We start from the raw sequence: 56237 nt of genomic DNA on the forward strand, positions 1-56237 counted from the left end.
GGGTTAGGAAAAAAAACTTCTCCTTTTAATTAGTTGTTCCTCTAAAGCACAATGAATACTGACTACTGCTGGAGACAGGAGACCAGACTAAGCAAACTACTGATTTTATCTAGCTTATGGCAATTCCTGTGTCCAACATGCCTACTAGACTCAAACACGCATTGTGGTAACCCTTTGCACAACACATTGAAGGTCCAATATTTCTCAAACTGTCAGTGCTACAGTGGGTGCTTTATACAACTGGAGAGAAGGTTGGAATCTCCCCCTTTCCAAAGGGATGCGACACGTGCATCTGGTCCACAAAATATCAAGCCTTCATCTCATTACATTATGAGGACATGAAAAGCTATTTTTAGAGTTCTCTAAAATGTATTAATTTCCTCTCCATCTGAGGCTCAAACTGTACTAAAGCAACCTGCCTGTGCAGGCAGAGGGATATGAAAAATAGTACTAGTAACATTCTAAAAATTCTCAAGCATTTCTAAAGAAGTTTTTTTTTTCCTGTAAAACCATAAATGGCACATACAGAATCCATGGTGGTGGCGGACAGTGTTAATGCTTTGTTGGCACTCCTTTGGCATGACCTTCATCATGTGTGTCCCAAACACAAAATTTTATACAACTCCATCAGGGATTGTGTGTGTGAGCGTATAAGTATATACATGCTTGCACTGCTCAACATCTTTGAGCCATTCTCTCCAGAATCCATAATGCCCCATAAATGGGCTTCTGAAAAAAAGGGAATAGCTGTATCTAGCAACTAGAAAACAGGTGCCAAGCCAGCTCTGGTTCTCCACTCTTGTGAGTGAAAAAATATTGACAAGTTGTTCGTTGAAACATTTTAAATAATATTGCTCTCTTTTAGGGCATTATTTATTCCAACCCTGGCTTAAAACATAATTTCTTTCATTGTCTCAGTTGCACTGCCTAGTTTGATAATATTTATCTTGAATATTTTACCCAAAAATCCATTTTATCTCTGTAATGTAATTTTAAACCTCTCTCTAAGTACTGTCAAATAGGAAGAAGATAATGAAATTACTAGTGTGTTGCAAGGTGATTAAATTTACACAATAACTGTGGCTTTGATTAAATGCCAGAAGTTGGGGGGGACCTGTAATAATACAAAATCCTCTAAGTTATACTGTACTTTTCATCAGCTATGTATGTTATACTCAGAATTACAGTTTATCTTAGCAACAGTTATATTTTCTCTCATTGAAAACATGGACCAGATAGAGAGCAAATACTTTATTCTGTGGATCCTTCTCATGATGTTGGCTTTCAAATGAATTTGAGAAAAAAAAATTAAACAGAAATAACAGCTTTGCAAATGTTTTTTGGTTTTCAAAAATAGGATAGCAGATTTCTAGAATTCACAAGACTTGATCCATGACCACATATTTTTCTTTATTAAGATGTTGTCTAGCATGTTGTTAAGCAGAATGTTTTCAAAGAATTTCCATTTACAAATTATAAAAAATACTTCAAAGCCCTCAAGTTACTGTGGGGGGGGGGAAATATCAAAAGAAATAAATGAACAAAACACTCCCCCTCACAACACCACCACCCACACAGTGAGAACAGCAAACCCAACACTAATTTACAGAATATTTTTAATATCATGAAATCAGGGCAACCACATTTTTGGGGTCAAAATATCAAACAGAATTTCATCCCATCTTATACTTAGTTTACCTGCATGACGTAATCCTATCTGATGAATTAGACTGTATGCAAGTACTGTACCTCTCAAGAATTATGTTCATTTCCTCCCTTGTCTTATCTCTATTCTATTACTGCATTACCAAACAAAACATTAAGCCTTTAAAATAAAAGATTATGTACTTTCTAGTAAAAATGTACATTTTATTGCTGAAATAACACACGTGGAACAGCTGTTTATCAGTCATATTAAGCATCTGAAATATATTTGTATTAATTAGACATGTTTTATCCATGTTTGTTTAAATATTTCACAGTATTTTAAGTAGTTCAAAACAACTTAAAAAGTTAACTGCTAAACAAAGTATTCATAAAATCCATTCTTACCACTTTGAAATGAAACTGGAAGAGAAAGGAACGTAGCATCAGCATATTATTCACTGAATCTAGGCTGCTTTATTCACTGTGAAAGTAGTAATTTCCCTGCCATGTTTGAAGAACAGGTCTTCATTAAACGTACTCCTATTAATACACAGCCTCCATACCGCACGGTGCCTTGGATAGATTCCCATCAAAACAAACTCTGTTAATGCTCTACAGGTTTTTCAAGGTAACATCACATCTATTCTTCAACTTGAGACGTCCTACTGTTCAGTTTCATATATTCAACAATTTACTGTTGGTCATTTACAAAGATCAAAGGTAGCTGTACCATGCCAACAACCACTGCATTTTACATTAACAGAAACCCAGAATCTGGCACAAATGCATCATTAGTAAACTGTAAATTAAACTATTATTAGTGCTAAGACAACATCAAATAGATTTTAAGCACTTCTCTGTCCATCCAAAAATACACAAAAGCAATAACTCTGTCTACTTGAAATAAAGCCACACAGGTTTCTCTTTAAAGACCTTTGGGTGACAATATAACATTTTATAGATGCAAGAAACAAGGCTAACCAAGTTGTCTTTTCCAGCATAAAGCAAGTACTGTTAGAGAATGGGCCAGAGCTCAATCTCTCATAAACCCATGTGATATACATAATAGGAAAATACAAGACAGAATAATAAGGAGGAAATTCTGGAGCTTTATAGAGCACTGAAGATATTTTTCAGAAGTTTTAAAATCAGTTTTGTCCTTTGTGATCTTTATAACAATCCTCTGGAATCCTGAAGGTGAATTGTTTGTGAGCTGAACGTTTTCCCTCAAAGAATGGCTTGGGTGAGGAGAAGAGAGAGCATGAGTAGGGAGAAAAGAGGAGATTGGGGGAGACTTGGCAAGAGGATTTTAGAGGTATTTGGGTTAGAGAGAGGAGGGAGATATTGAGGGAATGGGAAGACTCCTTTTCAGGCAAAAGGGGGAAATTCCCTTCTGATTATCAGAGGGGTAGCCGTGTTAGTCTGGATCTGTAAAAGCAGCAAAGGGTCCTGTGGCACCTTATAGACTAACAGACGTTTTGGAGCATGAGCTTTCGTGGGTGAATACCCACTTCGTCAGATACATGTAGTGGAAATTTCCAGGGGCAGGTATATATATGCAAGCAAGCTAGAGATAATGAGGTTAGTTCAATCAGGGAGGATGAGGCTCTGTTCTAGCAGTTGAGGTGTGAAAACCAAGGGAGGAGAAACTGGTTCTGTAGTTGGCAAGCCCTTCTGATTGGCTCCCTGTCCAGTTCTCCTGCCTTCAGGGGAAGTGCAGCCAATTACATCTCTCTGCAGGTGCTGAGGGGCTTCCAGATCTCTCACCTTGTGGAGCAGTCACCTCTCTGCTCCAGAAGCTCTGTTAGCCTTTTGATCAGAGAGCCTCTGGCCTGGAAGGGGGTTAAGATGCTCACAATGGTAGCCCTCTGATTGGCTTTGAGGTAGGGCTGAAGAGCTTCTAGTCATGGGGGAAGTAAATAAAGGCCTCCAGATGGCTGCCCCATAGACAGGTCTGAAAACACATAGTCTAACTCTAAGTAAGGTGTTTTACATATTAGAATATGTCTATATTGCAAAGAAAAACCCGCAGCCAGACCATGCCAGCTGACTCAGGCTCTGGGGGTTCAGGTTGCAGGGCTGTTTCACTGCCGTGTAGTCTTCCGGGCTCAGACTGGAGCCTGGGCTCTATGACCCTGCAAGCTATGAGCATCCTAGAGCCCAGGCTCCAGCCCAAGCCCCAGGAGTCCGAGCCAGCTGGTCCAGGTCGGCTGCAGGTTTTTCTTTGCAGTGTAGACATACCCCTAGTGACCAGCTGTTTTCCTAGGATTCTGAGGAGGATCTGGAAACTGGGAGGATAATCAGAGCAGTACTCATGTGAGGAATGAGTGCTGCCACACCCCAGCTCCTCACTGCCCTTTCCGACTGTATCTGCACATCTGATACGAGATCATGGAGGGAACTGAGGCAGCTGCTGGAAAGAAGAAAGGAAATAAATCTGCTGGATTGCCATATCTTTGATTATTATAATTAATCATCACTGTATTTATTACAGTAGTGCCTAAGGACTAACCAAATACGGGGCCCCACTGTGGGCAAACTACAACCCGCGGGCCAGATCCAGCCCGCAGGATTGTATAGTATTTTAAATAGCTCTGTGTAAAACTACTACACAGAAACTAGCATTCCAAGCCTTTCCAAGTCCACCCAACACTTCCACTACTCTTCAGCTGAAGGCTGTCATCTCCATATTCAAGGGGCCTGCTACTCACTCCTGTATGAAACAAACTATGGATTAGGTGATGTGATGTGGTGTTCTTTCACACAGACCAATTTTCCCTAGTCTGCTTATGAGAATGGCATGTGGGACTGTGTCAAAAGCCAGGATATATCATGTCTAGGCCAGTAACCCTATCAAAGAAATAAATTAGGCTGGTTTGACATGATTTGTTCTTGACCCTATTATCCTCTAGGTGCTTATAAACGGATTATTGAAAATTGGTTCCAGTACCTCTCCAGGTATCCAAGTTTGTGTATAACTCTCTGTGTTCTCTTTGTTCCATGTGTCCACTATGCTTGCTCTTCACCATTCCTCTGGGACCTCACCCGTACTCCATGAGTTCTCTAAGATAACTGTTAACAGTGCCAAGATTGTTTTAGCCAGTTCCTTAAATATCCAAGGATGCATTTCATCAGGCCTTGCTGACTTGAATACATCTAACTTATCTAAATTTGTTGTTTCCCTGTTTTGGCTTGTGTTTCTTCCTCCTAGTTAATATTAATTTTATTGAGTATCTGGTTACGTCTATACTAAAAAAGGCAAATTGTAAGTAAAATAGGCATTAAACGCCTCAGGCTTTTTGATGTAGTCAATTATTAACTCTCCTTCCATGCTGTAGAGGACCTACATTTTCCTTTATCTTTTTCTTGTTCTTAATGTATTTACAGAACTTTTTTATTGCCTTTTATGTCCCTTACTAAACGTAACTCATTTTGTGTTTTAGCGTTTCTGATTTTGTTCGTTCCTTCTTGTGCTATTTTTTTGTACTCATCATTAACTTAAAAGTAGATATGGAGGGAAATAATACAGGGTTCTCTTCTGAGTGCAAAAGTATACAGTATTTTCATTAACAGCTTAGAAGACAGAGCAGACACTACTGTATGTTGATTGAATCTTTGGATGATAGAATATTTGGATGGATTGCAAACACTGGAAGATACGCTCACAATAAAACAAAGTATGTTAAAATGGGCTATGTAAGTATGAATAACCAAATGGACATACAAGCACAGGGGTGCTACCTCGATGGCGACCATACATGTAGATACAGACAGAATATATTGGGGAACTGGTAGCTAGCCAATAAAACAGAAAAAGATCTAGGAGCTCACTGTGTCTAGATACCATAGCAATGGGTGCCAGATAAATATTTTTAATAGACTATATGAGTTGAATACAACTCAGTAATGCCCCTTCCCTGCTTTTCATCCACCCTGAACACAAATGAAATGCAATACTCAGTTATATTGATAGGTATACCATGTGTAAAATGAAGAAAGTAATTGTCCTACTCTGTTTTCCACTGCTTAGCTCTCCACTGTAATACTACGTGTTACTGGGCATGACATTTTTTAAATGGAAAGCTTGGAATATAAGCTTGGAAAACATATTCTAGATAAAAAAAAAGCAAGGAAAGAAGATACTAGTATCAAAGGTTTACAAACGTGACAGAGCTGTATAGAGGACAGATTTTCAGTTTAGTCAACAGGAAACAGCACAAGAATGGGTTTAAGCTACAGCAGGGAAAAATTAAGTTAACAATTGTGAAAAACCTGATAACTCTAAACTGCCAAGCATGCTTTTGGCACTATATATAATAGAAGAATAATGATGGTAATAAAAAGAATTAGGTGAAGAAAAAAGCTGGGAATCACATTCCCAGGAGATGTTCAAGGCTAAATGGAGCTTTCACTACTCAGGATAGTTTAGGAATGCTGCAGGCAGATGTTTATAGTTTGTGTTAGAGTATATTCATGGTTCAAGACCAGTTAAAATGTGTAAAAGCAGGAAAGAATCCTGTGGCACCTTATAGACTAACAGACATTTTGGAGCATGAGCTTTCGTGGGTGAATACCCACTTGGTCGGATGCAGGTAGTGGAAATTTCCAGGGGCAGGTATATATATGCAAGCAAGAAGCAAGCTAGAGATAATGAGGTTAGTTCAATTAGGGAGGATGAGGCCCTGTTCTAGCAGCTGAGGTGTGAAAACCAAGGGAGGAGAACTGGTTTTATAGTTGGCAAACCATTCACAGTCTTTGTTAATCCCGAGCTGATGGTGTCAAATTTGCAGATGAACTGAAGCTCAGCAGTTTCTCTTTGAAGTCTGGTCCTGAAGTTTTTTTGCTGCAGTATAGCCACCTTAAGATCTGCTATTGTGTGGCCAGGGAGGTTGAAACGTTCTCCTACAGGTTTTTGTATATTGCCATTCCTAATATCTGATTTGTGTCCATTTATCCTTTTCCGTAGAGACTGTCCAGTTTGGCTGACGTACATAGCATAGGGGCATTGCTGGCATATGATGGTGTATATTACATTGGTGGATGTGCAGGTGAATGAACCAGTTGATGGTGTGGCTGATCTGGTTAGGTCCTGTAATGGTGTCGCTGGTGTAGATATGTGGGCAGAGTTGGCATCGAGGTTTGTTGCATGGATTGGTTCCTGAGCTAGAGTTACTATGGTGCGGTGTGCAGTTACTGGTGAGAATATGCTTCAGGTTGGCAGGTTGCCTGTGGGCGAGGACTGGCCTGCCACCCAAGGCCTGTGAAAGTGTGGGATCATTGTCCAGGATGGGTTGTAGATCCCTGATGATGCGTTGGAGGGGTTTTAGCTGGGGACTGTATGTGATGGCCAGTGGAGTTCTGTTGGTTTCTTTCCTGGGTTTGTCTTGCAGTAGGAGGCTTCTGGGTACATGTCTGGCTCTGCTGATCTGTTTCCTTATTTCCTCGTGCCAGTATTGTAGTTTTGAGAATGCTTGGTGGAGTCCTTGTAGGTGTTGGTCTCTGTCTTAGGGGTTAGAGCAGATGCAGTCGTACCTCAGTGCTTGGCTGTAGACAATGGATCGTGTGGTGTGCCCGGGATGAAAGCTGGAGGCATAAAGGTAGGCATAGCAGTCGGTAGGTTTTCGGTATAGGGTGGTGTTAATGTGACCATCACTTATTTGCACCGTAGTGTCTAGGAAGTGGACCTCCCGTGTAGATTGGTCCAGGCTGAGGCTGATGGTGGGGTGGAAGCTGTTGAAATCGTGGTAGAATTTTTCCAGAGTCTCCTTCCCATGGGTCCAGATGATGATGATGTCATCGATGTAGTGTAGGTAGAGAAGGGTCGTGAGTGGACGAGAGCTGAGGAAGCGTTGTTCCAGGTTGGCCATAAAAATATTTGCATATTGTGGGGCCATGCAGGTGCCCATAGCGGTGCCACTGATCTGGAGATATATATCGTCATCAAATTTGAAATAGTTGTGTGTGAGGATAAAGGCACAGAGCTTAGCAACCAGTTGTGCTGTGGCATCATCAGGAATACTGTTCCTGACAACTTGTATTCCATCTGTGTGTGGGATGTTTGTGTAGAGAGCCTCTACATCCATAGTGGTTAGGATGGTGTTTTCTGGAAGGTCACCAATGCATTGTGGTTTCCTCAGGAAATCAGTGGTGTCACAGAGATAGCTGGGAGTGCTGGTGGCATAGGGTCTGAGTAGAGAGTCCACATATCCAGACAGTCCTTCAGTGAGAGTGCCAATGCCCAAGATAATGGGGTGGGGGTCCAGGATTTCTGGGTTTGTGTGATATCCAAATGTGTTGGTGATACCTGAACTAAAGATGCAGCAAATAATGAGGAACCTTCGAACTTTATTCATATCTGGATCTTTCAGGTCAGCAGGTGGACAATGCAGTTAGTACCAAAAAATGCAATAGAAGTTTAGGAACATGAACTAATATGGTGAATAATGATTAAAACGGAAGAGTCATGCAGAATTCTGAACAGAAAAAGGGACTTAGAGGCTATTGTGGAAAAATCCTTGAAATCATTAGCCTAGCATATGGCTGCATTCCAAAAAGCAAACAGGATATTGAGCTGCATCAACACTGGGTAATAATACAAATCAAATGCAATGATAATTTCATTGCAAAAAGAACGGGTTGACTTAAATTCTGTCTCTGTAATGGATTAAGTAACAGTCACCTTATCACAGCAAATGTATCCTTGGTCTCCGAAGAAAATGCTACCATAAAACAGGCTAATGTTAGGCATGATTCTGTGGTCTATTATTATTTTAAAGCAAAAGCTAAGGGATTGATTGTCTTGTCAGTGGAGAAGATACATCTTTAAGATCTATTATTTGAAATATTCAAAATTGTGAAGGAGATGCATAAAGTTATTTCCAAACCTGGATGCCTAAAATTAGGGCTGTTAAATCCATATTCTTCATCTGTCAATTTGACTATGGAAATACTGATGGTGTTTTCAGATCTCCTGCACTGATTCAAAACAGCGCACCTTCACATAAAGATATGGAATCTTGGATTTCCCCTTTCTTTTTATCAACACCACCTTTTCCTTCCAGCTTGCCTCCCACTTCCTTCCTTTTCCAAACAACTAGTTTCATATGCCTCATTTCTGGCCAAGGCAACAGGAAATAGAACTTCCTCTATGGCCCATACAACTCTGTGTATTAGCCTTGCTGCCTGACCTATGAGAAATTTAAGGTGCTACCTCCAGAGAGATCTTACTATTTACTGGACCCAAATACCAGGCACATGACATGCACATTTTTTCAGCTCTCCCATGTGACAGTGAAATGTGCTGCCATTTCTATTTGGTTTAATATTTTTAACTTTTTTGTGCTAACTCATGATCTTCCAATAGTAATAGCAGAAAATGGATTATCCCTGAGGGTCTGAAACTGAAATAACTACCTGAAAGATGAGAGTGCTAGGCACGTCTGAGGATGTGCTCTGCACCTGCAGGATCAGGACCTAACTTTACACTTACTGTTACCATTAGGAAGGAAGTTCAGACTCTCAGGGCAACAGAGGTAAACTAAAAATCCACCATTAGATCCAAAACTGCATTGCCAGAGATCCACTTGGAACAGCTGAGGAGGTAGGGAGAAGGGTTGGGAGGAGATACCTCTAAGTCATTTTTGCATTCCCCTGATCCCCAAGCTTGTCAGGTGCTGGTTTGACCCCAAAGGCAACTTAAATCAGCCTCAGTCGGCTCTAAATTCTGACACTTGCAACCTCTACAAAAGGGCTTGTGCCACATGGCAATCATAAGCCTGCATACTCCTCTGGTCTCGCTCCCATCCTGGCCATATGCTGGCACATCCCATAGATACGGTTCCCAAGGAGTGGGGAGTACATAATGGAGAATCCCAAGAAGAACCTTCAGACCTGAAGCCAAAAGAGGATTAAAAACAAACATTTCTTAAAGTGACTGAACTTATTTATTTTCATCTTAAACTACAAGATGCAGCAATCTGTGATCTTAACAAAATCATAGAAGAATGCACACTTTGAAAAGGTTGAAACAGAGAAAATTCTGAGGGATAACCTGTTTTTATTTGGGAAATAACTAGCATAAAAACTAATGAGAGAGACAAGGTAAGTGAGGTAATATCTTTCATTGTAATATTGATTACAATCAGTTGATTCAATTACTTATCATATGAGGTTCAGAGTCCCTATCTTTATAGCCCAGAGGCTCTCTCTCCAACTTGCTAGCTTGATGGCCTTGTTTTCTTTTTATGTAAATGCTCCTTCATTGTCTCTGCCTGACAACCAAGCTGGTCAGTCACACAAATACACACTCTAAGGTCTAAGACAGACTGGGCTCATGCACTGTTTGCCAAACACATTTTAAGAACATAATTCTAGCATGTATCCGTAACTTTTTGTACACACCCCATACATACATCTAGCAAGAATATTATCAGTGAATTATCAGTTTTCTAATGATATATTATATGCCTCCTTTGGGGTATATTTTATGACAGTAGTGTGTTGGGTGTAGTGAGTATGTCAGGCCTGACATGAGTTGCTGACACAGAGTAGTGACCCACCCCGACACAGTACAATTAGCCACTGGCTACACCGTAGGCATCAAAGTTCCCTGAACCCATAAACTAAGGGGTCCCTTTCCCACTCCTTAACATCCATACTCTGCCAGTGGTTGCTTCACAGCCATCTGGGTCATCCAGGTCAGTAAACAGTTCAGTCACCCCCAAAGGCATGAAACCAGATATCATGCCACTCAAAGTCCGACTTGTTCCCAGAGGAGTTCTGGCTCATAGCTATCCTTAGCTGTGCAAGTCTCTCTCTATGTTTGGCAATTTTTGGGCCACAGCACCTTCCAGCTATGCCTCAGTTTCTCTGCTTCAGGAGATGCTGGCCCCTAGCTATTTATCTAGCTGTGCTAGAGTCCCACCACTCCTAGCAGATCATTGCACCTTTTTAGCTGTAGGACATACACAGACAATTAACACTGCCTCAATTTCCTGGAAGGGTTTACCCCTTGACCACAGAGTCTGGCTATGGCAGGCTTGTACCTGCACCCTTGGGCTCAACCCTGTTACATCATTACAGAAAACATAAGAAAAAGATTTTCCTCACATTTCCACAGTTAGAATCCCAGAATAACCTTTAGCATCCATAATGACAGGCTACAGACAGAGTGAGGGGTTCCATCATACTCATATTTGGTTGTCTGATCAGACACACCATTATGTCCTTTATCCTGGATCCCATGGGCATGATTCGCCTCTCCTCTTCTACTCTAGCCTGGGTTTATCCTGGCCAACAAGCTTCTATTACTTCAACTCTGCCTCCTCACTCTGACACCTGGCCTCCAGTTTGATCCCTTTCTCCCCCACTACAGCCTTTCCACGCCAGCTTCCACAATTCTGGACCTCTCACCATTGTTGCTGCCTCTGCTGGATAGTCGGGGAACACACTGCTTGGTTTCCTGCATTACCTCACCTACCTTGTCTCATATCCTGGGACCAACACAGCTGCAAAAACACTGCAAATAATAAAGTAATGCCCTGTAGATTTCCGAAGAGTGAAAATTGAAAACTTCTTCCTAAGGCCTGCTTTGATACCGACACAAACAAGAAAGTCAAGAAAATGCTTGCAATGTACACTCCTATTGAATACACAGGAATTAGTCACTTTCAGTAGCTAATTAACCTGTAATCTTTAAACTGCAATGTTTCCTTGTTGCTATAGTTATAGCTTCTGATAAGGACAGAGTTCAGCAGCTGCTGTACTTTCCAATAGCAATCTCAGCTATTAAAACAGCACCCTTTGTTTTCATATAGTATAAGGATAATGGGGGCAATACCAGGCACTTTCCCCCTTCTTCCTCACAGAAGCAAACAACCTTGGAATCACTAGTAAGAGTCAGACCACATGTTGGTTCTGCAACTGGCACCAATAAAAACTTGCTGCTAAATCCCAGGGTATTAACTTGCTGATATGAACAGCTCCAGATCTTCAACTGGGGGCCATATGTGCAGGATGTGTTAATACTCCAAAAAAGAGTCTGTTGAACTAGCAAGTTTTGATTACTATTACAGCTGGATTTTTATGTGCTAATTAGTTTCACAAATTCAACATTTGCGCATTTAAGCGGATTCCTATATATGGCAAACAGCTGAAGTCACATAGACAGAGCAATCGCTTTTAGTTCCATGGCTTTTTACTGCGGGACTCCTCAAAGTGTCTTTTACTTCTTTTCAGAAGAGTCTATCAACTTTGAACAGGTTTTTTTAAGCAATTCTATTGTTCGAAGCTCCTCTGTAAAGCAATTTGGGTCACAGATGCTATGTTTAATTGTATTGTAACTGGTTACACCATCTTTGCTTAATGAGATTTGTCTGCACTGCTACATTTTATACGAAATTGGCTGGCCCCAAAGAGTGCACTAGATGGCGGTAGGAGATTCAGGTAACCCCTTCTGTTCATGCCTGCACATGAAGTTGCCATAATCTGGTTTTGTTGCTTTTACTCTCAGTTCCCGGGACTGGAGTTTCCAGGATCAGCAACGGACCATTCTCAGTAGAACACAACCGACTCTGGAACCATAGGAGTCTCCCAGAATCCCAGTCTGGCATCATTCATGGAATAATGCAAGGAGGATTTATTTTACTTTGCTTTTTCTTGACTGTTTCTTGTTTCTTGGGCGGGGGTGGGGTGGGGAGAATAATGAAAGAATAGTATTGTGTGACTAAGCACTGAACTGGGACTCAATTTCTAGCTGTGCCACAGACCTCTATGTATCCTTGGACAAGTCACCTATGACCTGATTTTCCAAAGTTGCTGAGCATCCACAGCTCTTTTGAGTTCAATGGCAGCCATGATTCAGCACTTTTGAAAATCAGGCCACTTCTCCTTCTGTGGCTCTCTCTCTGTAAAATAGGGATAACGTGTCCTTAAAGGGGCATGTTGAGGATAAAATTCATTAATGTTCATGTGCTGTTCAGAGCCTAAGGTGATAGGGGCTATATAAGAAGCTCGACGGACAGCTGATTATATTTCCCAATTCAGTTCTAATTTCTTGTCTTTGTTTTATTGAGTTTAGTTACTCAGACCTGACTAAATAGCTTCCCGCTGAACACTGCTAAGTGCCATTTCTGCTATTGGTTTTCTGCACATCCACTAGAGTGCTGGCATAGACTGCCACCATCAGCATTGTTGCACATCCCATTAGACAGTCACAGTGAGATGATTTATTATTTAACGACTGGTGATGTGGCAGAAGTGCTAGCATTACTTTTCTTAATATCTGTTAAATGTTCAATACAACACTCTGCTGAAGGTCTTGTTGTTTTTCTGTTGTACGGAGCACTTTTTAAAGATAATGCAGCAGTTTACATTGTAGTAAATATGAATGCCAGTAAGAGACCTGTGCTTCATTTCAGATCTGTGAACATGTTACAAATATCTCCAAAGGAATTGTGTATTTCACCCTTTGCAAAAGCAAAAAACAAAACAAACAACTTTATGTGCACAATACACTGTGGAAAAACTGGAGAGAGAGAAAAAAGGTTGGTCCTGAATTGTTTTGCTGAACATAGGAGATATTTGGACATATATTATGTCCCACATGAGCACAATAAAATGTAATGTCATAACCAATGTGAGGTACACAAGCATTATAATCCATTTTACATACTGCTTCTGGCCCATACCGCTCTAATGAGCCAGGAGATATCTGAGTTCAGTCTGATATGCTTGCAAATAACCAAGGCAGCATAGAACATCCACTTATATATGAAACTGTCCAGAAGCTTGCACCCCCTCTTATCAATCCAAGAGCGAGGCACAGTGATACATTTATGGCCTCCAGACTGCAACTATGAAAAATGAAACTGCCAGCCAACAGAAGGCGATTCGTGAGCACAGAGAACAGGACTTTCACACAAGCAGGACCTAGACTATGGAACTCCCTGCCAGAATAATTAAAACTGACCATTACACTCCCCATTTGCAGGGGCTGCAGGAAGTGACGAGGAAGTGTGCTGGCCACCCTTCCTGCAGCCCCCATTGGCCTGGAGCGGCAAACCCCAGCCAGCGGGAGCCGCGATCGGCCGAATCTGTGGATGCGGCAGGTAAACAAACCATCCCGGACCGCCGGGGCTTTCCCTAAACAAGCAGCGGCCCGACTTTGAGAAGCACTGATCTAGACCATCCCTGGCAGGTATTTGTAAAACCTGGTGGTTTTGAGAATTCCTGGCTCTTCCCTCCTGTTTGGTTATCTTATTGTTTTGGCTGTAGTTTTCCTTAATGCTTCATACTATGTACATCAGAGAGAGAAGGCAGGTGAGGTAATATCTATTATTGGACCAACTCTGTTGGTGAGAGAGACAAGCTTTCAAGCCACACAGAGCTCTTCCTCAGATCTGGGAAAGGAACTCCCAGAATCACAGCAAAATGCAAGGTAGAAAAGATTGTTTAGCATAAAGTAGTGAGCACACATTGTAAAGGCACTATTAAAAGTAGAGTGGCCCATTAAAACCTCTGCAGTCATAGGACAAAAAGAGAGGGGGTTTGTGGGTTACAGATTGTTATAATAAGCCATAAATCCAGTGTGTCTGTTCAGTCCATGATTTTTGGTGTCTAGCAAAGTAATAAATTTAACTCTAGGCTCATCTTTTGGAAGTGCTGTGCAGGTTTCCTTTGAGGATGAGGACTGATAGATCAGATATAGAATGACTGCTTTGTGAAAAGTGTTCCCCCACAGGGTGTTTTGTCTTTTTATCATTTTCCTATGTGAGTTCATTTGACAGCACAGTGATTGTCTGGTTTCACCCACATAATTGCTATTGGGGCATTTACTGCACTGGATGAAGTACACCCCATGTTGTGATAGGCATGCGTAGGATCCAGGGATCTTGAAAGGTGTGTTGTGGGGATGTTGATCATTGTAGCAGTGGAGATCTGTCACCAGGTTTTGCATCTGTTGTTCTGGCAGAGTCTGGCATAGCTTTGAGTTGATGTGTCCTGGTCTGTGGGGAGCTTGCTTCTGATGATGAGCTTGGAGAGGCTGGGGAGTTGTTTGAAGGCCAGAGGGAGGATTCAGGGGTCCTCAATGAGTATAGGTTATAGTTGGTTGATGATATCCAGCGTGGGGTGGTAGATGACAACTAGGGGTGTACGGTCAGAACAGGGTTTATTTCTGAATTGAAGCAGGTACTCTTGGGATATTTGGGAACAGAGGCACTAGATTTATGGATTACTGCAAAAATCCGTAACCCACTAACCCCCCTCTTTTTGTCCTATTACTCCAGAGGTGTTAACAGGCCACTCTATCTTGAATGGTCCCTTTATGATATGTGCCACTACTTATCTGTCACTGCACAGCCACAGGACCAAACCATATATTAAATGCGTCAAAGGACAGAAGCACCATGCCTAATCCAGAGACAGGAAGTCTCTTGAACCCAATTCTTTAAATAGGGAATCCCTGCAAATAAAATCCCAATTGATGTTTTACAACGGTTTAATACTGTGCTTTCCTCGACTTCAGTGGGCTTGCCTGGGGCATAAGTCAGTGCAGAATCTGGCCCATATGCTGTCTGGTTTGATTAATTTAGCAATTTTGGGGTACAACCATCTCTATCATATACATGCAGAAAAAGATAGAATAATTATAAACATGTATCTTGCTCATTTCAAATTACATTTTCCAAAATGCCTAGGGGATTTGGATGCTCAGTTCCTATTAAAAATAATGAGAATTAGGTGTCCAAATTCAGCAGACAGATTTATAGATCCTAGTCTTGGTCTGAAATTCACCTGGATGCGAAGGACCGGTGCAAAGCCTCTCTACTATTTCTGATCGTAACATTTTTGTTAGTATAAATGTTCAAATTCTGAATTTTATCCAGTGGGGGTGAATCTGATATAATAAAGATGAACAGAAATACTGAAGATAGACTATTTTGTTGCAATGAAAGTAATCAAAGGCCAGATTCTGCAAGGTACTGAGCAATCTCAGCTCCTACTGATGTCCATGAGAGGTCAGAGTAACCAGCACCTTCCAGGAAGGGATCAGCACCTCTCAGAAGTAAGGCCTAATTACTCAGACAATCCTGGAACAGGGAAAGAGTCTGGATACAGACTGATAAACTACAGTTTTTAAAGTATTATATGATGCATTCATTTAGAGTTTAACAGCAATATTATTGGAGGAACCCTCTAGAATAAAATAGGCTGCATAGCAGGGGGATTTGAAGATCTGTCTCTCCTGCACACATACAGAAAGTGCAGTAGACGGTAAGAACTCTGAAGGAAAACTCAGAGGGACTCTCAGGAAAAAAGTCCATTTTATAACCATAATATCTAGTTGTTCAATGGTATTTCTAAAAGGTACCTTTTCACCTCATCCCTGTTTTCCTAGTGTCATATTATGGAGCTTATCCAGATGTAGTCAGAGAGAATCAGGTAATTTATATGCTTTTCATTCAGTTCACTGTAAGACTCTTGGACCTTGGAGGATGAAATTAATTCACTAATAGCTGACTAGAAGAGTTGAGCATTAGAATAATTATTGACCTGACTGGACATCCTGGTTTTGTTCTAGAACAAGACCTACCTTATGTGGTATACAAAAATTAATCATTCTTCCTAACTAGAACATGTGGAATTTGTTACAAAACAGGAACAAGGTTTGTCCCACTTCTTTGATATTTTGGACTTTCAAGCTACATTATATCCATTATCGTACTGCTTCCGGGACAGAAAATAGCAAGGAGGGTGAAGGGATGAGGGTGTTGACTGGATGGCGTTGAGAATTAGAAAGTGGCTATGTTACTGTAGGTGTTCTTCTTCCACGTAGCTTTTTTTACCCGATTTTTGCCAGATTCCTTAAAAGAGAGAAATGTACAGGTCTGAAGAGGATTTATATTTTCAGCGTTACTATAATTATTTTTTTTTTACTTTACAATATATATTATTCTGCTTTACTAGTGGATTCTTGACGCAAAATATGATTGACAGTTAACTTCAACTGAAAACTGAATCAGATGCCATCAGTGACTTCAGAAGCACTTCATACAGTATTCTACACACAGTTTTTATAGAGTCTGTATTACAAACCCAAGCAGGCACAAACTAGATGTGCTTTGGTAAACAATTTTGAAATTTTCTAGTGGCAACACTTCTTCTAGTGATTGGCAGATTTTTCTTGTTCTTCCTGTCTTTTATTAACATACTGTTCAATAGCTATTGGCAACTGTAATATTATTAATTATATTGGGGCATATGCAGTAGTATAGATGTAAATGAGAGCAAATGGCATGTCTATCTTGGAAGAAGATGTTGATAATATTTAGAGGAAGGTGTGAGAACAGCGATTTCACCAGTGTTCAAATTGCGAGCTACACCTTTGGCTCCTAACTAAATGAATGAGCAATAGTGTTTCATGGCAAATTTCTTTTCATTAGTTTTCTGAAGGACAAAGACTTTTGGATCATTATTCTTTAGAACCTGATAGGAAGATCTCAAAGTACATGTAGAGCAGTCATGGATAAGTCTATGATAGGAGGTTAAGTAGCTCAGATTGGTGACTGAATATAAAATCTTCCAACTCTAGGTGACCAGCACAAATCCTGCCTAGGTTGCTTGACTGCTATTGGATATGGCTTTTTCGCCATTGGTGTTTGTTGTATTTCAAAAAAGTGTGTCTTCCTGTCTTTTATCCTTAACTGTAATGATCTTTATTATTTTTCAAACCCACTTTGGTGTAAAATATCTGTGACAAAGTGGAGGTAGTTGCAGAACAGATGTCTGTCAAGACAGATGGCATTTTAAAAAAAGTAATTTAAGAAAGGGTCATCTCAGCAAGACATCAGTGGGAACATGTGGGAGGCAATGAGGTAAGCAAAACAATCCATTCCTAGGTTATGCTGGCAACACTGATGACAGGTGTGAACAAAAGTAGCACATAAAAAAAAATCCAGGCTAAAAATATCCAGCTGTATTTAAAAGGTGGAAGAATCTGTGGTTGTCAAATGGCAAAGGACAAAATTAGTAGTGACAGAAATTGTATTTGGGAGCTTCAAAATGGGAGGTTACAAGAAAAAAAATGAAAACTATAAAAAACTTGACAATGTCTTTTTAACAAGCACTATATCTTCTGATAAAGTTGAATGGTTCTTGGAATGTAATCAATAATTTTCACTAACCGCTTTCTGCAAAAATGGCAATAATCCTTTTGCTGGATTCTTCTCAGATATGTTCAGATGACATACAGCAGCTCTGAATTTCTCCAGATGATAATTCACTCTACAGAGTCAATTTCTCAGTAGACTAGCAGAAGAAAATTGTCTAAAAAGGTACAGTGTTCATATTTTGACAATATATCTTGACTGTTAGCAGGCTGGTGTCTTACAGAATATTATTTGAGAGCTTCACTTCAGAAAAGCCAGAGGATACCATTGTGGCTTTTGTATTGTATCGGAGTATTCCAACAATCCCAACGAAGAAACAGAAGATGATTGTTAGAGACAACATAGCTTTACTTGAACAACAACCTTTTACGGACCTGCTTCTCCTTTCACTTACAAGACTACAAATCAGGAGTAACTATACTGAGAACAGTTCAGTTACATAAATGGGAGGGGAAAATCAGGCTCTATAGCTCTAATATAACATCACCGTGGCCTTTTAATCCATATGAATAAATCTATATAACCCAGCTGCTTGTTCATTCATAGACAGAATGTACTGAAACAATATAGCTCCCATATTTCTGAATCATCTCAATACCAGGACAGTACTAAGGGATAGTGGGAAATCCTAAATAAAAAAAAACAAGTCAGAACTTTAATCAAACCACAAGCCTGTGGTACACAAGATTCTCTCCCATAGACACATTTTACAGCAAACTGATTATTTGCCTGCTTCTAACAATAAACAACTGAAGACCAGAATTATAATGGTAGCATCTTGACTACTTCAAATACATTTGCACACAAAAGGCTAAAGAGGCAAGATATTTAAACCATCTGTATGTATGGTTTAAAGAAGGTTAAAACTCTGGACTGGGACTCAAGATCTCAGTTCAGTTCCCAGCTCTGCCACAGACTTCCTGTGTGACCTCGGAGAAGTGATTTAATCACTCTGTGCTTCAGTTCCTGCTTGTTGAACTAGCATTATGCTATTTCCTTTGTCTGTTTGGATTGTAAGCTCTTCTGGGCAGGGACTCCTCTTTACTATAAGTGACTGTGATTTTCAAAACTGACTAGGATATTTAGCCACATAAATGTCATTGAAATTAATTATTGTTTAGTAGCTAACTCACCTAATCAATTTTGAAAATCACCTAGTCAGTTTCAGCCTATATGTACAGCTATCACAATGGGACCCTGACAGTAGTTTGAATCTTTAAGATTGCCTCTTACATAAAAATATAAATAATATTAACCACAGAAATTGACAAAACTTTGCCCATTTACAGAAAAAGGGAAGGCAAAAAAAAAAATCTTATCTTGCATCATATGGCTTTGCAATTTTTTTTCTCCAGAGGTGATACAGTTTTTCCGCCAGTATTAAACTTTTTGTCACTCAGTGAAACTGGATGCTGTGCCTCTCAGTGAAGGAACACAGGATAAAGTCACCTTGATAGATCACGTGATCACAGTCTGAATCTCAAGTGAATGATCAGCAGTGCTCACTTTCATTGATAACATGGGAAGCCTCAGAAGATGACATTGGGGTCATCAGGAGAAATAACAGTAATATTCTAAAGAAAATTCACCATAGTTTGTCTTAACTCTCTCTCAGCTCCTTTCTTAAAGTTTAGAAGTCAAATGCTCCTCCTTTGGAAAAACTCACAGGAGGGGTAAAAAAGGCTTGTCAAACCGCTTGAGAGTAAAATGGTGGAGCTCCCAAGGAATGCTCCTTTCATTGGGTAGGACTTTCTGCCTTGCAGATGTTATGATTGATACTTTGCAGACTTTCTGAATTTGTAAGGAGTTTAAAGACCCTATCCTAACTATCTGGGGTCTCTACAAGTGGGAGTCAGCCCCTCTTCTTGGCTCTTGGAACCCCCTCACCCTTGGCTGCTATATTACCTATTATATCCCTCATCATCCTGCACAATGAGGAAAAAGGCCTGGAAGGAGCATTAATATTGGTCAGACCAGTATTAACTCCTATACAGGAAATGATACTAGATGGAGCAACTGTTTCTTGTGCTTCCTCTACTCCAACATTCACCCCAGATGCAGCAATACAGTATAAGTGAGGAAGGCCTTCCAGAGAATTTTTGTGTTGCTGCAGTGTATCTTGTCTTCCCCCCAGCTCTTCTTTGGAGAGACAATCTGCTTTCCTCTTCATCATGAGTCTTTATGTAAGGAAACTGATGCTTCTCATCTTTTGTGGGTAGGAGATTTGGTTGGAGAAGTTTAAAATGTGGCGATGGTGAGAGTCAAAGTGTAAAGAAATTCCAACAACGGAATAGAAAAAAACGTAACAAATGGAAAATACAAAGAGCGATTGCTAATAAACCACTTAAGGGGCGTGCGGGGGACTCCCTAAATACCTGAATATGCAGCATGTGAAAAGGAAGAGAGGTAGGGGCAGAAAAGAGAAGCAGTATTGCTTCTCACTGCTTCTTTGTAGCTTATGTACCCAAAGAACTCATTACCTCATTCCTTATAGGGACAATCATATCTTCTTAGCCTCCTTCATCAGTCTCAGCATTTCCTAGTGCCACAGGATGGACAAGCAAAGGGACAAAGCCAATGAGGAGCAGCACAGGTCATGCTGCAGAAGTGTAATGACACTTTAGGTATTAATAATTTAGCTTAGTATTCATTCTTTAACATTTAAGTGAGGATTCATTGTCACATCACCCGTCACAAATGCACACTAGAAAGAAAAAGAAAAAAAAGGAGAGCAGTAATAAAACCCTTTTTGTTGCTTCCAGGCATGTTTTGTGGTTTGGTTGCTAAGTTCAATTTATTTCAATGCTTTGCTTTTTATGGATCACTTAGCTGAACTTGTAACTTAAAAATACAAAACACTTTGGTTTTGAGGCAATCCCATAGCTAAGACCTCTGAATAAATAGCTGCCATTTCAGGAGGGTGGTGTTATTTGGCTTTGGGTTGATACATACACCTCCACCCCGATATAATGCTGTCCTTGGGAGCCAAAAAGTCTTGCCACATTATAGGTGAAACCGTGTTATATTGAACTTGCTTTGATCCGCCAGAGCGCACAGTGTCCCCTTCCCCGCAGTGTGCCAATTTACCGCGTTATATACGAACTCATGTTATACCGAGTCACATTATATTGGGGTAGAGGTGTAGATAGGAGGAATAGCTCCACATTAATTCCCCTTTTGGGTATGTTTAGGAGGCACTGTTCTGGCTTGTTTTCTGTTATATTTTTAAGACCATGAGTCTGGTTCCTATCAAAGTCAATAGGACCCACATGTGTATGTCCTGCGTCAGAATATGGCCCTGAAACTTTCATTTTGTTGTCCAGAATTCCAAACATGCATAGTAGCAGCTCTTCTCCTTCAAGGAGGGTCAGGTCATCAAATGAAACCCAGTTGTTTTTCTGCCTCACCACAGGTTGGGGGTTCCTGGTGTTTCTCCAGGATATTCCTTTTTTCCCATTCTTGCAGATGCACGTGAAGAAAGAGTCCAAGTAAAGGCACCTTTGATTCTGAAGAAGAGACCAGCAGAAGAGGTTGAAAAAGGATGCCAGCTCAGTGTGTGCAGTAAGCAGCAGGCACAAGAGTTAGGTAGTCTTACCCCATGTCAGAACGTTACAATACCCACTTGATGGTCAGGCTCATAGCTGGGAATATATGCATGTCAGGTATGGGTGCCAGAGTGGCTCAACCAGCTGATTCTAACAAAAAGCAACCCACCCAGCCAGAGTGCACTATAGGATAACTGCGTGGCAGGCTGTTATGAGCTAAATGCTTCTGAGTTGTATCATTTTGCACTTTAATAGCACTCTTCTTGCAAGGATCTCAACATATTTTACAAAAGAGAGCAAGTATGATTATCCCTCTTTCATCAGCGAGGAACGGAGATGTTAAATGATATACCCAACATCAGATTCAATCTCCTTGATTTAGTTCCTAGTCCAGGATAACATGACCAGACTGAGATGGGGAAAGGCAGCCATACAGATACCCTCTACTGCACTGAGAAACACAGGACCTCTACTCTCTCTCTTTCCCTTTTAGATCAGTACTTTCAAATCAAATGTGCATGAGTTTCTGGTACCGTTGGAAGAAGTAAATATAATCTCTGTGTCTCTTATATTACCATAATACAAAGGAACACTTGAACTATATGGATAGATGTTGCTGTTTTTAATCAATATACTGTCATCACTAACAGATTACTGATATTTGTGTTGTTATTGTTATACTATATACCTGTATATATTCATCTTTCCTTTCTGGCATTTTACACTGGTTTAATTGAGAGGAAAATCAGGCCCTAAATGACCGTCATAAGTAAGGATCCAATTCTGTCAAGGTGGTCACAGATTCCATGACTTTAAGGGCCCCCGTGACTTCTTCGGCTTCAGCCTGCCATAGCTGAGGCAGTGGAGCAGCTGTCAGCCCCTGTCCAGGAGCAGCAGTTGGGGTTGGATCAGCAGTTGGGGCCAGGGCCGGGGCTGGAGTTGGAGCAGCGGCTGAGGCCGAGTTGGTCCTCAGGCCACCGCAGCCCCAGAGGCTTGGCTGGTTGGTCGCTGGGGCCGGAGCGGCGGTCGCCGGGGCCGGAGCAAGAGCAGTGGCTGCCATCACAGGACCAGCCGACAGAGCAGCAGCCAGACTGGGTCAACCCTTTAGGAGGAGCAGTGGGGTCAGGGCAGCAGTCAATGGTCATCTCAGACTGTTAGTCCACCCCCGTCGCCCTTCCCATGGTATTTTTAGTAAAAGTCAAGGACAGGTTACAGGCTTCCATGAATTTTTGTTTATTATCCACAACCTGTCCTTGACTTTTACTAAAATTCCTGTGACAAATTCTTAACCTTACTCATGAGTGAACTCAGTGACAGAATTCGGTCCTTACTCATGAGGTATATTTTGTCACCAATGGAGTTCAGTGTTGCTGATCAATAGCTAATTTTCTAGTTATAGTTTTATTTACTAATCATAAACATTTAAAAAGAAAAGAAATACTATACTGGGCATCTCGGTTTAATAACTCTTTGAGTAATTAAACCAGGCCAGCTAAACTGCAGTCCCAGTTAATGTAAAGTATTTTTCAGTTTAGCGTGTTTCTTGATAGGGAAGAGTTTTGAAAACTGTATCTTCTTCAGTGAAGAAAGAAAGGGTTAGTTCTATATATTTTGTCTGTTTCCCACTGAAGATCTTCTGTTGATCTCATTATACACAAAGACTAAGGCCTACATCCTTTGTACCTTATTCACACACTGAAGTCATAGGCACTAGAGATAAGCGGCAGGACCCAAAGGGCCATGCCCTCTCCCACTTTTTTAAATTTGGCTGGGAGGAAGAGTGCTGTAGCCTTGCTTGGCTGGCTGTCACCACATCCCACCCTGGATCATGCCAAGAATGATTAAAGGTCTTGAGAACATGACCTATGAAGGAAGGCTGAAGGAATTGGGTTTGTTTAGTTTGGAAAAGAGAAGAGGGGACATGATAGCAGTTTTCAGGTATCTAAAAGGGTGTCATCAGGAGGAGGGAGAAAACTTGTTCACCTTAGCCTCCAATGATAGAACAAGAAGCAATGGGCTTAAACTGCAGCAAGGGAGATTTAGGTTGGACATTAGGAAAAAGTTCCTAACTGTCAGGGTAGTTAAACACTGGAATAGATTGCCTAGGGAAGTTGTGGAATCTCCATCGCTGGAGATATTTAAGAGTAGGTTAGATAAATGTCTATCAGGGATGGTCTAGACAGTATTTGGTCCTGCCATGAGGGCAGGGGACTGGACTCGATGACCTCTCAAGGTCCCTTCCAGTCCTAGAGTCTATGAGTCTATGTGCCAGGCGGATCCTGCTTTGCATCATCCCACAAGCCACCAGCTGAATTGTCACCTGTCAGCTGCCAAAATTGCAGGAGTGGCTCCTCTCAGAGCCAGAAACCAGCCAGGTCGGGGAATTGTGATGGGCTGAGGGCTCACTAACAGGGAAGGGACAGGAAGGAATGGGGCAGGCACGGGGAACAGGGCAGGAGAGGGTCAGGCTACTTGCAGGAGGAGGCAAGTGTTTTGGCAGCATCAGGTCAGTGGGGACGGGGTTTGACTTCCCCACTTCTGCAGTCCTTCCAACATCTGTTACTGAAGTAAATGGAACTACTCACAAGACTTAGGCAAGCAGCATTTGTCCCTCAGTATACGCATTTCTAGTCCTAAATATTGATACTCTTAGTCAAACATAAGCATGGAGGAGGTTAAACAACTACTGGAGAGCAGGTTCTGTTTTAACAAAGGTGTTAGGACTGGCTCAGATGAATAATTAAAGCATTACCCTCAAGTAAGGGAACAGAAAAACTAATGGATCTGATCATCACTGAAAACAAAGGAAATGTTGCCATTATTTCGAATGGAGCAGGACAACTGTTTGTATTAGTAATATGCATAAAATTAGATTTATTAGTTGTTTTCCTGGCATTGTAAATAAACATGATTCCAAAAAGGATAGATGCACTCCTGTATGGAGTGCTATTAAAAAGAGAAATTAACGAATCAATGCTTTGCTGTGCTTGTAATTTGGCTGAAAATTGTGGTCTTGCGGGCTTACATTTTGGATCTGGGGAAGAATGCAAATGAAAACACAACAGTACTTAGCAACTATTTGTTTATTCCTTTGTTCTCAAAACTGCACAGAAAATTACTGCCTGCCTCTGGTAACTGGCAATTACAGGCAAAAAAAATTAAAAATTAAAATACAATATGTTATAGTATCAAAACTAAAGTAGGCTTTTCAACAAAATAAACAGAAAACAACCCCAGGCATGCAGCAGGTAACATACTAGGAAGATTCAGCTTCTTTAAGAAGGCCCTGGGCCCAACACATCTGTAGGTGTCTATGACTGCTTCTGTCAGCTCAAGATGGATGGTGCTGCAATATTAAGTAGCACCAAAGAATGAAATGAGCATCATACAGGAAAATTCTGTAGAGCCTTCACATCCCTGAAGCCCCGCTTACCAGCCTGGTACCATAGCCCCAGGGATTAAGAAACATTGTGGCTTTATAATTTAAATATTGATTAAGGAAACATTTTACATATGGGAATACTCAGCTGAAAAACTTTGTTAAATTGCATTTACTCTGTGCCATTTTCACAGGCATTAAACAGCACTTGTGGCCCTATACTGTCTTCAACCCTGCCAAAACTGATAAATCAGGCTTCAAGTGGATTTAAATATTTATATTTTGAATTTCTATTTTCAGGTTCTACACAGATTTAACTGAATTTAGTTTTAGCTTTGGTAATTTGTGTATGCACTTCTCTAGACTCAAGTATGCCAGATGTTCAAATGCCACAGAGGATTATTCATTCATGTTGCACCATTACTCATGTATCATGGTTCCTAACAATGAACTAAACAAAATACAAACACATGTGTCCTTGTGGTTAGAGTTGTGCACTACGAGTCAGGATTTCTAGGTTTGCCACTGACTCATTGTTAAGGATACGATTTGGTCATGGAGGTCACAAATTCTGTGACTTTAACAGACCTCTGTGATCTCTTTAGCTTCGGCCCCAGGTGGCAGGGCTCCGGTTGTCAGCCCCAGACAGTGGGGCTCTGGCTTCAGCCCCACTGTGACCATATCCTGATTTTGTTCTTTTTTTCCGCCACGACTGTTCCATGAATTTTGCTTAATTTTGCCATGACAACACTGTATTCATACTCACTGTGTAACTCTAGGCAAGCGTCTTAATCCAAAATATTCTAAGTTAAGCAAATAAATAAAAGCGACCAGATTTTCAAATGTGATAAATACCTTCAGCTTTCACCGACTTCCAGTTAGACCACTGATAACTGTATAACTTTAAGCACCCAAGTTTAAAATTCTGGCCTCAATCTCTGTCTGCTCCATTTACCCATCTTTAAAATAAATGCAGTGATAAGTACCTACTTCAAAGATATTGTGAGATTTAATTAATGTTGCAAAGTGCACTGTGGTATCCTTAGTTGAAAGGTACTACATAAGTGCAAATTGTAATATTAACAAAACCAAAAACTATAAAATCATTAAAGGAAAAACACAAATGAGACTTAAACTTAGATTTAAAACTAGCAACAGCTGTATGAATTTCTTAAAATAGAAAATTCCACCACAGAACGGTTGACAGCACAACTAGTCAATATCTTGTATAGTAAAGATCTCTCTACTGGCTAAACAAAAGTGATAATAATAAGAATGATGGAGAAAAATTGTGGGAAGATTACTTATTATTATAAAGAAGGGTTAACATTAATCATGGATTAAACATAATGCTAACGCTGGAATACACACATGAATCAATTCCCTTAAATAAGAGGAAATCAAACTTCTGATAATCCTAGGCTTCAAAATAACACTTTCAGTCTTATAGGAAACCAGTGAAATTGAAGAAACAACAGGATAATGTAAGGGAAGTGGGAACACTGAAAATTTAAGAGTTGCGGGCAGCAGAAGTATTTAGTTTATTATTTCTTGTGGTGCTCAAATTACAATTTTACAGAAAACTTAAGAGCTACCATTACAGTCCAATACAGGTAGCTGAAATTCTAGATACCCACCTCAGCCTAATACCAAGGTTCTAATCAGCAAACTCTTGGTCAAAAAGTGAGACCTTTAACCAACTCATTCTAGATTTGTCAGTTCTCTTGAACAGCCAAGAGTTCCTCTTTATTTGGAAATCATTATAATGCTGGTCCTTCATATTATCATCATCATTATTATTAAACATGTATATGGAGTAGAACTTACTGACCTCAAACAGGTTGGTTGGCCCACTGGATATGTTTGTACAATGTCTAATTGGCAGTCTTTGCACAAAATATCTTACAGTCTGAAAGACATGGTATTAATGCAAACGTAAAAAAAAAATGGGGGTAAGGGGAGGAAAGACAAGATAAAAATAATAGGATGCTTCAGAGTAGACTAGCTGGGTACACAATTCATAGCTAACTAGCAGCAGTAATCACAACTTGACACCTGCCTAGCTATTACCAAATGGCAGTTTTCTGTATAGAAGTGTGAGGCATGAAATGGGGCTGAGCCAGCTTCTTTAGTCGTCCTCCTCACAAGCTCCCACCATTGTTATCCACGCCACCTTCTGTTTTAAAAAATTAAGTTAAAAACACAAACTTATATCACCATCTCTCCTGCCAGAACTAGCACTTTGGCAGCCAAAAGGGACAACATGTGAGATTGCACTCTCTCCCTGTACTTAGTTCCTGTTCTGATTTCATAAACTGGAACCACCATAAATATTTGGAAGCAAAGTTGGCACATATGCAATGCATTTCTGACCAACAGAATGCTGATCCACAGCACTAAGTGACACCAAAATTTAGCTTCAGCAGAATATCCTCTTTCAGGAAATGGATTAGAACTTACAGAACAATGTTTTATGAAAACAGAGAGGGAAAGTAACTTGGTAAGAGTTTGCTTTGCTAGGCAATCATATAAATCAGCTCTCTTTGAGAAAGACCATTAAAAGAGTGGTCAAGCTATGTGCTGCCACAAAAGGGACCCTGAATTTGATGCTGAGCAAGCATTCTCTGTCCATGACAAGTGATGCCTAGGTAAATCAGAAAGGCAGTAGGCTATCTCTGGGGTGAGTCTGGATTGACATTTTTCCAACAGCGCAAACAAGTTCTTGAGCACTGATATCACTCCAGTAATGCCCTTCACAGTATTCTCCTTAGGAACCAGTTAAACAGAACAAGAGAAGGGAACTATGTTGATTTCAGTGGAGTTACTCCTTATTTACTCTGTACATATGAACTGACATAAATATCATTACTTATTACACATCATTGATCTGGTCCTCTCAGAAACACTAGGTACAAAGAAACAGACTACAGAATGAAGAAAAGAAGCAAAAAGAAGCCACCACCATTTTGCTGAATTAATGGGGAACTTACATTGACTTTAGGAAAATACTTCCGAAATGTCCTTTTTGTTAAAAGTAAAACCTGATTATTCTCTCTCTTTCATTGGGCCTTTCACCTAGTGATTCTTCAGTACTCTTTTGAGGCTTTGTAAATGTCATCAACCTTTTCTGAAGGCCAAAACTATAACAGGGTTCAGAAAAGAACTGGATACGTTCACAGAGGATAGGTACATCAATGTCTATTAGCCAGGATAGGCAAGAATGTAACACCATGCTCAGAGTGTCCCTAGTCTCTATCTTCCAGATTCTGAGAATGGCTGACAAGGAGATGGATCATTCAGCAACTGCCTGACCTATTAATTCCATTTGAAGCAACTGGCATTGGCCACTGTCAGAAGACAGCATACTGGGCTAGACGGACTGTTGGTCTAACCCAGTGTGGACATTCTTATGTTTTTATCATTTAGAGTTTTCATCACGCTGATTATGCACTTGATGGTGCAACAGGAAAAAAACTGCACCCATGTGGAGCCTGGAAAAATCAATGACAATCCACAGGCTATCGCTATCAGTTTTAGGACTGGAGCCTTGCTGACATTTATTTCATTACTGGATCCTTGCTTCTATTTTGAAATAATATTTTTACTTGGCAAAAACAGACAACATTTCATGGGAAACTTTTCTGTTGCATTCAAGTTATGTTTTTGAGCACTGATACCACGCTGTGAGGCTTTTTATGGTAGATACCTCTAGGACCCATTTCTGATCTCTTGTTCTGGTTAACGGTGTGGAGTTACTCGTTATTTACCCTATAAGTGTAACTGGGACCACAATCAGGCCCCTAATGTGTTTGCAATCTTTAGGTGTCATGTAAGATCCACTTTTGAGTAGTTCAGTAATGTTCACAGAACCAAGTTATCTAACAGTTTTCTCAACTTTTCTATTATAGGGATATTCTTTATAGTCCCTTGCCAGGACTGCACCTTGACATGATGGGAAGGCTTCTGAGTTAGTGACCCTGAATGCTATGCTAGCAGGAGTTTAACTCCTGGTAAGGCCACCCTAGCTGGACAGGTCAAAGGTAGGGACAAGACAAAAAGCAGTCCATTGCTGGGGAAGATCAGACTCCTTAACCTGGTAGGCAGCTATTCTAGGAGAACACATACTCAGTATCCAAATGAGGGCTGTCCAGCCCGCTAGCCAGTCATGGCATATGGACTTTGGTGGAGCAGTCATTTTCTATTTCAGTCTCCAGTGGTAGTTGCAAACAAGCTTTGGCACTCCTGCACAGCCCAGGCAATGTTCACCTGGTATGTTTTAAGGAGATGTGAAGGACTTGTTGACTCCCATTCTTGGTGGGTCTAAGAGGGAGGAGTATCACACACTCCTGACACTGGAAACAAGCTCACAACTGGGGCACTGATGGGAATTTGTACACAGGGGCTTGGGGAAAATCAACAGCTCAATGAGAGATTCAGGAGCAATAGCAACGTTGGTAAGTACTGAAAGCACAGTCAGACTGGTTGTGATACAGGACGTGGAGAGTGGACCTGGGAGTGAGGAACTGTGTTCCTTGCTAGTACAGCAGGACCTGAAGTAGGTTGTAAATTTGCCAGGATTGTCAGTATTTATGCTTTATTGCTTTGGTTTGATGAATCTGTGGCCTGTTTGCCAGACTCTATTATGGAGTCAGTGACCTCCTTCCTGTGTGCCCATGGTAATATAAGAATGTTACATTGGATAAATTGTGGTTTTACATAAGAGACCTAATTGCTTTCTTTTAAACTGAGTTAACTGATTCTTAATTCCAATGAAGCTAATAACTTATTGTACAAAGCCCACGTTCTGATGACCAGCATTTCTAACCTAGTTGTTCGCCATCATCAGCTCTAGGTCTCATTTCACAACTAAAAAAGTTGCTTGTTTGAGAAATTTGAGAAGTGGTTTCTTAGTGATTAAGAGAAAGAATGCAGAGGGTGAGAAGTGATTGAGTATATGTTTGTATCACTAGCATAGCTGCCACTAGCTGTTAGGGACTTGTTCTGAAACCATACACTTCTTGTTCTGTGGGTCATGGTGCCACCTAGGGGAATGCTGAAGAGAACTAATAAAAGACAGAAAAGGAAAAGTCAATGGGGTTGAAGAGAATTTGGCACAGGTTGTATAAATACAACAAATGCTTAATAAATATGAAGGTTTGGAGGAAAACAAAAACACAAAAGGAAGGAAACTCTGAGCAAAGATTTCAGCCCTACACCTCTGTGCTTTGGCACTGTGATATAGGGGGTCTTTTATGAGGTACACCCAATGTTGAGGATGCAAGTCCTCAACACATAATGTTCTTTCTTTAATAGTTAAAATAAGGTTAAGATTCTTGGGTAAAACTAAGGTTTTTTTGGTTTTCATTTCTGTTTGTTGATGGTACTAAAATGAAACATTTCTTTGTTCAGGGAATGCCTATTAAAATACAAGGTATTACCAAAAAAGTTTAAACCAAAGCTATGTAAACACCTGGTATTACCTACCTGGTTATCTTTCAATGTGTGCATGAGAGGGTGTCACTTCATCTCCTCAGACATGCACACAGATAGCCGGTGAGGAAAATCATAGTGCATTTGTTAAGGAGGAACTATCACCTTTGCCAAAGTGCAGAGTACTATGCACCCATATACTTGATGCATCTCTGAGGATGAAAGGAAATAAAGGTAAGAAATCAGATGATGCACTTTAAATACATTGTGAAGTTTTAATATAATTATATAAGAAAAAATATGTTCAGCAAAATTAAAAAAGAAGAGGAGTAAAAACACTCCGGAATGTAAACCACTAAATTAAACAGAATCTCTCTCTCTCTATGATTGCTAAAAGAAACAAAACAGAAAGAAATTAGAGATTCACTTAAACCTACTACAGAGCGTCAAGAAAGATTTAACCATGGTATAACAACCCACTCAAGATACCAGAATTAAACAATCCATCAGGAATAAGCTTAACGTTTATAAATGTGTCAGATTATCACAGTAGTAAAAATGCAGCTCACACTAATAATAAAATATGGGCAAATCTCTTTTATAAAGTCCTATTTTATTTCACAGTTTTTTAGATGCTGAAGAGTAAAACAAGCAGCCCTTACCAGTTACACGCAATATCACCTGAAAGGTAGTTTTTCCTGAGCTGTTTAACAATGTCCTTCCCTATGTTGTTAAATGCAGCGCTAACAGATTCACAGAGTCAGCCTTTAACAGCATAGCACATGCTGAACCTTCCAACATTCTAGAGAAGGAACTAGCTAGTACAGGACTGACCACAGAAAGGTGGCATGTTCCTTTCAGGAAAGAGTGAAAGCTTGCGAGTTTCCCACTGAATTCAATAGAAGTAACATCAGTACTTCCACTGTGTTGAAAAGTTGTACTTGTTCTGAAGGGTTAAAAGTAACACTTAGGTTATGCAAAAACATGTACAGCCAGCTTGAAAATAATACGAATCCAAGTCACCTGAGCCTAGTGCCCCTTTTTCCCCTGTAATCCTTGTCAGGTCTCTCTTTTCACAATTAGTTCAAATGTGCTGAGGCAATTCAAAAAATTTTCTTTCATTAGATGTCTTCTGTTGGGACTGGATCAAAAGGTGCTGATGCAATTCTGGAAGAAGTCAGTGGGGAACCCCAATATAATAGAGAGTTTCATATGGAGTAGATGTTATTAAGAAAATACACGTGGGCATTCATGTTACAGTTATATGCAGAAGTTATTAGAAGCTTTACAGTAATTAGAAATGGCTACACCTGAAGTCTTATTATTCCTTGTCACACCTTGCAGTGCAAGACAGATGAAGAAGGGTAAAATAATTAAGATCCAGGGCGGAGCGCTTCAATCAGATGAGGTAAGAATATTCCCTTCATGGCAGGATTCAAGATAAATTCAAAAAATAAATTTTCAATATTTTAGAGGTCACCAGCTCTGGCTATGGATCCATGGCCAGGTAGGGGAGTTAATCCAGCCTTATTTTTAAAGATATTTTATGCAGCTGCAGACTGCATTGAGAGTTGCCTGTAGAATAGGACCTAATAATCAGCCAGGGAAGAAGAGCTCTGCAGATTACCTCAGCATGAAACCACCTATCTCAACCAAAAAAAAGATTGCTACTAAGCGCTACACAAGTTGTTTCTAAATAAACTTGCTAGGTTTGCAGCCTGTATCAATGACCTTCCTATAACTTTTCAAAATGCAGAGGACAAGAATAATTTCTGTGTAATAGCACCCTACAAGTACAAGAATTAACCTCTGAGCAGATAACGTAACTCACTAGCTGTACCGTTTTTACTTCTGTGTTAGTGAAACATACAAGGTAGCAAAAACAAATCAGACTCACTGATCAATAAAGTTCCACTCTCAGATATTTCCTTTAAAAAAAACCCCCAACAACAAGGAGTTCTTGTGGCACCTTAGAGACTATGAATTTATTTGAGCACAAGCTTTCATGGACTAGAACCCACTTCATTAGATGTATGGAGTAGAAAATACAGGAGCAGGTATAAATACACGAAAAAATGGGAGTTGCCTTACAAGTGTGAGGTCAGTCTAATGAGACAGTTCAATTAACAGTAGGATACCACAGAAGGAAAAATAACTTTTGTAGTGGCAATGAGAGTGGCCCATTTCAAACAGTTGACAAGAAGGTGTGAGTAACAGTAAGGGGAAATTAGTATGGGAGAAATTAGGTTTAGGTTTTGTAATGACCCAACCACTCCCAGTCTTTATTCAGGCCTAATTTGATGGTGTCCAGTTTGCAAATTAATTCCAGTTCTGCAGTTTCATGTTGCAGTCTGTTTTTGAAGGGTTTTTTGGTTGAAGAATTGCCACTTTTAGATCTATTATTGAGTGACCAGGGAGATTGAAGTGTTCTCCTGCTGGTTTTTGAACGTTATAATTCCTGATGTCAGATTTGCATCCATTTATTCTTTTGCATAGAGACTGTCCATTTTGGCCAATGCATATGGCAGAGGGGCGTTGCTGGCACATAATGGCATATATCACATTGGCAGATGTGCAGGTTAATGAGACTCTAATAGTGTGGCTGATCTGGTTAGGTCCTATGATGGTGTCTGTTGAATAGACAGAGTTGGCACTGGGGTTTGTTGCAGACTTTGGTTCCTCAGTTGGTGTTTTTGTTGTGCGGGGTGTAGTTGCTGGTGAGTATTTGCTTCAGTTTAGGGGGCTGTCAGTAAGCAAGGACTGGCCTGTCTCCTAAGGTCTGTGAGAGTGAGGGATATTCCTTCAGGATAGTTTTCAGATCCTTGATGATGCGCTGGAGAGGTTTTAGTTGGGAGCTGTAGGTGATGGCTAGTGGCGATCTGTTACTTTCTTCGTTACACTACAGTGCTAATAAGCGATGGTCACATAAACACCACCCTATACCAGAAAGCTACTGGCTGCTATACTTACCTACATGCCTCCAGCTTTCATCCAGGCCACATCACACAATCCTTTGTCTAGAGCCAAGCTCTAAGATACAACCGCATTTGCTTCGATCCCTCAGACAGAGACAAACACCTACAGGATCTCTACCAAGCATTCTTTAAACTACAATACCCACCTGCTGAAATGAAGAAACAGATTCACAGAGTCAGAAGGGTACCCAGAAGTCACCTACTATAAGACAGGCCCAACAAAAAAAGTAACAGAACGATTACCTGTAACACTAAAACTTTTGATCAGGATAATAATGTCAGTGATTTTCTGAATAGTCAAACATTCTGATAACATTTGCTCTGCAGCAACTAAATGTGGAAATGTTAGGATCATTCACAGAAATTAAAGACACTGACTAAAATGCTTATAGAACAGTCCTCAGTTTCTCACAAAATATGTGATTTAAAGAAATATTGTGCTGTATGACCAAGTTTAGTTTTTAAATAAAGCCCTTTTTAGTACTGTAATTTTACTTTATCTGTATAAAAAATCATGTGAAATTGAATAAACAGTTTGAACTGAGGTTTTGTATATAACATATTATTACTTAATAGATTTGGCTTTTTTACAATTTTGTTCCACCTTTTCTAGCAGACCATTTACTATCTAGAATCCTATATGGCACACATCATCTCCTTTAAGCAACTGATTTACTCCCCAGAACAGGTACTTAAGATAGGCTTCATTGTACAAAGTTCTGGAATTTTTTAATTGATGATATTTATCTGATTAGCCTAAACTCCTTTGAAGCAAGTACAAGACGTCTCTTATTGATGAAATCAGAGTGACTGGCAAACTGAGTATATCAGATAACACCTTCCTCAATTCTGGAAATTCCACCACTATGATTGTTTTATACATTAAATTAGCAGAATGTAGAAGATGGAGTTAGATGTGCTTGACTGCAATATTTAGGATAAAAATTTAATGATAGTATCTTGTGACAGTTGTGTATAGCAGCAGGCCCTCCATCTCCCTGGACTCGTCCCTTCAGTGCACTGAGGAGGATGCCAAACTTGATAGAGTAAACTCTTTTTCTTCCATAACAAGGAGTTTTACAAAAAAAAATTTGATACAGGCCAAAGAGCCTTTCCTGTAGCTCATGTGAAACAGAGCATAGACATGGAGGAAGGCCTAGCAGAGAAGTAACGAAAGAGCTATAAGCATATAATAAAGCCAGGCATATCACAAACTCTGAAGGATTCCCTACCGCTCCAATGCTCCAATTCAGGAAATCATCACTATTCTGGACAGCACTTCAACTTGAAGCACTTGAAGTCAATGGACTTTAAGCATATGCTTAAATGCTCTCCTGAACTGTGGCCCAAAGCCAAGGGTAAAATTTTGAAAATTGTACCCAGTGTCATTAAAAATATCATGCACACAATTAATAAGTCAACTATGCTCCTCTGACACATATGAACTTTCAACAATTAAAATAAAGCTTGAGTGTTCAGGAGACAACTTTCTCCAAAGATGATCCCAGATTGTGGAATGTACTCCCCCAGGAACTAAGACCATCACAAACCTTACCACTTACCACTCCAAGTTGAAAACGCATTTTTTTGACCTGCCTTCTCTAATATAAACACACTAATAGCTAAAAGCCCATGCTTTCGCACGGGTGTAATTCGTAAAGTCTTGTATATAAAAAGAGCTGCAAAAGGGTGAGAACTTAAAAAATAGACATTAACAGTGAATCCTGAAACTGCAACAGAGAGAGAACGCTCAACCATGATTGTAGCCGCTTCCATCACTTCACACGGACTCAATAGACACTATAGCTTAAAAGTGACAGAGACAATCCTGGAATCTTATTATATAGATAGCAACAGGTATATTTATATAAAAAAAACTCCACCCTACCAAAAGAAAACACTCCACTGTACATTTATCTTCTTCTCATGAAAGGATAAGGGAACAGAACATGTGACAAGATCTTAGTCACATTGCTGAATGCACTACTGGAAAGTGCTCAGACACTAGTGATGAGCATGGCATAGTAAATAAACCTATGTAGAACAGAATTTGACTGCTTACAGTTACCACAGTTGCGCTCCCAGATAATGATTGCAGCTTTGGAAATGTGAATATTTAATAATACCATCAGTTTTTCAGATGTCGCAATTACTTCCTTTTCTAAACACAGGAAAATAACTATGGTCTCTCAGATACCAATATGAGGTAACTGCTGGTGTATACTAAATATTTAATGGTTATCACTGTGTAAAATGTGTTTTCGTAGGGTTTTTTAAAAAAAATCTTGATTTGATTTATTAGCAAGTGAAAATCCAATTTTGACCTCAGATACACGGGCACATAGTGCTGTGTATCTTGACCCACTTCTGAAATCAGATGAATACTGTAACATATGGTTGAGTGGTTTGACCTGATTTTGACCTCAGCTACCCTAGCATGTATTGTTATGTACTGAATAATGTAAAATCAGCCACTGATCAGGTCTGACAAGAAACACAACAATACTTGCCTATCTAGCTGAGATCAGAACTGAGTCCCAATAAATAAGACATCAGGCATAGTTTTAGCTCCACACAAACAGTAACACATTCTATAATGGGGACTATATGACTATTTTTATCTTTTCCCATAACATTAGAATAAAGAGACACTTGAAATTAAAGAGAAATAAATTTAGAGCCGAGAAAATTAAATATACCTCTTTACACAGTATATAGGTCAACTTGTGGAATTCAGTGTTGCAGTAGGTCATCAAGACAAATACTGTACCATGATTTACACAGGATTAGCTAATATAATGATCTTTACCAACACTAGTAGCCATGCTGGCCAAAATAATGCCTCAGACCTCAAACTCCTAGATATAATCTGATCATCTGTCAGCATCAGGAAGAATTTTCTCGCTTGGATACAGCATTGTACAATTAAGCCCTAATAAGATTTATGCATGTGCTTAAATTCAAACACTGAATAGTCATATTGAAGCCAATGTGACTAATCTCAGTGCATAAAAGTAAAGCTTAATAAGTAACATAAATCTTTGCAGGCTCATGGTATTAGGTAGGTGCTGGGGTTTTATTTTTGTTTGTTTGTTTTCCTCCCAATGAATCATCCAGTATTGACCCACAGAAAAGAAGTTTCTGGACTAGATTAGCTAAATATGATATATCTGATATGACAATTCTACATAACATTTACTCACCTTATATGGCAATAACCACATCTGTATTTAAAAATTTAAAATGCATTTAATATTTTTTTTAAAACTTTCAATGAGAATATGACAACTAATTCCCGATGGTGTCTTTAAAAATCTCTCTCTAGATCATGAAACAAGGCATTATATTTATATAATCAAACACAAATGATATTGGACCAAATCCTGCTATAGGTTACATGCATGTAAATCCAAACATTCTGTCACATAACAGAGAGAGGAATTTGGCCTCACATTTTTAGCAGTTACTGCAGTGGAAAAATAGCAGAAATAACAACAGCAAAAGCAATACTTGCAATTGTATACAGATTCAACAGGTCCTTGCACTAATCACACAGATCTAATAAGACTGAAATAACCTAAAAATCAAAGAACATTTAAAATAAGAAAACCTAAATAAATCACATTTACATTAAATTTGTCACTTATTTTCTCTTGTCATTATAGCATTGTAAAAAGGAATACTGTGGAGAACATTAGAAATATTGCAGTAGGGGGGATACTGAAAAACAGTAAGAAACCCAGAAAATGGTAGCAAGGATAATAAATAGCCTCAGCAGTTAAAATTATGTGGTGAGGTTAAGACTAGGGTTATTTTCTTAGAACATTAGCTATTCAGTGGAGGTCTATAGCGAAGGCAGCTGCCACAAAACTACTCAAACAACTTACATCAAAAAAGCAAGAGAGCACAATCTATTCCTCCCAAATCACTGTTTACAGCACACGACACTAATTTAATTTCAGAAGCCTGCATCCACAAACACAAATGTCCATAGGAAAATGTTGCTTTGGTCTTACCTTTTGCTGTCTGGGACTCAATGACTTTCTGGGTGACAGTTTCTTCAGTTAATTGAAGGAGTAACCCATTTTTCTTCTGGCTTTTAGAAAAATCAGCTTTCCTTCTCCATCTCTGAGTTCCCATAATTTTAAAAGTTACTTTGAAACTTCCAGTTGCAAGCGTGCAGAGGTGATACTGACACATTATCATCACTGGAGCAGATCTTTTTCCTTAACTCACCATTCTATCTTTTCTTTCTCTGATTTCTCTCCTTTCCTTTTTCCCCTTATTTTCTGCTTACCCCCCCTCTTCTAATTCTCCTTGCAAACAGTCATTATTTTTTCCTACTAGCCACTTTTTCCTCATCCCTTTCCTCTTCCTTTGCCCAGGCTCCTTGTGTAAAGATCTTGCACAGTGAAACTGACTAGGATTATTTAATTTCCATCTGCACCTAGCCACCTTACCCTGGATCTGGCTGCACAGGGAAACTGACTATCCCTTTATTAATTTCCCTTTTTATATGAGGCAGGGAGGAACTGGACTAATTCTAAACTCTTTATATAGGGAGATCATTTTCGCTCGCTCCCCACTTTCAGCACCATGTACTAGCTCAGGAAGATCTTGTTAATTTTATTTTTGCTGTTCAGTTCCCCTATGAAAATGAGCAGCAGGGCAACCACTTTGATGCATGTCTAAGGCATGTAACTTAAAATAATACATATGGTCAACTATAATAGTAAAATACATGCTGAATACCCCGGTTAAACAGAACAAAAATGGCATGCCATATATTTGTTATTTAAACCTGACCTCTCCCCTACCCCACTTTGTGTCACTGCCTTCCATTCTATGTGACATCCCAAAGAGACCTCAAAGTCATAACTGGACCACAATGGAGCTTACAGGGATAACAGAAATCTCTCCATACCTATTTCCAAAAGTTTTATCATCACTGGAAATGCAAGAGGGTATAGAGTAAAAATTCATTTTAAAAATTACAAAAGCATTAAATATTATACAAGATTTCCCTTGCAGACTCCTATGGGGTTGAGCCCAGTATCTGCTGGGGTATCCTTTAGAAAAGGAGCTGTTGGCCACAGAGGGAAACAAAAGCACTGTACTTTGAAACTGTGCTGAGTTATCCTATGCCACTAACAATTATTTGTTAATTATCAGTTCACCTTTACATCCCTAGTGCAACACTATCCCTTCAATGTGGCTGTGGAGTGCATGTTGGACAAAAGCAATTAAATGGAAGAATAAGATAAAATTCACTGAACCTAAAAGCTGTTATTTTCTTACTATTTCTTCTCCTTTGCCTGTTTCGAAGTCTGCCTCTACCTTTTCCCATCCCCCTTGATCTCACTCTTCTACTGTTGCACCTTCTACTAGATGTCTTTGACTCTCCTGAAAGCATATTTTGCTTTCTGTCTACTTTGAGCTGCTGCTCCCTACAGACCTCTCTCTCTCTCTCTCGCCCCCACCCCCCGAAAAAATCAGTGGACCATTAGCAGGGAGGGATGGGGAAGATGCGGCTTGGCTGGCAGCAGTCTGACTCACTCTCACCCTGTTCTATTTACTGAACTTTTCAAATTGTAAGATTGTTTCTACACTTTTTTTTCCTTAAAATTGCCCATTGCTGCAAACACCGGTGCCGTTCTGCAAGGGTGGAGGAGCTAACAAAGACCATCTGCCAGCATTTTAACCAGAGCAGTAAATAGTTAAAGTACCAGAAACAACCAGAAGACAATTTACATCAATAAGCCCAGTGTTAACACTACCAGCAGAGCTCCACCGCTGGTAGCAATTTAAGAGACAAAATATAGTGTCGAGAAGGCCCAACCTGGCTGCAGAGCAGGCAGGCAGAAGAGAGGCAAAACCAGCTGATTCACTGGAACTGGCCAGCAGATGCAAAGAGCTGTGTACCTATCAGACAAATCTAGTGCTGAATAAACTTCAATCTCTGATGTTCAGATTTTACAGGGCAAGAGTGATTTGGGGTGAACTATGGGATAGGAAGTATCAATACTTGTTTGTTTTGATCTAGCGCTAAACAGCACAGTATCTGGAGGCAGAAACAGGCCCAGGCATCCAGAGGCTCCCTGCTATTACCCTGTGCCAGCTAGTGCCCTCCAAGGCAACAACCCCACAGCGCTGCAGGGCTACCCCAGCTTGCTACCTTCATCCTCCCTACCCCCCAGGAAGGAGCGGGGGGGGGCAAGCTGGTGTCAGGGGAAGGCGAGGCACCCCGGGGTCCCAGCTCAAGTCAGGTCACCACCCCAGGCAAGAACGATGGAGACGAACTGGGTCCAGCTCGTTTGCCGCTGGCTCGGCCCAGGTGGTTGTGCGGGAGGGGGCCTGAAGCGGGTATTAAAGGGGGGCGGGGGCCCTGAACTCACCAACACCCCGCACCCCCCAGCTTCTCTTCCCGCTGTCACTAAACCGCCCGCGGGCAGCAGCCTAGGCCACCGGGGTGGGGGGCGTCGGGTCCTCCCCGCTCCCCCTTCCCCTCAGGTCAGGGCCAAGCAGCGCGCCGGCCCCTCCCCCCCAGCTGCGCCGAGCCGAGCCGAGCCGAGCCGCGAGCTCTGCCGGCGGGGGGCGAATGCCGCGGCGCCTGTGGGCGGGTCGGCGGGCGGGGCGAGGCCTGGTGGCGAGTGGCAGTGGCCGGAGAGTCAGTGCAGGCCGCTCAGCGCGGGGGAGAGACGGGGGTGGCTGAGGAAGCGGCGAGCCGATTGGTAAGGGCCCTGGGAGCGCGTGGGGCGGGTGTTAACCCCCGTGTGAAGGGGGTGAGGGGGGGCCTGAGGTGATGGTGGGTGAGGGGGGCCCTGAGTTGATGGGGGGAGCCCAAGGGTGAGGGGGGCCCTGAGTCGATGGTGGGGGGGGAGCCCAAGAGTGTGAGGAGGCCTGAGTTGATAGTGGGGGGAGGGAGCCCAAAGGTGAGGGGGGCCCTGAGTTGATGGTGGGGGGGAGCCCAAAAGTGTGAGGGGGCCTGAGTTTTAATGGGGGGGGCAACCCCAGTGTGAAGAGTGAGGGGGCCCTGAGTCAGCACTTGGTTGGATGTTGAACAACCCCCATAGGAATGGTGCAAGTGGCTCTCCTGTGAGACAACTTGAATAATTGTTTCATTATTATTATAAGTAATAGTTGTACTGGGCACTGTCAGGATAAATACCATGTATAAAATGAATTTGCTGTGCTAGCGAAAACACCTCATACCGTTGAGTGTGCAGTATTGTTAAACATTTAATTCCCCTGGATGTTGTTTGTTTACTTCTTGCCACAGATGGACTTTTCTAGCTGTTTTAACATGTTGGCCTTCCTGCTCTGTAGCACAGTGCCCCAGCATTTGATTTGTAAACAAACAACAACATACTGGTTTCACTGTGTTTGGAAAAACAAACATAGTTAGATTTAGCATATTTCCATCTTGTCTGCCACTCTGGGCAGGTCAAACCCTCTTCAAATATCTTTGTTGGCTTTCGCAGAGCCCACCTCATTTGATTTTTACTTTTTTGCCCTTGCCTACAAGGCACAGGACAATTTAGCTCCTGCCTCTCAGCTCTCCTGTCTTCCAACTCCTCCCTCACTCTTCCAAACCTGCAAGACTAATGATTCATTTTGTGTCCTGCTCCCACTCTTGTTCCCATGTCTTCTTGCATTTTGCTTCTTTCTTCCCAAACATTCTCAATGATATGGGCTGAAAAGGTTTAATTTCTATTTGTAAATACTACTTGTAGCTAGTTTCTGATCTCAGTTATGGTGACAGAGTAACTTAGGATTTAGTAAGGGTCTTGTGGACTAGGACTTAAGAGGTCTGAGTTCAGTTCTTAGCTCTACCAAAGGTTTTTTCTCCTGTAAAATGGGGATAATATTTCCTATCTCCCACTCTCTGTTTGACTTGTCTATTTAAATTGTAACATTGTCCAGCAGGGACAGTTTCTCACTCTGTTTTTGTTAAGTGTCCTGTTACAATGGGGCCCTGATCTTGGTTGGAGCTTCTAGCCACTACCTTACAAATAATAATAGACACCAATGTAACAGATCATAATCTAGTTTTTGGCATTTCAAGACAGATTAAATATCTGAAAACTCACTATTCCTTTCTAGAAATTCTAAGGCATTCTGAAGGTACAGTGACTTGAATAATCAGAATATTTTGCAAAACTTCCCAAGACTATTGTGCAGGCAGATGCATTAGTTTTCTGTGGCCACTGCTAGATTTTCAAGTCCTGGACATCAGGATGTTGTGCTAAACTAATTAATTTTTTCCCCCTTCATAAACTAAACAGGATATGAGAGAAATATAAGGTAAAGAGTGACGCTGAAGAAAGATGATATTTGGCTGTCTTTCCTTCCGGCAACCCTATGCTGGATTGGTTTTGAACAAAATCAAAACAATAGAGACTCGTTGGCGTCCTTTGCTGGTAGACTACAAGAACTGCACTATTGCTATTCACATAGCTTTTAAGGACTGGGAAGATGAAACATGGAAAGAGATTCTTCTGAATAGACTTAGCATGACACCTACACAAGTTCAAGAGTTACTAGCTAAAGGGGAAAAATTTGGCAGAGGAGTTATTGCTGGTAAGTAGTATTGATCTTTTTTTATTGCATGCAGTCCTAAGCATGTTTTAAATTTGTAAACACAGTTTCTTAAGCACACATTTTTGTAACCTGTTTCTAGACAATTTTTTTTATAACTTTGTAATTTTTTGTGAGGTACTGTAAAGTTCATAAAAACATTAAAAATAAAATACCAAATAAATACAAAAAGCTAGATTTTGCTGTACTTTCCACTTGTGCAACCTTATTGATATCAGCGAGATTGAGTAGGTGGAAATATGATCATATTTGGGCTGATAGTTGTAAAGCAGTATAAGGAATCCTAAAGAATAGCTGAACTTAGAAAAGTGACTGTAAGGTGCCAATCCTGCCAAGACTTATGTACAAGTTTTAACTTTAGGTTCTATGAGTAGTGGCACTGAAGTCAATGAGGCAACTTTACACACAGAAAGTAAAGCTCATGCATAGGTATCTGCAGGATTGGGGCTTAAATTTTCAAATGCCAGCACCCTCTCCCATCTCTCTCTTTCATGAGCACACAAAGTTGCACGCACACATGCCTGTTACTGGAAGTATGTCTATGCTAATTCATACTCCCTAAACATTCTAATCTTTGTGTGAGCATGTTCAGTAGCCTAATATACATGGAAATATTAGAATTTTAAACCCACAAATACCATTGGGGCCAGTAAATTTTTTGGATGCAAACTTGTGTGTGCATTAAGGTTTTGGAATAATTTAAGCAGATAGCAGTTGTTTACACCAAATTGTGTGTATGTGTGTGCACATCCCTCAGCCCGTGCCGCTTCCTGCCTGGAGTGGACAGTGGGAGCCGCGATTGGCCAAACCTGCGGATGCAGCAGGTAAACAAACCATCCCAGCCTGCCAGGGGCTTTCCCTGAACAAGCAGCGGAACAGCTTTGAGAACCACTGACTTAACATATATGCACCTTTGTGTTAAAATATTTCACTTTTACTTACTTTGCTGATTGTAACTAGGCTTGGAACGATTAGGGTTTTTTTGGTAAATGTCAGTAAACATCAGTTTCACTGCAGACATATAAACTGACGCATAAAAATGTTAATCAACAATTTAAATTTACAGATAGGCAAAGTTAAAAAAAAAAGCTGCTTGACAATTTATTAGTTTGATTTAAGAATATTTACTTTGTATATTTTGACATGTGAGGTTGACAGATTGAGATTCGAAGAGTTAAAGCCTTATATCTATTAAAACACAAAGTCTACTGTCTAAAGTCTGTTGGCTGATCTCTACTTCATAGTTGCTGGAAACTATGAACATGCAAATCTACAACAATCTAAAAAGAATGCTAAAAAATAAACATATTATCCATTGAAATTATTAAAAAACAAAAACACAGTTCTGACAAGCTTAATTATAAAACTGTTTTAACACTTGCTCTGAAGCAGTGGTGTCCAACCCACAATCTGGCCTGCTGGTATGGTCAGCAGCGGTGTCCATTTGTGGCCCTTGAAGGCTTTAAATTGTGGCCTTGAGGGTGACTGTGTTAAAAAAGAAATTTGATTACAAGTTGAAAATGTTTTCCCTGAGTTACGTCCTCTAGCTTTTTGACAAACTAAAGGATTTGAATCTGGTCTGTGGGCACAGGGAGACTGTATGGGGGTACTGCCTCCTGAACCACCTCTACCAGCACTTCTCGAATTCTACTGGATCTAGAGGAGAAGGTAGCTTTGTCTCCTTTTGTAGCATGCTTCCCTCGTGAGATGTGGGACTTGTAGCTAGAGAAGGATAGGACTCAGTTTGCTCTTCCTGAGTCAAGGAAAATGGAGTATTCAGTGTGGCCCCTTGAGCTTTTTTTCTTTTTTAGACACTGCTGTTTTCAAGACTGTAAAAATTAGTAGGTTTGTGCCCAGCTTGTAATTTTTGAGAAGGTCTAAAATGGACCAGATGCTAAATTTATTACTAAAAATGCTGATTGTACATGTGTTTTCTTGCATGTTGAGCTTCTGAGTTCTCTTGCTGATATTATTTTACAGTGCTCCTATAGTTAAATGAAGTCACGGCATGCTTTTCATGTCATGTTAGGACATTATTTTGATGGCTGCCTCCTTCAATTGTGGAAATGGTTGAATACTCCAAATATTGTTTTTTATTGTTTGGGCATTGGGGAAGGTTATTACTGTGGTACAAAATTAGGACAGAAGTGTTGTTTCTTTGCTTTAAACTGTGTTGAAGCAGATATACTGTATGTATAGTTATGAAGTTTGCATCCATTTTTTGTTGTTTTTAGCCTCATCTGTATCAATTCTTTTATCCGATCAACTCTTGCATTTTCATTTTAATATTTTTATTTCCTTAGGAACAGTTTATTACGTATACCAAAATATTGTTCTAGTTGTACAGTACTGAAAATTGTTAGGTAGTATGTAGATTTATAATCTCTGCCTAAATCATATGCTAAACTGTGAAAAGGAATGAAGATTTATTTGGACTTTATTTCATAAAAAATTTGAATCATGGAAAGATATGAAAGTTCCTGCTGTCTAGTACTCCTTTTACTTCCTTTTGTTGATATTTTAATAAAATAGGGGCAAATTCAGTTGTTATAAGTGAGCACAGTTCTGTTTTTTAAGAGGAGCTGTTCCTGGGCTGAATTTGGCTCCTAAGTTTGCAATAATACCTCAATAATTGTAAAACTTCTTTTTAACAGAATTACATCGCACTGAGTTATTTATCTTATAGCTGCATTCTGTGCTCATCTTTCTTTTCATCTTGAGTCACACAGGCTGCCTTTTGCAGAGATTGACACTTTTTGTTTAAGGTGTGTATAGTGGATGTAGAGACCTTATATTATAAATTGTGGACTGGGAAGTTGTTGAGAATTTATTTTGGAACACTTCTCTTGGGGAGGGGAACTAATCTGCCAAGTAACTTTTGTATTTATAATACAGGGCTAGTTGACATTGGAGAGACCTCGCAGTATCCAGAAAACGTATCTCCTGAAAAGATTTTGGAGCTGGAGAATCAAGCTGTACTCACTAGCCTGGAGCAGAAATACTTGACTGTTGTTTCAAATCCAAGATGGCTACTGAAACCAATTCCTGCTAAAGGGGGCAAAGATGTATGGCAAGTGGATATCCCAGAGGAACTGATCCCTTTGGAACATTAAGCTATATTTGTGCCTACCTGAATGTAAAGCTGTAGTGTCAGATGTCATTAGTTGAGCTTCATATATGTAGGTGATTTTATTTTTTCCCCCAAGTTGTCATCTGGAATGTATTCGTGGTGAATGGTTTTTATAGCAATCGATATGAGGCAAAAACTGATTTGAGTTTTATCTGTTTTTTGTGACCCCCTAATAAGTTGAAATAATGAGAAAATGTATGGAATTATTTGTCTACCAACTAATGAAGAGATGTCATTGTAAGGACCATTATTGATGTCTATATTGTTTAAGTGTCTTGTATGTGTACACATGGACAATTTGTAAATTTTAATTTTTTTAATATACTGAGATATAGATGTACCTATTTTAAATGTTGAAACCTAAAAGGAGGTATGGCTGCATCAGGCTGTGGGATGATAATGGAATGGAAAAGTGTTCAGTTATATTTGTTGTAAATAGAAACTTGGGCCCTGGTCCTAGAAAGATTTATGCATGTGAATAGTCTTATTGACGTCTGTAACTTTTTTTAATTTCAGAAGAACTATTCATGTAAGTAAAGTTAAGCATGTGTTTTAAGTTTTAGGATTAAAGGAGGACTAATTTAAAATTCAGCATCAGTGTTTCAGAACTCTTATTCTAGGACATAGGTCTTATTTTGAAATAAAATATGAATTTCTGCTCAGATGTTTGTAAGCATTTAATTTTTCCCTACATATGTAGGTAGTAACAAAACAAAAACGTGCAGTATAATACCTAGCTTTCCCTTTAAATTTAGTTCAAATTATGGATTCAGTCTGCCTATTCAAATTCCCATTACAATTTCTTGTACAGTATTCTCCTTCACCTCCTACCCTAAGAGGGTAGTTGGTGTTGATATGTGCTGCTGTGCTTTCCAGCGGTGGTTACATTTCATTAGTGGGATGATGCAATTTCTTTATAACAGTTTAAGTTTATAAAGTGCCTTTTATCCTTTGGCATCAAAAGTGCTATATAAATAGAAGTTATATCTAATAATATTCAGACACTCCTTTGCATTAATGATAGAGTTTTTGGTTCCCCTTTATAGACTCTTATAGCATGACTAAGTACTTGGGAGGACAAGAACATGTTTGTTGTTATAGATGCATTTGTAAAAAGTGTAACTGAACAAATGCAATAGATTTTAGTATTCTAATTTAAGATGGAAAACACTGTTAAATGGTGGGGAATTAAATACTGAATTAAAATTTAAGCACAAAAAAATCACTTTTGTGCTCAGAGATTACAAATTAATTGACAAGGGGCAAATTCAGGCCTGACCTCAGGCCCCAGCTAGAGCAGTCACATTGAATATTGGCTCCTGCACAGGGCCTTGCTGTCCTTGCCCACCATAGCACTCTACTCCATAGAACCCTCTGTGACCTGACACACACAGCTAGAGGAGGCAGGCTGGGCTGGGGAGAAACGGTAGTTGATGGATTTGCAATTATGTGGATCCATTAATAAGTCTGCTCTGCATGATGGGGAACATGTATTTAAGATGCTATTGCGGCAGTGATGAAATGCCTGTGTTACCACTTTTGAAATTTTGGGTGTCTCTGTGGTTCTCTTCTTGCATGAAGTCCAGCTACCTGAGCTTGGTAGGGGTGAGGGTATTCCTTAAAATAAAGATTGCCATATTGCTTTGGACTTCTGATTGAGATCACTGAAAATATTTCAACCTCTTTTAGTTTTCCCATTTCCACTTTCAAATAAATTCATCTGGAGCTATATACTGTTTTATAATTCTGAGCTTTAAATTTAGCATATTTTTCAGCCTCTCCTCTGATCACTTAAGATTTTTTACCATATTGTTACTCCCCTGTCCCTCCTCTTCAGTGGAGGAAATGTAACTGTTAATAGAAATTTAGATGTCTCAATGCAAATACGGGTTAAATGTAATTGTTACTGCCTTTATGAGTTTTAAATATGAAGATTGTGGGTATCTAAATTGTCACAGAGTTCTAGACTCCTTGAAACTAGAAATGAAAGAAACCTATTCGGAAATCCAGTCTATCTCCCAATGGCCAGAACAGAATTCTTCCCTGGAGTACATTTTCTAATGTTTATCTACACAGCTTTATATGTCCCCAGGTGGCTTCCACCAGCTCAACTGAAAACTATTAGACAGTGACAGAGATCTCACTGCCAGGAAGCTTTTCATTTTTTCATTTTTAACTTCATCCTGTTAATTCTAGTTCCCCTCTTGGAATTTCCCTAAATAATTCTCCATCTGAGGTACTTGCACCCTTCAAATACACTTTCCTCCTCCACTTTGTTTTTTTTCTTGGCTTTTTTTTTTATACAAGCCTTTTATAATTGTTCCTGATAAGCCAATCCCTACAACTATTATAGTTCTTTGAACTCTCGCCAATTTGTCAGTATCTTTTCTGGCACTGAAGTGAACTGAATGTAACGTTCCAGGGAGTTAATGTTGTGGCTGCAAAACGGAAACTTACTTTTTGAGAGTCTGTTTTTTTTTAATAATAGTTGTAAAGTACTAGTACAAATACAAAAAGTTTACAGATAATTAGATCTTTTTCCTTTAAACCTTCACTGGGAATCATGCCAAAGGAATGGACTTCTACAGACGGGCCCCAGTTCTGTGAAGTTCTGAGTGCCAGGATTGGGGTATATGATCTCTATGTCTAAAAGATCTGTTAGAGTACTACTACTTGACATGTTTTACATCTGGTAGGTGGAAGCATGCATTTTTAAGAATCTCTAACTCAGGCTTGTTTATGCTGGCTACCTGGGAAACTTAAGTGTAGAGAAGAGATAAATACTCCCATTACTTAGACTTTTTAATCAGTTTAATTGTATATTGTTTTTAAAAGACATGATCTGGTTCAGCCATTATAAACTGTAATTTGTCAGTCACAAGAGTTCTGCAGAATTTGAATTTGCAGAATCACAGCTGGCAGAACGCTCAGTGTTACCATAGCAGTTGCATAAGGAACATGTCTGACCTGGAAAAGTAAACTGTTGGTTGAGAGTTTCTGTCAAAGGAATAGGTGAAGTTGCTGCCATCAACATTGAAAACCAGGGATTCCAAAAGGACATTAAAGTAGTAAACTGAGCATTCATGAACACAAAGTCCTGGTAAGTTGAAGGTAAACGATGGAGTTCCATTGAGGGTTCAAGCCCTGTTTCTGAAGTCAGAGGAAAATATGGACAAATGGAGCTGGTGGCATTAGTATCCATAGATGGATTTCTTTGCTGGTTATAAATACCATTTTGAATGGAGTTTTCAGTTCCATTTTCCAAAGGCCATGGTGTAGAGACTGGGTAGGAATGGTTCATTTTGCCATTCCATGCATTTATTGAATTATTTTGTAGATTGCTATGCATTGTTTCTTGTAAACAAGGTGTTTGCAAATCATTTGCCTGACCTGAATCTTGAAAGGAAATATATTTCTTTGGAGCAGCTGGCTTTCTTCTCTTCAGATTAGGACTGATGGGATTTGGCTGTTCATTACTTTTGATGCCAACTCTTCTCTTCATTCTCTGAATGAGAAAGGGGCACTCTCTTCTAAAATATGGATTGTGGTACAACTGGAACAAAATCCCGAACATTTTTTAAATTTAACATGAAACAATAAGGTTCAGAATGTTTTAACTTGTGAAAGAAACATAAGATACCTTGCCATAAATAATGTTGGTACCTATTGTCTACATGCTGTGAACTGTCATACTAAACCTCAGATTCTCTCTAGTAATAAAAAAGCTATCTAGTTCTGTGTCCGTTAGTCAGATAAAACTTCCATTTAAATTAATTGAAGTTTTGCATAAGTATAAAATGTAGGATCTGGGTATAGTGTGACCACTTCATAAGACATGAAAGATTTTTCCAAATTTCATAGCTGAAAGACTTTTTTTTTTTTTTCAATTTAAGTGAAATTATAGTAATTGGAGAAGGAAAAGACCTAAAATGCATCTTGTCTATCCGTATGAGGCAATGGTGTGTTGTTCTTACAATACTTTTTCTAATGCTTTGCCTAATCTCGTTTTAAGTGTCCCAAGCCAGAGGGTTTTCACCAGTTCTTCCTGATAGTCAAGCCTATTAATCCCATTATTCCTAATTTTACTCCATAAGTAATTTATTGACAGTTTTGGTATTTATACATTTATATTTCTTGTTAAGTTATTTTTTCCCTATGCTAACACCCTCAGTTCAAAAACTATATTGTTTATGACTTTGAGGTTTCCTCACATGCCAGCCACATCAGCCTTTTTGGTAGAGGCTGACTTGAGACCTCTTTTCTAGATAGTACATAGATATGTACATATAAATAAATTATTTAAACACTGTCTATCTTTTGATTTTGCTGTATACAATTAATGTAGCTAGAATCCTCTAATATATATTACTTTGAGGACTTTTAAATCACTTCATATTTAGCAGTGTAGGCGGAAGACATTTGGGGCCAGATCTTCAGCACTACTCCAGCAACACAAAGCAGCTGTACGTTCTACTTAAAGGGATCTGAGAAGTCCCCTAACTAAGGCTTGGTGTATACTAAGACTTTTACATTTACATCTCTTAAGGGTGTGAAAAATCCACACCTTCAGAGAGACGTAGCTATAACCACCAAACCCCTGGTGTAGACTAGTGGTCTCCAAACTTTTTTTGATCGCGCACCCCATCAGTAAAAAAAACTCTTGAGCATGCACCCCCTGCCGTGCCGAAGCAAAAAAAAAAAAAAAAAAAAATGCCGCTCGGAGTTGCCTGACGAAGCAACAACAAAAAAAAGCTCCTCCTGCCATGCATCCCCAAGGATCCTCCTGCACACCCCTGGGGTGTGTGCACCCCACTTTGGAGACCAGACAGGAAAGCTCTCCCATTCCCTTACCTAACCTACCCTGCTCCTACAGGTTATATCAATCGCCCTTATCTTAACCTGGTGGAAAATGGCTCTCTTCCCCCAGCTACCCTCATGGGTCCCTTTACAGACTTCTGCCTTCCTAAACCCCCTTCCTGTAAGACAAGAGGAGGAAGTGTCTTTTTCGAGGAAGAGCAAACCTATTGTCCCAATAGACAATCGTTGAGTGCTGATCATTCACCATTGGCTTTGGCCTGGCAGAGACATGACACAACCCTATTCACCCCGGGGGGATCTACATCCATAGAGGCTTTCTATGACACAGTAATTTCATGATACAATTTAATAAAATCATCCAAAATTCATAAGTGGTACAGACAGAACACCCAACTCATCACAGCCTAGTTGTCCCTGTGCCCCAGTCATCCCAGGTTTTTGGAACAGCTCCTTGGAATTATGGGCAATTGGTGTAATCTACGGCATCCTTCATGCTGCTCTATGTTATGTCAAGTGACTCACCCATGTGCCTGCCTGCTCAAGAATTGGGGCGGAACAAAGATAACTTAAAGCCATGTTTGTACCCCACCTTCTCCTGAGCTATGCCCAGGGCACAAAGGCTGAGACTCAAGGATGTGGCCCTTTTTGTAAAGCAAAGAAATTATTTAAAACATAGATTTCTATTACTTTACCAGTATTCTTGCTCTGGTTCTGTTTTTCTCTGCTTGAAAACGAGGCAAAGTGACATTGTTACGTATTTTACTGAATCCGTAGAGGTTGAGTTGTCGAATGAAGCTTTTCATGCTATCAGTATCAAAAATCCTTAAGATGCCTCTTCGATCTAAAATTTCTCTCTGAAAGCAGATTTCATCTATAACAACACAATCTCCATGATCATTCCAACCAATAGACTTGAACTCATCACTTTCTACTATCTTCCAGAGTTTTTTGGGAAAGGAGAGAGAAAGTAGTACATTTATCTCACCTGTTTCTACTTTACTTTGGTTACAGCTATGGCAATGCAGTTTTTTGGAGAAGCTGGCCTCTTCTTGCACTTCATAAGCATGTTCTTCCAAAATGTCCTTTACAGATAAATCTCCTGGTATGCTCTGGTCCAGCATTAAAGAAACTGCTGATGAAAGCTTTTTCTCTGATTTTTCAGGACTGAAGGTTTTTTTGTCAGTGGATATTAGCGCAACTGCCGTATCAAACATAACTTTAAATTTATCTTCTTTTTCTGAAGTGTTTGTAGCCATGAATCTAGATGGAGTAAGTTAAACCTGGAAAGGTAATGTTGTACTCAGTCCAGGATAGTTCTAAAGACGTGATAAATACTTGCTTACAGTGTAAGGTGAAGTTCTAGAATGTTGCAGTAGTGAAGCAACACCATGGCTGTGACATATACGGTTTTTGTTACTCTAGCGATGTCATAAATTCTAGTTATGGTGGCAGGATAAATTATTTACGCAGGTATAAAATATACAGGGCCAAACTCATTATTTATTTAGTATTGTACAAAAATTAAGAGGGCACCTATCCAGGGCTCTAGGAAATCCTGCCATAAATTACACAAAGAATAAAATTAAAGAGCCTGCCTTTCCCCACAGATCCAAACTCCATCATAGCCCCTTGTCTGCTGCAGCAGTCTGAAAGATTGCCTTGTAGTTTTCCCTGAAGGCCCATAAACCAGGCCTATTTTGAATCTGAGGGGGAGCAACTTCCAGAACTGAGAGCACCTCTGGAGAACACTGTACTGCCAGCCTCTTCGTTCTTACACTGAGGAGGATCCTGCTTGGGTGTCTCCTCAAATGCAATCTCTGGCAGCTTGGGCTTGGCCACATTTAGAAGTGGTGTAAGTTACTATAAGTTAGACTTCCTTAGACAGAATCACGTCCACTTACTGATACAGAAGAGTGCACATCGGAGTCTAAATTGGAGTAATTTAAATGGTTGAGGAGCTGGAAGAAGATAAAAGGAGAAATGGCGTACTGCCACCCTTCCTTTCTACAATTCTTTCTTCTGGCCCTTGGTATGTGAGTTACATCAGCTTAGACTTTCCGATTCTCAGTTAGACTCAGCAGGCCAAATTCAGAGGTAATATGCAAACTGTAAGTTACATGTTAAGTGGGTGTAATTCTAAAGGAGTCTTGAGTGGGTTTCAGTTGGAGGTAATGCATACTTTGGGTTAGATTTAGACTCTCAGGTTCACCAATATATTTGGGCCACTTTTTGTGGTTTGAAGAGTAACCTTCCCAGCTGGAAGACAATGGCTTCAGCTAGAGTTGTTTCACTTAATTTGATTTATTTTTTTTAATTTGGGGAAGACTAGGGACATTAAGATATTTTAAAGTAAACATGATACAGTAGAGACCCATTCAACAAGTGATCTAATTGAATTTACAAGCTCAAATGGTACATTATACAGTTTTATTTTTAGTTCTCTGTTTGACTGATTCTTCCTATGATCTTATGCCTGTTTCACACTGCCCCCAATGCTAGGGACAGCCTCTCCTTTCTCATGTGCTAAGTGATCTCCAGCTTGTTCTTCAAATCTCTTCTTACATTTTTAGCCTATCACTGGTTTCCTTTCCAAAATGGTCTGCTCCTACAATTGTTCCTGATCTGTTATTGTTTATATTCCACCTGTCTCTTTTAGGACCCCATCCAGCCCCACTGACATTATGGGTGAAACTTACAGACTTTAATGAGAAGAGGATCCAGCCATTAGATTGTAAGAACCTTGGGACACTGACCTTGTCTACGTATGTGTTAGTTGTGTGTGTTTGTAGTGTGCACAAAATATATAGCACTGAACCAAAACCTCTAGTTACAAACATACCTGAATTTTAGTGTGATTCAGATCTGGGTCTGAAATTTGCAACTTGCCTTATCTCTGCAACAGGCCTAGCCAAAATCTTCAATAAACACACCCCTGAATATTGAAAAGTTTGGATCCAAACCTGTCAGCTTTGAACCATCACTAACAGCTATATACTTGTTCACATAAGATTAGCTAATATTCATTCTTAGCGTATACAGGAATTTTTCTAAAAGATAAACTATTGCTGTCTCCGATTTTCAGTTATCTGACATATAAATTGGCAGGTCTGTTTGAAATAAATTGGAATAACATTGAGAACTACTTAAATTCAGTTTATTTTGGCTCAAATTTTCTAAGTTTAAAATGGTTTTCACTGGTAACAGTAAAAATTAAATCTACTGGTAATTATTAGTTTATGCCAAAAAATCCAAACAGTTTTCATATCACTTCTGGTTCCTATGGGTCAGTTTTGCACACTGCCTATTCAATTTCTTATTTGTGCACAGATTAAGGGTGACTTGAGTGTGTGACAATTACAAAAATGGTGCTGCTTCAAATTTATTTGCCAAATAATGTAAGTGGCTTGTATTAATAATCATGGGGAAAAGATACCTCTTTTCTCCTGTGTCCTAACCAAGGTTATAAAATGCGGCAATGAATTAAGCATGCTAATACAATCAGCCCAAGAATTAAATAGGTTAACAGTAGTATTATATAGCACTACCATGGTCTATGAGACTCTGCCCAAACTTGATGATTTTAAGTGTGGATTTATACTGCATAAGAAAGGCCACCTTTGTTAAATGATCCATTTTAAAATTTCCCTAGAAATCATTAAAATCCAGACCACACAGATGTGTCAATAGTCCATTAGTGCTACTGACCTCTCATTCAATACTCACCTCTGATGATGTTTGTGCTTCTAGAAGGTAGTTCACCTGTGCCATGGAATGAGATCTATAGCACATCTCCATGTCTGGCAGCCAATGGTCACAGCTCAGTTTTTTTATAGCACTTTGAATCTAAGGTAAGACTATCCTTTGTTGTTCAGTGCATATATTATTTTTCTTCCTATAGGACTTACAAAATTTCATTAAAAGAGCTGCACAGCATATTTAATTATCTGTTTATTACAGCTTTGGAATAGTACCAAGCCATAATCCATTGATCTCCTTTGAAAAACAATATACAATAAAAACAAAGTGTTTTCCAAACATTATTCATTAAGCCTCCCACCACCAGTGTGAGGTAGATATTATTCCCATTAAGGTAGAGGAAGGCTTAGTGACTTTTGAAGGTTACACAACAAGCCAGTAGCAGAGTTAGAAATAGAACCCAGGAACTGTGATTCTCAGTGTTTTACTCTAAACAATAGACCACACAGCCTTTAATCATCTCTTTATGTAACAAATCATAAACCAGTCTACATGGTGAGCCAGGTTTGGGGAAATATCCAAGCTAATTAAACCAAGACAATAGAGTGGTCACCATTAAATACTCACTACTTGTCAGCAGTATCCACACATGCTTATAGAAGATACCAAAGCTTTCTTCTGTACTTAGGATAGGAAATACCTATCCTGTAGGTTTGTTGGAAATGATGATGAAATGCATGGCTGAAGAAACTCTGACATTACTATTGAACCACAAAAAAGCAAAAGATGTTGCTGATTGTATAAAAACCTTGCAATTCAAAGGATTTAAAGGGGCACTCTTTGGCTTTGGCGTCATTAGAAGGTAACTCATCGCCCCACTAAATTTCAGTGAAAGGTAGCTGAGGGTCCTCTTCTTACGTGTTGTTTTTCTTCGACTGCTCTGAAATAGTAACAGCCCCACCTTCAGAATATTGTGTTTAAAAGGTAAATCATAGAACAATAGGGACAAAAAAAAAAAGAGAAGCAAAGAATAAGAAGAAACCACAGAAAATTAACTTTCTGGACATTTAATTTTAATAAAATGGAAATTATTTAGTGCATATGTCACTAACATTTGTTTTTCCCTTGCAGCCAAAGTTCTTACTGCAAATTTGGTTTTGAGGCTCTCCAGCTTCCAAGACAGCAAAAGCATTGGCAGTAAACATAATGTGGGGATGCCCTATGTTGATGAGGGGCATCCCCGGGCATAGAAATGGCAGAAAGAGATGGTATCATAGGCATGGAAAACCATGGATGAGAGAACTGCAATCTGGCAATCTGGCAGGCATTCGTAGCTGCTAAATCTAGGTGAGCACATTGACAAATAGGAAGCCTGGTTATGGGATCTAATCTTGGCATGGGATTTGGAGTCAAGGGGTGGTGATAACTTAATGCAGCAATTCTTGAATCCATACCATAGCTGATACCTGGAGTAAAACTGGCATGTTTGTATGGATGAAAATGATACATCTTGTTCTTTTTTATTTCACAATTAACTGTATTTTGTTCATGTGAACTTTGTCCTGTCAAGGCCATTGGGTGATATTTTAATTCACGGCTGTTAGACTCCCTTATCTGAGAAGGTCCAGGAAAGAGGGAATGTTTGTTTGAATGGTCACAATATTTGTTCTTCATGGCTTCAAAATTTATTTTCTGTTCTTGTGAACTTTTCCCTGTCAAGATGGCTGAGTGAGTCTTTAATTCACCGATGCCTGCTCTCAGTTCTTGAGGAGGTAGGAGCTTTTGTGCACAGTTTTGTACAGACTGGGATGACAAATCAGTTTGCTGGCCACCAAAGAAGCATGCTGAGGCACATTCCTGAGCATCTGGCATACCCACAGCTTTTATGTCAGTGCTGTTACCCTCATGCTCCAGGGTAAAACTTCTAGTTTTAGTGTTTCTTTTCGTTATCATTAACAACTGAATAAAGACTCTTGATGCTTGATAATACAACTGTAACAAAACAGACAGATTATTTTAAAGTATATCAATTCCAAAATAGCTGTGTATGCATGTGCAGCATTGGTTCTGGAAAGTACTCTCCCTTTCCAAGTTGCATTCTCAGCATTATTTTTATAGGCCAAAATCTGCCATAAAATCTCTCCTGTGCATCTTAGGTTTGTTTTCATTTATGTAAATGAGACACTTGAATTAGCTTCTGCTGCCTATCTTCAATCTGAATTATTTCTCCCATTGTTCTAAAAAAGAACTTGGAAAATCCATTCTCATCCCAGCCTCGGGGAAGCCTATCCTGCAAATGAGAGGACTTAATTATCAATGTATGCATTTTTAGCTTTCTAATTTGTATCTACCCTTACTCTTTCAAGAATAGTCTTTCAATGGTCAACACTGAACTGATGCAGTGTCATCTTCCTAACTCTGCTGCCAGACGTCTTGATTGCCTCTATTGCTACTTCTAGCCTTGTCAAGCAGAAGAGAAAAATTAACATGTCTGATCAGTTTCACTGCTGCTGTTTCCACAGTAGAACTGTGGAGACGCACGTCAGTTTCTTGCTGCTGCTTGGGAAAGTGCAGAGTAGCAGCAGAGGCAGGTACTAAACTTATCCAAACAGGAAGAGAACCCCCACCATGGAACCTGGGGAAGAGTGAAGTAGCAGAGACCACCTCTTGCCTTCATGCACCCTCCCAGTAGTTAGGAAGTAGACTGGAGGTACAGTCGAGTAGGAGAGATCCTAGCAGGAACCAAAATGGACTGTGTGCATGAATTAGAGGCACAGACATTCCCCTTCTCTGACCCTACCAGAAGCTTGGAACCTTTGGAGGAAGGAGTAGATTTGAAAACACCCTCCC

General features: G+C 39.8%; 1 protein-coding gene and 1 long non-coding RNA gene across 2 annotated transcripts; one reads left to right on the top strand and one right to left on the bottom strand.

Annotated features, from left to right (window-relative positions):
• Positions 1-19826: 19826 nt before the first annotated feature.
• Positions 19827-31384, bottom strand: LOC115657655. Its single transcript, XR_004002018.1, has 4 exons — positions 31194-31384; positions 30225-30382; positions 21224-21322; positions 19827-20520 (listed from the first exon to the last, which is right to left on the bottom strand). It is a non-coding gene; the product is annotated as an uncharacterized LOC115657655 (long non-coding RNA).
• Positions 31385-39788: 8404 nt separating this feature from the next.
• On the top strand, positions 39789-45535 carry LOC115657825 (protein CXorf40A-like). Its single transcript, XM_030576105.1, has 3 exons — positions 39789-39876; positions 41431-41725; positions 44639-45535. The coding sequence occupies exons 2-3, from the start codon at positions 41473-41475 to the stop codon at positions 44854-44856; spliced, it is 471 nt and encodes a 156-aa protein (XP_030431965.1). The 5' UTR covers positions 39789-39876; positions 41431-41472; the 3' UTR covers positions 44857-45535.
• Positions 45536-56237: the final 10702 nt, after the last annotated feature.

The sequence above is a fragment of the Gopherus evgoodei genome, chromosome 9 (assembly GCF_007399415.2).
Source record: "Gopherus evgoodei ecotype Sinaloan lineage chromosome 9, rGopEvg1_v1.p, whole genome shotgun sequence".
Classification (NCBI taxonomy): domain Eukaryota; kingdom Metazoa; phylum Chordata; order Testudines; family Testudinidae; genus Gopherus; species Gopherus evgoodei.

What these genes read in the sequence shown, in the direction of transcription:
- LOC115657825 (XM_030576105.1), top strand. Translation starts at nt 41,473, where the DNA reads ATGATATTTGGCTGTCTTTCCTTCCGGCAACCCTATGCTGGATTGGTT. An exon ending in TGGCAGAGGAGTTATTGCTG is followed by an intron (nt 41,726 to 44,638) that starts GTAAGTAGTATT and finishes TTTATAATACAG; the next exon opens with GGCTAGTTGACATTGGAGAG.